Source organism: Chamaea fasciata, unplaced genomic scaffold (genome assembly GCF_029207755.1).
Source record: "Chamaea fasciata isolate MVZ Bird 193981 ecotype frontalis unplaced genomic scaffold, bChaFas1.0.hap1 SCAF_3, whole genome shotgun sequence".
NCBI lineage: Eukaryota > Metazoa > Chordata > Aves > Passeriformes > Sylviidae > Chamaea > Chamaea fasciata.
Window position 1 is genome coordinate 65548520 of NW_027094088.1, and position 67408 is coordinate 65615927.

At 39.6% G+C, this 67408-nt stretch overlaps 1 protein-coding gene across 1 annotated transcript; it reads right to left on the minus strand.

Annotated features, from left to right (window-relative positions):
* Positions 1–20791: 20791 nt before the first annotated feature.
* Positions 20792–53737, minus strand: RFX6 (regulatory factor X6). The gene is made up of 19 exons (XM_066180505.1): positions 53569–53737; positions 53192–53348; positions 51473–51596; positions 50161–50222; positions 43347–43424; positions 40763–40790; positions 37405–37512; positions 35033–35110; positions 34826–34939; positions 32735–32784; positions 32166–32325; positions 30579–30723; positions 29230–29339; positions 26784–26901; positions 25578–25700; positions 24026–24229; positions 22997–23506; positions 21812–22030; positions 20792–20958 (listed from the first exon to the last, which is right to left on the minus strand). The coding sequence occupies exons 1-19, from the start codon at positions 53735–53737 to the stop codon at positions 20792–20794; spliced, it is 2724 nt and encodes a 907-aa protein (XP_066036602.1).
* Positions 53738–67408: the final 13671 nt, after the last annotated feature.

Below are 67408 nucleotides of genomic sequence, written 5' to 3' on the forward strand. Positions count from 1 at the left end.
TCCCCAGATGTCCCATTTCCTTCACAGATGATAATGTTCTTTTGGAAGTGACAGCTATCCCCAGTTGTTGAAACATTGTGAGGATTGAATGTACAGATGAAGAGTTGTACTTCAAGTGATAAAACTCCAATCAGTAATCCAAATACAGGATTACTTCTTGCCCCTTTGTTTTGAGAACTGCTTCACTTATTACCACATGGTTTTAAACACTAGTGGGATTTTCCCCCAGGGGCATCAGTTTGGTAGATCATTTGCAGGATTGATAGTCTTGTAAGCTGAAAACAGTGGTGAAGCCTGAAGGGGTCAGTGGTAGCTGTAGTTGCATGATAAAGATCCACAAACTAAGGCGTTACACAGAAAAAACAGTCTCTAAGTTTCATTGCCAGATAAAAAGAAAAGGAGAGCCCAAAATCTGGTATTTCCCTCTCTTAGGTTCCTTGTGTGAGCCTCTGATTTCTGTCTTTTCTGGCTTAGAGCACAAGAGGAAATTATTTTTGGGGAACTTGAAAATCCTTCATACAAGTGAAATTCTTAGAAATGTTTACAAATACTACATATGTCTATTCATCTTGGGGGTTTTTTGATAAGCAGTACTACATTATTTACCACATCTGGAATAAAATATTGGAGGATAGTGTGTTTAGAAAGTTAATGTAAAGGTGGACTGTGTAGCATCTAAAGCAGACACTGGTTTTTTTCCTATATCATTCCAAGTCTTAACAAGATCTTAAGGCTCTGTGGTCTAGAAAAATAGTGATACAAGAGCATATTAAGATTTGTTTTGCCTCTTTTTTTCATAGGAAAAAAAAAAAGGAAATGCATCCACTGAGGTCTCAGCCTTGGGAGCTTGTTGCTTCCCAGAATTGAGCCTTTTGCAATGGCCAATATATTTTCAATAAATTACAATTCCATAGCACCAAAGTTTTGACACAGAGAAACATTTGTCTAGGAGAAACAGCACTTTGATAACAATTTCTGTGTGAAAGAGGAGAGTCCAAACATCATAGTTTCACAGAACAAAAAAGCTTAATTATCAGGCATTAATACCTGCTGCTATACCTGGACTGTCCTTACAGGTAGCAGTGAATTCTTTGCAATCCAGCAGGCCATGAGGCCAAATGGGAATCTGGGTCTAGGCAGGCTGAAGGACACAGGGATGGGAAGGAGGCCCTGCTGCTGCACAGGGATGCTCAGTGCCAAGAGCCACGTGGGATGTTCGTTAGAGGACAAGAGGAGTGTCCTTCTGCAGGGAGGGATGGAGCAAGCAGGGCAGCTGGGAGGTGGTGGGGCTCCGAGTGGGGGGAGATGAAAGGAGGAGAAACTGAACACAAGTATGCACGCCTCCAGGTCTCCAAAGGCTAAAGCTGTTAAACTTTGGAACCACACTAGCTCCAGGAAATAGCTGAAGTTCACATCCTATCCTCACAGTCTGCATTTAGCTGCACATTTACTCTTAAGTTTATTTTTAATTTTATGGCCAGTCCACATGCCACTGATTGGCCTATGCTGCTGGCCCTGCCATATTACTTGAGAGTTTCAAATAATACTTTTTCTTTCAGGTGGTACAATGCTAAATAACATTCATAAACTTGCACATTCTCCAACTTTCCTTAACTGTTTATGGCAATTTTTTTTCACATTTCTATATTAACTTTTATTCAGGCATACAAAAGAAGAAAATGTAAGGAAGGTGGTTAAGAAGTTAAGTAAGGCTATTAAATTATAATAACTCAGAAATTTTATTAGCTGAAATTAATTAATTTATTAATTAAATGAAATTTGTTACTTTATTTAAAAAATTAAGTGCTATAAATCATAATGAATCTAGGACTAAGTCCCTGCACTGCCTAAAGCTGGGAACGTCAATTGGTACATCTGAATCCTGCACAGAGTGGGATCTGGTCTGAGGAGGCCAGCATTGAGTCTTTATCATCTTCCCCTGTAGGGGCAGATGGAGGAAAAGGATGGGGAAGAATGTGTCCAAGATCTCCAGCCTCCATGCATTGCACTGCAGAAGGAGGATGAGCAGCAAAGGGAATCCCATCAGGGAATGCTCCCTTAGGTTTTCCTGACCCATTATGGGACCAGAGGAGAAAATCCATCATCCAAAGGAACATCTGCAGCAGATGGATTTTCTCCACAAACAACGGAAGGATCTGAAAACCCACAGTAGCTGCAATGATGGCAGCTTTGACAATAATATTCATCTTGGCTGAGGTCAGGAACACACTTCTCTGAACGTGGAACATTCACAGGGAGTTAGTCATATAAATCCAGACAGCAAAGCCAGTCACAGCACGGAAGATTTTACTGTGTATCAGGGTTGGAGCAATGGTGAACTTTGAAAAGAAAATGTGCTTGGAGCATCTCAGTACTCACATACTGCTCAAAGCCTTCACACAGTTGTCAGAGGCTTTTTTATTTTTTTTTTTAACTATGCTTTTTTGCAGGAACACTTTTGAATTGATAAGTCATACTTCCATTGGGCAGAAAATTTTATGATAGTTGGATGATGTTTCAGAGGCAATTTTCAAAGAAATATCCTAGTTCAACTCATTAAATAATCCTCTATTATATGTATAGGAAACTCATGCATTCACTTCTGCTGTTAGGGCTAACACCTCTCACTAAATCTCTGCAAACAGTGCCCTTGTTCACATGAAATCAGCAGAGACAATTTCTGCTGGATTTTGTTAAGTTCCAAAGTACATGATAGAAACCTGGCAGACACTGGGAAAAAAAAATGAAGGTTTAACTGGCACCACAATGGTGTTAAAATGGGGATTAGTATTAGCATGTGCTTTGAATTCAGAGTAATAGAAGTAAAACCAGACGCGTTTTGTTTGGCATGTATTTCATGTCCCAGTGAAACTGGCATACCACCATTTGATCAGGCACGAAGCCATCCCAACAGATGGTCCCCAGCAGCAGCAGCCAAAAGACCATGTATGAACATCAAATGTGTTTGAGAAGGGCAGGACTCCAGGCTGCCAATGTCAAAATTGTTTTCCATTCCCAGCTTCCGTGCTGATGGCTAGTGGTGCTACGCAGCCCCTCTGCTGCGCTGGGGACAAATCCAGCATTGTGGGGAGCATTTATGGCCAGGAGCATAGTCAGACCTTTTGTGCCCACCTTCATCTAGCCTCTTGCAGCAGGCCTTCATGGTATCAGTTTAAAAATGCTCCTGGTCCTCAAATGCAATGGACCCTGGACCCATTTTGGTTAACTAAAAAGATGAAGAAAGAGGAGGCTTGTGCTCCATATATTGGCCTTGGTACATAAAGGTACCAAGAGTGCTCACAGAATGGGTGCACCAGGAAGGCAGACACATTTCTTTCAGGACCAAATGAAATGAGCACAGACAAACACTTTCTGCGCCAGTGCCAGCCACTACACATTGTAAGAAGATTTTTTTTTCAATTTGCGATTAGACGGCTGCTTAGCTAATGTGCTGATCATGTTCCTGCACTGTAGCCTACATATGTTGTGAGTTTGGTTTGCACAGGTTTAGCTAATTCACTGTGGATCTGAAGGAGGCCCAGCTCTTCCCTGTCCCAGTCATAACATCTTTATGTACAGCAATGCCATTCAGGCCCTGTTGAGTCCTCTGGTTTCCTGTGTTATACTTGTGCAGGGATGTGCCTTCATTCCCAAGAAAGACTGGAGCACTGAGATTACAGCCAAAATCTCTGCTTCTCCCTCCCATTTCTAATCTTACTCCAAAACAGAAGGTGTTTATACAGCCAGGCCAAAGACTCCCCCGTTATCACATGGAAGGAGAAAGGAGGAGTCAAGTGAGTCTAAAGCCTCAGAAGAACACCCGTAACAGCAGTTGGGCATGCTGCCCCTGTGCCCACCGGTGCCAGCCTGGCCGGGGCACAACCAGGGACAGGGAACAAAAGTGGAGACAGGAGCTACCACATCTCTGGCTGGTGTTCTGTGCAAAGACAGGAGCACCCTGAGGCCACGAGGCCCTAAGGCTTGATCCCCACACCACACAGCACTTAGGGGGCACTGGCTGTGAAGAGGGTTTTTCACCTCTTCTACTTCATCTTCTACATGGCTTTCCACTCTACAGGACATTTTAGCCTTTTGAATTACAAAGTATCCCAAAGTTCCTTTGGAGTTCACATAGCTGAGGATCAGCCTCTTTTAACTCAGGTTCATGGCTTGATGGCCATCCACTGTATATCATGGTGTTGTCCATCAGGGAGCTTCCTGGAGCTTAACAAGCCAGACATGTAAGCTTCACAAGCATGCAAACATAGACATATGTATTCCAAATAACTTCTCTCATTGCTGAAGCACAGCCATCCCGCCATGAATTGTGGCAATTTTTCAACAATGTGCAGCTGCATTACCAAACCGTGCAGGATAGGAAGCAAAGGATGCCTTATTTCAAGGAAACTCAGGAGGAACCCGAGGTTGGCTCCAGAATTAATCCCATGTGAATTTGTCTCCTGACCAGGTTAAATAGTTGGCAAGTGGGAAGGAGAACATTCTTCATTAATACTTGGGCTTTAATTTGCTTATATTACAACACTTTTGTGTGCATGAACCTTGAAAATAGCTTGTGATTCAACATCAAATGCTTTCGTGCAATTGTCCTGCCAAGTGAAACTTGTTTGAGCTTCACTGATGTTCCAATACCAACAGTTGATACAATCTGGCTAAGCCTTAAATTTCCATTTGTTACGTTCCTTGAATGTTTCCAATACTAAATAAAGTGTCAAAAATTATATGGATCCATGACCACGTTCGAGTGCAGAAAGAGGGGTTACATGCACTGATTTGTATATTCAGTGAATACCAGAAGGTCTTGAATCTGGCAAAGGATGAAAGAGATGGTGCCAAACTAACACCAAACAGCTTTTCCAATAGCATCTCCCCTCGTAAGGCCTCAGGTAGAGCAGCTCTAAAAAATGCTGACACAGTCAACATGATGGTACTTCCAGCAAAGACTTTCAGCTCCACCTAATGAATTACAATTTTTTCCTGGCAACACCTGCAGGTCTGTGGGAATTCCTCAATCACAGACTGAGAAGCCTAGAGTATGGGGCAAGAGAGGAACAGGATATGTGGTTTGATATCAATACCTTTGCCTGCACCTTCTGAACAAAAGCTTATCTAGGAATAAGTCAGAAACAGTTCACTTGCAGCGATTTTAGTTTTGTTCAGGTTTGTTTGATCTTACAGGTACTTCATGTTTTCTACAGGTTTGGTTCTGGGTTTGCATCAAGCAGCAGATTCTTTGTGGGTCTGACATAAAGCCCTGCTTATCATGCTAACAATTTTTTAGATCACCTCTTTTTACCCATTTAAGCATATGCTGGAAAACAGGACAAAGGCATTTCAGAGTTTTATCTTTTTGTAATGTTGGTGACACGTGGACACATCCATATGAATTTCTTAAAAGGACTGAAACAATGAAGTCCCCAGTGGTATCTTTGCACTTCATCTCGAGGGATGGTTTTTTTTCCTCTTGTGAAAGTGCAACACTTTGCAGTGAGATGTGTGCCTCATCATGTTTAAGGACTCTGATGTACAACATCAGTTTCACTTTAGATCTTTAACCGGGCTCTCAGCGGTTCAGTTCAAATACTGCATGAGTTTCCCTTTTAAATTCTTCTTCCAGTGAGCAGAAGGGTGCTTTGCTTCACTGAGAGTCCTGAGGTTTTGCAGTCAGGGGGAATTGTTGGGGGAGCTTTCGAGCTTTCCAGAACTGTGCTGCCATCTCTCGATCAAACGTGAGGCTTTCCCTAATGAAAGCCTACTGGGACAAAGGCTAGCAACATTTTCCCTTCTCTTTCCAATAAGGACAGTAGAATCAGACAATCATTTAGGTTGGAAAAAACTTCTAAGATCTTTAAGTCCAACTCTGAACACAGCACCACCGGGTTCACCACTAAACCACTGACCTTGTTCTATTGCTTGTTACTAGGGAGAAGAGACCAACACCTACCTTGCTACAACCTCGTTTCAGGCAGTTGTAGAGAGACATAAGGTCACCCTAAGCCTTCTTTTCTCCAGTGTAAATAACCCCAGCTCTCTCGGCTGATCTGTGTAGGACTTGTCCACTGCAAGGACCCCCATCCCTTTCCTCACACCTGCTGTGTTTGCTTTGAATGCTTGTGCAGAGCACACCCACGGGCACTGGCACTGAGGCTGTGTTCACAGGAGGACCAGAGTGGCAGAGGAGAGGCTGGGCAAAAGCCGCTTCTTTGAGTAGATGAAGATGAGTAACATTTTCTGAATGTTAGATTTTGTGAAATTCAACCTTGATTTTTAGGAAAGCCTTTTTTTTTTTTTTCTTGTTTTTTATTTTTTTTTTAATTTTTTTTTTTTTTTCTTCTTCTTAATGTCCTCTCCCACCTTTTCTGATCCACTCACTATCCATGATACAACTTCAAGACCTACAGGTCTTTGCCTGGTATCCCCACCTCAGTATTGAGACTTGGCATCGCTCTCTTTTGCCATGAGGCTGCACCAGCCTCCTTCCTTCCTGTCACTCCTGCCCCTCTTTTCTTCCTGTGGCGTGACTGCCTTGCTGCGTCCCTTTTAACCAAGAGCACTTTTGGGGTTTCCCCTGCCGCGCTAACACTGGGTGGTCCCCTCGAGAAGATGGCAGACGCCGGCACCCGGGGGCAGTTGACGCTCCCCAGCAAGAGTGGCACGGCTCTCACCTTGGGTTTAGAGACAGCGCTGCCGGCCGTGAGCGGCACCCCGAACCTCCTCGAGAACGACGGCCTTGGGCGCTCCGCTCCGCACCGCACCGCACCGCGTCCGCTCCGCTCCGCAGCCTGCCTGCCCCGTGCGCACGCCTCGCACCGCGCCCTTCTCTCACTGCACACCGCGTCCTGCACCGCGCCCCGCACTGCTCTGTACGGCGCCCGCACCAAGCAGGCAGCGCGCCCGCCTCGCACTCAGCACCGCGCTCCACACAGTGAGCACACCGCACACGCCCCGCGCTCCTCTCCGCGCCTGCGCTGCGCTCAGGCCGGCTCGGCAGCGCTCCGCACATCCCCCCCGCACTCCGCACTCCGCACCGGCAGCAGTCCGCACATCCCCCCGCCCCGCTCCCGCCCCGCTCCCGCTCTCCGAGGGCCGGCAGCGCCGCGCCGCGCCCGCAAGGGGGCACCCCAGGGCCGAGGCGGTGCCGCCTGCGCTCATTTACCTTCCCTTACTTGATTTGATTCATTTTACTTTACTATATCGTATTTTTATTTCCTTACTTAGTTTTTTCTCTTTTTTAAGTGTTTTTTTGTTTGTTTTTTTTTTTAGTAATTTTCTTTTTTGTTTTACCCGATGGCAACAAACCCAACCTGTGGTGGGTCCAAGAGTGCCCTTGGCAGTGATGCTCTAAGGGTCACGCTTGCTGGCTCAAAAGAAACAAGTAGAGTATTAGGTGCCCCGCCGAACATTTATAATGGCCAAGGGTTTCCCTCGCAGATATTCAGAGATTCTTTTGCATCCAAACTCAGAGTGGTACTTCTTTAGCGCCTGCTCTACTCATTTATTCAGGTCTATTTATAAATAGAAGTATATGGCTCTATACATGAACTGTTACTGAAAACGCTTTTTAACAATAAGGCATGAATTTGCTGCTATGTTCCTTCTGACACAGGAATAAAGATTTAATGGTAGCACACCACCTCTCACTGTATGATTTCTGTCACTAAAGTAATGGCAAGTGGAATAAGAGACAGGTGGTGGTATCTATAAACTCTGCTAATGGCCCCATCAACGTATGTTTAATGTATTTTCAACTATACTTCACATCCTACTGTTGCCAGTACATTTCCTCTGGCACCTCTTCTCAACAAAGAAATTTGGAGAGGAAAGGAAACATTAATAAATCCAAAGTGTTTAATTTGAAAGCAGATATAAAGCTTAACACTCTCATAAGAAGGCTTATTTGACAAGAGATCAGCTCATTACAGACCTCAATAATTTTGTTGCTAGCATTAGTGAAAGACTTTGACAAAGCAAAGGCTTTTTAGATATAGTTATGGCCTTTCTGCTGTGTTTGGTGTTTGATCATGTCATGCAACAGCATCACCTTCTAATGGATTACAAAAGTCGACCAGTCATGAGACAACCCTGGGTAAATGTTTGTTGGGAGGAAAAAAGGTCAGTCAACAACAACAGGATTCCTCCTGCTTAGTTTTTTATAATGTATCTTCCTCTTTGTACTGCACAGATAGATTTCAGGCTTCAGGAGCTGCCATTTCACCTCCAGACTTTCAGAGGGTAAGCTTTGGGTGGTGACAACTTGTCTTTCTCCTCCTCCTCCTCATCCCTGTGCCCCAGGTGCTGCTGGACCGGCAGGGCCGTAATCCCCGGCAGCGTCATCAAGCGCTTTGAGAGCATTGGCAACAGTGATGACAGCACTGAGAGCCCTTGTGCCAGCACTTGGTATCCAAAGACCTGCCAACGAATTTGGAGTGAAATCAGCTGTCTTCAGGGTGCAGAGATCCCTCAAAGATGGAAATCTGCAGGAGTAGTCTCCTGTGATCGTGTGAAGTCAAGACTCTGGTCATTAGGACTGAATTCTGCCTGATTTACTTGCAAAATTCCTACTGAAACCAACATTTAATGTGGCATATCCTGAATGTGCATTGTGTGAAACAGCTACCGTCGGGCAGCCTGGTTTAGTAGCCCTGTTATAATCTGTCACCAAACAAACTTTCTCCCAAGGAGCTGTGTCTCTTGAAACACATCATAACTGTGATGTTGGCATGCTTTTCCTGGGGCTGTGCTAGCCTAGCAATGATGACAGCCAAAATTCCCAGCTGAACTGCTGTATTCACAGCATGTCTCTGATCAGCCATAACTAAGCTGAAGTCATTCAAAATTGCCTATTTTCTTGTGCCCTCCTCAGGATACAAGGCCCTTTCCAAAAAAGTGGATATTTGGTGTGATACTAGGACAAAGAAACAGTGTCAGCCGTAAAATGCCAGTGCAGAAGAGATGAGGAGCTCTTAGGTACCAAATCCCAGCTGGACTTTTGGTATCCCAACTCCTATGTATTTTTATCCATGGAGTCTACATAATGTACACCTGTAGGAATCAGCTCCTCACAGAAGAGAGTCTCCATCCTTAGCTCCTGTTGGGGCTCAGGAGGAGACAGAGGACATGCTTTCATTTCACAGCTTTTCCATTAAGGAATCTGTTCAGGAAAGGGTGCCCAAGGTGTACTTCATCTCCTGACAGAGTAGAGTCCTGCTCCCAAAATAGGGCACTGAGTAGCAGCCCTTGTGGTTTTAGGTGTGAGCAGTCACTAAAGAGCTACTGGCTTAAACACAGAATTATCCTGAGAGCAGTCATGACAACTGTGTCCAACATGCACTCTGGGGAGAGGCTGAGAATGGATACAAACTCATGGGTTCTGCCCCAAGCTAAGATTTTTTTTTTAATCTTTAAAATAAGGCTGTGGCCATTCCTTATTTATTTGGATTGATTTCCTCACTACAAGTACCTGCTTAGGGTAAAAAAAGGAGGCAAACCTGAGAATTAAAGAAATTACCAGACATTCTCAAGTCCTCTACAATATACTTCAAAGTGCTATTTGCTATTATAGCTAATAACAAAACCATTTGTTATTATATTCTAGGAAAAAAAAAAAGTATTTTTTATTCACATATAAAAAACAATTCAAGTTGTTTTTGTGTTGTCAGTGTTATGCCATTCATGCTGTGATTTCCACCAGAACATTAGCTTATGGGGTTTTTTTCTGTTATTAAAGAGGATTGTTTCCACTCTAATGAAATGAAGCACTTCAACATGCACTTAGTCTTAATTGAAAGTCAATGAATCTACTCATATATGTAAAGTTAACTTACTAAAAGCTGGACTGGAATATACAGCAACCTGAAGAATCAGGTCCTAGGAATATTTCCTTTTTCCTCTTAATCATTAAAGAGGATCTTCCCTTGGATACAGCAGTGTGTCCTTCCCCCCCATTCTAGCCAGTGCAGCTCTCTGACCCAAATGCTGTTACTCATTAAGAACCTCAGAGAAACAAATCAGCCACTAGAAACTCTAATTTGGCTTTGCAGTTATGATCCCAAACACTCAAAGTTAGACTTCATCTCTCAAACCCTGCAGTAAAGATTATAAAGGGAATCACAGTTATGAGATCTCCTCCATGTTGTAGTGTCACTTTTGGAGCCCATTTTCCCTCTTGCTTTACTTTTTGATTTTGCTCAGGGGTCAGTGATAAGAAAAAGTGTTGCAGATGATCTTCCACTTGTCTGTTTTGGCTTTTACATTCACAGGTCCGTATCTCTTGTCACCAGCTTGCCCAGTCCCTGTTTTACCCACCCAGACAGAGGGGTGAGCAGTGCCCCACAGTGCCTCGTGCAGTGGGGGTGGTGGACACCTCAGGCTGTGGCCTGATGGAGGCAGATGGGACTAGACTTTAGCACATTGCTAACAAAGTGGAGCCTGAATTCCTCTGGCTCTCCCGATTCCATGTTTGACTGGGTGTTTTTAAGGGACCTAGGCCAACAGAGGGAGGGTTTGTCACTATTGAAGAGTATGCAGCATGTGGACACACTGGGCTAAGACCAGCACTAAGGCTTTCAGCTGCAAGAGACAACTTGCTCTATAGAGCTGCTGCTTTCCCTGCATGTGAAAGATCAAGTCTGGGCTATTTGAGATCATCCCCAGCTTTATCTTCCCCTGTGCCTTCCCATGCCTTGGTTTTTTTGGTTTTTTTTTTCCTATAAAATCCAGTGCATAAACCACTTATTTCTCTGGTTTTATTTTCATTTGTTATTTTAATTTAATGTATAAATACCTGCTCATCTTTTTTACCTCTGTATTCATTCCTGACAAGGTGCTAATAATTCTCTCAGGTACCCTTGAAATATTGGACTTTCCATATGACCCTGCTGAGCCTGTGCGTGCAGTATAGTATTGCAGTTTATTTCCTTCGGGTTGTTTGTGGCTCTCTCAGAGCTGCCCATTGATACTGAGGCAGAGATGGTTAACAAATACAGGCTGGGAAAATCAGTTGATCTTCCGTTTGCTGAAGGCCTGATGGAGAGCTGTACTGCAGTAGCTAATGCAAAGTTCTGGTTAAATATTGTCCCACCGTTTGCACTATGCCGTCTGTTGTTTTTACACTAGGGGCTTAGCAGAGGTTGGAGGCAGTATTGACTTTGTAATTAAACTATTTTAACTTCAGGATTTTGTAATCACCACACTTAAACCATCTGTTATGGTACACGGGCAATTTCCCCACCCCCCACTCCACCCCTCCTCTCTGGGTACAAAACTCCATCATGCTTTTAATTGCAAAGCCCCCTTAGGATGAGGATAGAAGGGGAAAATGAGCATAATTTTCTTTTTTTTTTGGAGACAGCTTGAAAAAGTGCACGGAATTTGCTCTCCTTGAGAGAGGAAGTGCACATAGGACTTCCACTCCTGGCTACTCATGTCCCAGGAGCGAAGCAGAGGGCTTCAGAGTGGGCACCTCCCTTTTCTTACTGACTAGCCAGCCCTTGCCACAAATTTCCACTGGAAGAAGTAAGAAAAGGGGATGGAGCCCCAGGTCAGCTGGGGCAGAGCCTGTCAAGAAAGGTTGCTCCTGTGGAGAACCACCAAGCTCTTTGTACTTAGGGAAAGAAAATAGAAGAAAAAGTTAAGGCAGAAGAGGGAGAAGCACATTTAGAGAAGCCATTTGTGTCTCTTGGCCTACCTGAGTATGTCCTCTGCTGACCAGGAAATCCAACACCTTGTAGCTGAAGTTCTCAGTGCTGCTCAAACAGTATAATTTTGCACAGTGTAATTTTGCACAAATCCCTCAGGATTGGCCTACTCCTGCAAGTAGCATTAATTAGTATGGAGTAAGCCATAGCAAATTGTTCCATGGGTAAAATGATCTGGCATTCCCATCAAAATGAGCATCAGCACTTGGCAACCCTGAATTCTGGGCCTTCACCAGTGTAACTAAGTCATTGCAGAGAAGATAGTCTTAGTTGAAATAGTTATGACAGTAATGACAGATACTAAAACTAGGGCTATTTTTCTCTGCCTTGGTAAAACAATTTCCTTCCTCCCAGCTGTGTGGGATTCTTTTGTTTTTTTCCCAGGAGTTGTTTGGTTGGTCTACAGTTTCAGCAGATCTAAATGTGTGCTGAGATGAGGTAGAGCTTTTGCTGGATTCCTGCTTCCTGCTTTGCTGCTCTGAATTTAAATCGCTAGGTCAGGCGTTTTTGTGCACCCCTTGGTTAAATATGTCTTCTAGTTTTGTTTAATCTTGTCCCAGTTTTGTGTATTCACCTGCATTCTGTTACTGGCAGTCAGCTTGGCAGAGCTCTTTTTGCGAGAGACAAACGCACTCTCACATCTTGTCCCATAAACCTGAGTTATTGAAAAAAAGGGTGAGTGAATTGGCAGGGAGTCTTCCCAGTTGTATTTATCAAAATTAACATTTTTTTCCTCTTGTTCTATTTTGCCAAAGAATAATTTTCTTTCAGGACAGATCAAAGTGCTAAATCACACATCAAATGTTCAATATGCCCAAATCTCTGATCCAAATGTTCTTGCACATATCATGTCCATCACACAGGTTGCATAGACCTGTGCTTTGATCTCAGCCTATTTTTGTTTGGCACTACAGCTTTTTTGAAGCTCTTCTTGAGGGACAGTAGATAAAACAAAGCCTGTGAGAGGCAGATTTTTGCTGTTTAAGTAGTGTCAGCACTCCAGGACTCCTGAAGCTGATAGAGGGCTGTCCACCCTTTGGTGTGTCTCAAACTGCCTGTTCCACTGATGCACTTCATGAACCTCTCACAGGGAAATTACTAATTCACCAAAATTCCTGAAGACTGACAGAAGCCTGGTCAATGCAGTGTGATTCTAGGTAGCTGAGAAATTCCGTTCAATTCAACCCCATCTGTCCGCAGTAACCACAGTTATCAATTGCGCTGACTTTCACTGATTTCAATCCCATTCTATTTATTTTCCTAAACCAGGACCCTTGTGCCATGCTGTAGTTGTGGAAAAGTGTAGCATTTGACCCAGTGCTGCTGTAGGCCAGTGACATGAAGTGAGAGCAGTGCCCACCCCCACCCATCCCCACTCTGTGAGTTATGTTTTTATCTCCGTGGCTCTCCAGCACGCACTTTCCTGGTAAAGCCATTTCATTAATGCCAGCCAGCAGGAACTGCTGAGTGTGCAACACTTCAGAAGAACTGTTTGCTTACTTGAGAAACAGAATGCAGATGTGGAAGCCTTGCCTTGCCTGTAGAATTGTCAAGATGAAAGAACAGAGGATAGCATTTTCAAATGTGAGACCAGCAGTAGTCTCAGGGGGGCTTTGCAGGTTTTCATGTGTTTTTCTGCTTAGCAGTGCAAGGGTGAAGATCAGCTTCTTTACAGATAGATAAGTTTTGCTATAGAAGCAAGATATCTATAAATTACATGTCTGGATATTTTTAGAAGATATTTTCTATTACTTACAGGATTAAGGACTAGATTCCTCATATGTATTTAAAAGTTCTCTGCACCCATCAGTGTTAATAAAGCTGAACTCCAAATGCCACTCAAAAATGTCCAAGCACTTGTTGGCTTATCTCTCTGCTCACCCTCAGCTTACTCACAAGGACATGCAGCACATAGCCAGATGTTGATTAAACGTATTTGCACATACTCTGAAACATCTGGTTTCATCCTAGAGGCTGAGTGATGTCCAGTTCAATCTGGTCTGCCATGTGACCAGCATTTCTTGGAGGTCAGAGTTATCTCTTACATTTGCATTGTTGCGGGGCTGCAGCCAGCCTGGGGCTGGGGCTCACCGAATAGTCCAAGCAGGTGTACAAACATCTCACCCTGACATTGCAGACACCAGTGAGACTTTCCAGGGTCACAGAAAGCCAGCCATGAAGGGGCTTAAAGCTTGTCATGTACTGACTAATGACAATTACATGACCTGTTGCCAACCAGACTTCTCAGTCTCAGCTGAGGCATCCAAGATTCCCACAGGATACATGGAGAGGCTCATGGAAATCATGTGAGCCACAGTTCTAAGAATTTCTGAGAGAAGCAGGAGCTAAGAAAAGGGATTTCCTGACCTAGAGCATTCCTTAGGGACAGCCACCTGCTAAACACTATTTTGCCTGGAGATGGATGAGAAAGGGACAAAGTTCTAAGCCTAAATAGTACAGTTTGCATCTGAGTTGTCCTCAGGGGCATATTACTTATCAGTGATAGATCATATCTTGACTGCTGGTAGAAGTATTGTGAACCTCATTCCCAGTTCTGTGGATGGAGCAGGATAACTGGGAGGTTCCTCTTGAAAGACTGTGAAGGGCTGGACATCACACTGATGATCTAGAGTAGATGTGGACCCATGCAGTGGACAAAATATTGCTTTTTTCACTATTTTTCTGCAAAGAGAACAGCTTGGCTAAAGGCTGAAGACTGAGCATGCTGTACAGAATTGACTGTACAGTCAGGAGATAAAGACCACTCTGCAAACAGGGCAGAAAACCAAGCTGACTATATAGATATGCTTTTAGTTTCTTCTGATAGCACCATTCCAATACATGTAAACTTTGGAGCAGGATCAGAGATTTGATTTTCTTCCAAATGAGCAAGCACCATGATCAGCTGGAATAGCTCAATATCAAACTTAATCTATGGCTTAGTTAGTATTTATTTTTTAAGTGAAGTGTTATCTCCCCAGTACAATGGACAGAGTCCATTTCAGTTTCATCCTCAACATTTCATTTTTTTAAAAATCAGTTTCCAAAGAATTTTCCATATACCTTTAATTTAGAATGAAACTCATTTTTCAAATTTAGAAGGAACTTAGTAGGAGGAAATTTTTTTATATTCTCTTCAAAAATTCCTCAGACATTGTCCATACTTATCAATCATACAATGACAAGTATTTTAGTAGTTTCAGAAAGAGAGCTGTTACATCCAGGGCCCTGAAAGTGTTTCCTCAGATCTTTCTCAGGAGCCAGAAGTTGAGTAACTGCTATCTGAAGCATGGCTGGAGACTGGCCGTGTGACCTCCAAAATGCAAGTGCTCACCAAGAACTGAAAGTTGGGGACTGTCACAAAATCACAGCTGTTGTGGATTGGGTGTGGAGGAGCACAGATCCAGTAGGTCAGTCATTGAATGGCACACCTACATGGGAAAAAACCTTTAGAGACAAGGGAATGATGCTGTTGAAGGATTACATACATCTGGCCTAGTGTTTGAAGGCTGATCACACTTTGAAGCTTGGTAAAAACCATAATAGAGAGACAGGAAGGCCTATTACCATATAACACACAGTTGGTATTTTTACTGTAATGAAGATTTTAAAAAACATGTTATTTTAGTTAAACTTAGAGTGATGTCTACATATTTTGATGCAAAACAGGTGGCTAATCAACAAAGTCTGTACAAACTGAATTATATGGGAAAATTAAACTCGACAGAAATCAAAAAAGCATATAATACTCTAAATGTACAATTTCACTGTATGTCTCTTTTTACTGTAGCAACCAGGGCACAAGGGCAGTATGAACATGTGGTCCTTTATTTGATCAGGGATAATAATCAACTAAGCCAAAAGGAAGGGAAGTAGATTTTCCTAGTTCAGCTGCTAATATAATCTTTTACATGTTCCCAGTTGTGTAACCATTGCTCTGTGCAGCATTGTAACATGTAGCCATTGTTAAATGGGAAAAACTGTGCAAATAGCAGAGAATCCAAATGTAGAGAAATGGTATTTGATGTCACTCTCATTATGCAATTGGCATGATATTTCAGATCCCAGCCCTTCTTTCCTCCCATTTTTCCTTCTTATGCCTTCACTGGCATAAGGCCTCAGGTCCTTGTAAGAACGGATTCTGCTGAGACTTGTAGTTGCCTCAAATGTCTGGTGACCATGGAAGCAGCATGGTTGGTGGTAGGATCACCTGCTTTGTTGATCTTTCACTGTCCCAGTAGTGTTGGTTACTTGAGGTCTAACCATTAGTGATATTGCAGCATCTCTCTTGAGGCTACAGGTCCTACAAATCTTCCACTAGAGACATCATTCTCATCTTAGGCTGTGAAAGATGCATCTCCTGTCCATCAAAGAAGTTTCAGCTAATGACTACTTAGACATGCCTTGATCCTGCATACACAATTAGTGACCTAGTCCTAGACTTCAACTCTTATCTAGAACTAATGACTCTTATTAATGTCAATATTAACCATAAATCCCTGAAGGTCTTAAATCCATAATTAGTTCAGATTCATTGCTTCATGTTGGCCTGAACCCCAACCATAATTTCAGATTTCACAATGCCAGCCTCAGAAGTATGATTGATAATGTGATCTCCATCACATAAAACTCCAAATAAGTGTCATGTTTCTTCTAGATCTGGCTTTATCCTAAATGGCTTTTCTTCTTTCGTTTCTAAATGTAAATTTGAAACCAGTTCTAAGTCTAGTCTTAAGACTAGACCTTGAAGGAATTATAACTACATCATCTGGTCTGACAGTAAGCCTTGTGTAAGCTCAACAGCCCCTGCAAAACATGCAGAAACACCTCATTTTATCTGTTCTAAGTAAATCATAATTATAGTTCTGAGTACAATAGTAATCTATATTCTCCCTACATTCTATTTTTTCTAGAACTAAACATTGTTGTGGGTCCCTCTAAAAGTGAGCATTAAGTCAAGCTTGATGGCCACTTGTAAATGCAACATTATCTTGTGGTCTCAGCTTCATGATGACCCAACCTCTGAAGTTAACCCTCATGCCAAAGATAAATCAGATTTAAGCTCCATCCTGAGTACATCACTAGGAAGAAAGCATCAAATGTTCAAGAGTTGAACATACTAAGTTAAACACATCACACAAAACTTTATGGCAAAAGCCACAAGCCAAGCTCAGGCATTATGCAGGCTCATCCAACATCGTAGCCTGAATCAAAGCCCATAAACCCAGCCACAGCTATTCCCAAATCCTACAGAGTTCTTAATAAAAACCCTAAATGTACAACCTGTTTCAGAGAGGTAGTTTAGCATAGCTTTACCAGCCCTTATTTGCAACAGTCCTAAGGCCCTTACCAACAAGCCCATCCTTGCCCAGACTACTTCACATGGCTAATACCAAATTTAAACCAAACTTTTAAGTTAGGTTAGTGATTCCAATTAAACCATAGCCCAAAACTATTCCTACAAAAGCCTGTTACTTACAAGCTGGAGCATATAAAATCTAAAACTAATTCTAATTTATCCTCAGTTTTTAAAAGCAGGTTTGGCCTCCTGAATTTTGCTGATCTAATCACTAGCAGGCAGCCTCAACACTTCAAATCTTAGCTTGATGGCCAGTTCTACTTTTAGTAATGTTGGTTGCTGTGGGATGCCCAGCCTGTAGCAGTACACCTCTGTCCACAGATGGCATTAATGACCTGTATTGTTTCTTTAATGTCAAGTATCTGCTTTTCTAAGACTGATAACATCTCTACAGGTTTTCTCCAAGTGCTCTAAGAGTGGGGATTTTCTTTGTACAACTGTTTCTTGCTCCATAAGCCTACAGTCCACTCAGCCCTGACCCCATACTGAGGGAAAAAGTACTGTGCTGCATCATACAAAACATCTGTTCCTACACCTGTGTATCTGTGACCTTCTAATAGTCTGCAACAGGTCTGAGATTCTGCTAAATGGCTCTGCACTGAAGACTTCCTTCCTCTCAGTGACCAACAATCACTTATAAACAAGATGGAGACAGGATGCTGATCTGACCAGTGATTTGGCATGTGGTATGATGGAGCAATACACAGGTTTATTTTTTACAAGTTACTTCACTGTGCTTTCACTACACATTTAAAGATAAAGGCCAACTTTCTCACTAATTTTGAGTTGGGAGCAATGTTCCCATGGTCCTAATTACCTTCAGGGTCAAAGAACTGCACCCCTCATCAGCACAAATTCTGCACAGCTAGGCATGGGCTCATGGCACACAAGACAATTAGTTCTTCTCCAATACTGCTTCATCTTGGTTGATATAATTTGTACTAAAATCACTTTTACTTTAGAAGTGGAAGAAAATTTGACTCGCTCATCCACCTCTTTTGCCTTTCCTAGCACTAGTTCAGAGTAATTGATACTGATAAATATATCAAAAGGATTTAATTTTTCTTTCTCAGAAAAAAAAGGCTTTTTGTTTTAGGCAAGATTCATTTCACACTGATTGTACCCAATAAGTTCAATTTTTAACACAGATTTCCAGGCATGTTTGTATATATTAAAACCATGTATTAATGCATCCACAGAAATGCAACTGAACTGATTAATACAAAACAACCAAATAGTGACTCCATTAATTCTTCATATAATTTACTGCAATGCTGTTACAACACAAAAAATAAAAATCTTCCCACAGGCTATGCACAAAAGCTATGAGTTATTTAATTTTATACAGACAAAATGTACTGAATTCATCAAACCATTTATTTGATTGAACTAATTGGTTATAAAATGGAAAATTCCCATTTGGTTTTGCTAGTTACAATTATGATGGGTTTGTTTTGTTCTCCAGTACTATGAGAGAATTCTCTCAACTGGCTATTTGAATATTAGAATATTTTTATTGCTCTTTGCTCTTGACAATGAGCTGCAATTTCCAACAGTGTGACACTTCATGCTACTTTGTGTTCTGCAGCCTTCAGGAGAATCTGCACATTTAATGACATATGACCATACCTTATCTCAGATAATGTGCAGATACAGTAATTTATGGGAGGGGGAAAACCCCAAAAAGGCCAACAAACCCCAGTGCAAAATGGTTCACATAACAAGAAAATTACTGGAAATGGTGCATATAAATCCCATATCCCATATGAGAAATTATGTACACAGAGTTCTTTTTATGTAGAGCCTAATGGACTAAGACCCTGTCAGCTAGTGATTGCCTACTTTCTCTAAATTCTACATATTCCACTCACATACATTCAACAATCTGGAAGTTTTGACCTTGAACTGATTATTTGTGCCATGTCACCTGTTAGCTGAGGGAGCCAAGGATTTCAGGATAGCGACGTATCCCTTGCTCTAGTTGCACATCCCTTGCCTTTGTACTCCCCTTCCCATCTTAACTCCTTGGAACAGAAGGTATCTCCTCTCCTGCCACTGACTGTAGAGGTGACTTGCATACATAGGGAGGGAACCTGACTTTTATAGGACTAATTTTAGGACAAAATATGTCCTGAACAGTCACGAAGAAAGAACTCTTTTGCAGTACTTACTTCATTTGCTACAAAGCTTTGTCCAATAAATATTGAACAATCTGTGTTACCATTATGTCTCGTGAATTTGAATAGAAACCAAAGCTTTCTTGCACCATTATGGTACTTTTGGTCACATAGCATAAGTCTTCATCCTGAATTAGGAAGCAATTGAGCTGAAGTCTTCCACTTCTTAGTTACTGAACTATGGTGTCTTTTTTCTACATAAAGTATCTCATATCCAGAATTATTCATGACCTAGTCCAGTCAGTGCTTTTGATTGCTTTTCTGCAGTCAGACTTCTCATGATAGAGAGATACTAAAGGAAGTTACACAGAATTAGAAAGAAAAGCTTAATCCTGGCATCATCCATTTTCCTCCCCCCAAAAAATTCACTTTTCTTCAATTCCACCACGTCTATTTAATGGACTGAACGGGAGTGGATTTAAATCCAAACCTGAATCTGGTGTTGGGACAATCTGATTATAAAATAACACCTGCTATTTCAGGAATGCATAGCAAGAAGTTTGTTTTGTAGGTGTGTTCTCTTCTCTATCCTCTGCAACACCACTAGTGAATATTCTTGGCTTCTCCAGAAACATAAATAAATGTGTGTTTGTGCACAGATTATCATGGCACTTGTAAAACAGTTTTTAAAATTAAAATAGCTATCTGAAGGGTTGCAATATTTTTAATAATCTTTATTACTTTTGGTCTCAGTTTACACAGTTGCCCTAAATGAATGAAAGATGATGAATGTATTTTTATGGATTTCCGTCAGAAGAAACTTTCACGCATAGTTCTGAAATCCCATGACATTTAGTGGCATAGTTTAATTTCCTTCAGCTATCCGGCCACAGCAGCCAGCTACTGCAGTTAGTTAGCTTATGATATTTGCATGTTTTGTTGGTTTTATTTTAAGAGGAAGAGAAATAAAATCTCCATAATATGTTTTATTTATTTCCTGAGGACTTTCACTTACACAAGTAGGCACTAAACATTTGAAATTGACTTTCCAGAGCACAACAGTAAAAAACTTAAGAGTTTGGCTTAGTTTCATTTAAAACAGTAAAAACTGACCTTGTAAACATTTCCATAGGAGGTAGGATACATACATTTGACAATCTGTCAAATATGAGAAAGTAAACAGTTACTCTGTGGTCCTAATAAATAATGAGCAACACGGACATTAAATAAACATTTTATATATATAAAAAACAAGATATAAGTGAAAGGCTAAAATAGCATTTTAAATAAATTAGGAATAGATGTAATAATGTCTTTACAACTCATTCTTGCGTGCAAGAATCACTGGCTCTTTCTGATTACCTAGAATTTCTGACTGAAAAGCTGTAATGGTGAGAACAATCCTGAGAGATTCACAAGCAGGACCCAATCTAAATATTGCTACTTTTTGTGTGTGGAGGGCTGATAACATTGCTAAAATGGCCCCTTTAATACCTATATGTAATACTTTTATCTTCCACCAACTTGGAAGAGGATTATCATCATAGCCTCTATGTCTGGGGTTGGAAAGTAAGCTTAGGGCACAGATATGTCTCTGCCAGTTAGGTTCCTCCAGCAGCTGCTCCCATGAAGACAGTGTTGATTGGTGGTAAAGATGGCACCATATCTCTGCTTGGTGGGGCATGGACCTCCAGATGTTCCTGGGAAGGGAACTGACCAGATGCTCCATACATACACTGTGAAGAAGATGTGGTTTGCAAGTTTGAAGCTGTGGGGAAAAAAGGTTACCGTCATTGCAAGTTTTCAATTTACTGAATTTAACGGAAATCACAATCCAGTTTTGTTTGATGGAAACTCCTATCTACGAGGCACATCATCTAAAGGACAGAAATGTCTGATCTTCTGTTCAGGATTAACAGGTAAGCAGTAGGAAGATGTAATCTTGTGTAGAAATAAAGTGCCTTTGTTTATATCTTCCATGCAGCTCTTTTTGGAATGTGCGATCAAACTCAGTTGCTATTTGTTCAAGGCATATACCAAAACAAACCCTTCAGGACTGAGTATTTCTGCCTAGAATTGACTGTCAGTGAGAGCTTTGCCTAATATGCACAGTTGTTGAATCATAAGATGGGGGACCAGAGCACAGGACACCCCTGACCCAGGATTCATTTGATCTTTTTGACAGTGAGGATCTCCAAGAGACCCTCAAAAAGTCCAGTCTATTATTAGTTTACTTAATATATATACATATGTATTATGTACATTTACATATTTACATTTACATTTATATATGCTATATATATAAAAGCCCAGTCCATTATTAGTTTACTTAATACATATACATATGTATTATGTACATATACGTACATATATGCTTCCTAATGCATATTTTTATGCAACTCAGGCCTCATGGACAATGGATCATAGACCACCTTGTATGGAAGCAAATTTATTAAGCTCAGTTTTAAGAAAAAACACGTTATGATACAGCCTAAGTACTGAGCTGTTTCATCTCTGTGTTGCATTTCATATATCATGTATGTGAGCTACAATTTAATACTCAGCATTTGCTAGGATGCTAAAACATTCATAGCTGCTCCTCAGTTGTTGGCTATACTTACGCATAGGGGTCCTGCAGACAATTGAAGGTGACGACTCTGTGTAGTATGAGCCCGTTTGTTTTCTCCTGCTGTCATCCAAGATATTCAGTGGATCATGTATATCACTATAGGATGGCAGTGGCCGAATGCTGCTGACACTGCTGATTACAGAAACATGCTGGTCCACCATTGTTCCAAGTCTGTGAGATTCTGAATAATTTATGCTGTTTCCATAATATCCTAATTGAAGATTTAAAAAAAAAAAGAAAAAAAAAAAAAGAAGAATGAAACCACTGGGTAGTGTATGAGCCTGTGATAACCTTGGAAAAACAGTGCTTGCTATTGGATGAAGCTCTCTACCATAAGATTATTTATGCACACACACAGCCTAGGAAAGCAGTAATATGTAAGGACTGACCCAAAAGAGAAGTGGTAACAAGGAAACCAAAAGATGGTAAGGGTTCAGTCATGCCTTCAGTACAGAAAATGACTCTTTCCTTTTAAGTTCAGAATCAAACACAGCCTGCAATTAGTGACCTTAAGAGACACCATGGGGAGTCCTATCCACTGTTCAGTGCTTCCTTCTGAAGCTTACAACCAAGGAAAGCATACATGGAAAGAAAATCTGCAGGGTAATTTGCAGGGTACTAACTGCATAGACAAATCCATATAAATTTCCATTGTGTCTTTCCTCCAGAAGAGGGAAGTGTTTTGCTGACTATACCTCTGAGGCAGTGATTTTTCATCTGAAGTATGAAAAATGAGAAGGACAAAGTCCCAAACTATTGCTGATGTACATTTTTATACTTCTTTTCACCCTGTGACTAGAATGGTCCATTATGCTGATCCCAGAGGTAAGCTATCTTGTATCTGCTCTGTTTCATAGCAAATGTTTTGGGGCTTTTCAAGAGATTGTTAAACCATGAGGTCATCCTGGTTTTGCTTCCTTTGTACAAGATATGGTGATGATACCAAAGGAAGATTAGCGTAGGGCAGCAGATGCATTTGAGGTCAACTGAGGATTCATCAGAGGAAAATAAACCCTTAAGTAGCTTATTAAGATGCTTTACAATCTCTGTGTGTTATCAGAGAAGTGGAAAACAGGAATGTACAAATAAAAGCTGAAATACATCTTCCACAGAGGAAAAGCATATAATTCCAGTAATGAAAGAGAAACACAAGGAAGAAGAAAATACGTATTAATACCGTTGGAAGCATTAGCAGGATAAGCTGCTCCTGGACATGTAGACACTGAGTTGTTCAAGAAATTGAAACTCCCAGTATTCAGAAACTGCATATTGTGTGTGTCCTGAGACATGCTGGAGGGACCATAGCTGGACGGGGATCTGGCATTGTAGGGAGACACAGCACAACTGTTGCTGAAGTAGTCTCTGGAGAACTGCTGTTCGCTCAAGGCATTGAATCGGCTGGGCTCTGCTCTGTGGTCATAAACTCCTGAAGTGGAATGGGCCTGTGTCCTGAACATAGCCTGGTAATTGGAATTGTTTCCATAGTAATTCTGATTAGTCTGTGACAAAGTCTGATAAAGCGGTTCTGAGTAGGAAGAGCACTGTGAATGTGTCGATAACATGGGACCTACACTGGGAGGTCTCACAGCCATTGGCCCTTGGTTGATAACACTTCCTCTGCTGACCATGGCTGGTGAAATGGGTGGAGTCATGAGGTGACCAGTGCTTTCAGACAACTCCATTTGATCTGGAATAAATAAACATTAACCATGATTAGTGTCCATACCTCTGTACTGCTGTTAAGACACAAACCCTCTAATTAAGTGCAGATTACCATTTGAAACCTTCACAAAAGATATGCACTGCCCCCCACCTTTATAATTCACAGCTTTTATTTCATGGCTTCTGGCTATAAAGCTTCCCCCTTTTATTCTCCAGCTTCGAGGTCCCATATTCAGTGGGAATTTCCAACAATTACAATCCTTATGTGCTCCAGGTTTACTGTTCATTGTCTCCTCACAAGAACCTCACCAAGCCAAAGAGTTCTAAGATAGTTTTACCATTTTTCCAAGAGGAACTATTACTGGCAGGGTAATTACAATTGCTGACTTCTGTAAATCACCACAGAAGGTGAGCTCATGAAATGCTTACTAGAGGTCTTCATAAATGCATGTGGTCATTGCTCCTCCTACAGCAACATGTTACCACGAACTGAAAGACTAACAGGCAAATTAGGGAAGGAGAAGCTGGAAGAGTTGATACACACCTGTCAGCTGCATACTCTCCCCATCTCCTGTGGTGAAGGGGTTCAGATCAGAAGGTGCACTGCTGGGCTGGCCAGCTGACAAGTAGGTTTGCTCTCCTGGGCACTCGTTTTTGACTGAAGTGTCACTGGGCAGAGGAGTGGCTTTGTTGCGATTTGCTAGGAAGCAAGAGCTTGGCGATGCAGTGAAGGTGGCTTTGCTTGCATCTGGAAGGGTAAATGAAAACCCTTGTTGGCTGTTATGTATCCCCACTGCACATAAATTCTTTTTCTATCACTTTCCCTGACCACAGATCTACATCACACAGTATCAGCCCCTTACTGAAGCCATCATAGTAAAGGTATGAATCAGATTCACTCCCTTGAAGTAAATGTCAACAATGAGGTCAAGTAAAGTGCATTAAGAGTGAATCAGGATTGACATTTCATCCTAAAAAATTAACAATAGCTACTTTAGAATGTTTGAATTCTCTTTTCATATTGATACCTAGAGAAAAGAATTTGTTATACTCAAGAGTTCTTCAGCTTTTTGCAGACTGCTGATGAAGACACTTTTGCTGTTCTTCAGAGGAAACCATGATTTTACCTTATGGTTTCAAGTACTTCACTTAAACACACGAGGATAAGGCAACTGTCACACAGGCCAAGTTTTTCCTCTGGAGGCTCAATTGAAAGAAGTGCAGCATCTATTGTCAGACAACTTCTATGTACATTTCTTGCAGCAAAGTGCAGATTTAGAGTAAAACAACCAAAAAGTTAAGGATTGACTGTCAGTGCTAATGCTAATAAAAAAAAAAAAAAATCTGCAAGTTTCTGAAGTTTCACTGGATTTTTAAGGATTTACTTGGGCCAGAACTTGATCCTAATCAATCTTCATTCTTTTTATAGCAAAGGACCTGGAACATATAATTTCAAACAGTCTATCTTTGAGGAAGCCTGGTGGATGGAAAATGTTAAGGATACTGTTTTCAAATAATTTTATTTCTCTTCCATATAGTAATACTTCAGCCACATACACACACACACATATATATACACACACACATATATATGTATGTGTGTGTATGTATGTATATGTACACACATATACATATATATATAACACATATATATAATAGAGCTCCAAACTTGTGTTCCAACGTTGAAGGGATATTTGCACTTTGGTAACATTTAATAGATTCCTAGTTTGAGTTGTAATTACATATTTAAGCTTTGAGGAAAAACTGGATTAGGAATTCCTGCCCTTTCTGCCACTTATACCTCTTTTCACACTTCAGTTCATGGCCCTTCAGATGTACCTATAAGTCTTTGCTGCACCCAAGATAATTTCAGTGATCCTTAGTACTGACATTCCAACAAAATGTTATGAAGTGAACTGTGGCAAGAAGGTGGGAATGAATTGCTGAGTGAATGGTCACAAACTTTTCAGGTGAATTTGACAATGTTGCACATAACCACACCTTCAGGAGAACACAGTAAACTTGCTTCTGCTTAAACAAATACAACAATTTCAAAAATTACTGGAGTACATGCAAAAGAACCAAGCTATAGTTACCTAAATTCTTCATGTATTTGTCCAGTAGATTCTGGAGTTCTTGTTCTTTGTCATTGTTGAACTGTGTCTCCATGGCAAGCAGGATGTACTCATCTAGTAACATGCGGATCAAATGAAAAGAACCTTTTGGAGAAGAAAGAGAGAGAGTAGCTGAGTTATCTTTGTGACCATCTCTCACCACTCCACAAGAAGCCAGTGAAACAAATAAATAATTGTGGACTTTAAATGACCTGGCAAGACCAACAAGGAATAGTGCCTAACTTCTAGCTCTAATCTCTCTTTGCACTGGCCCACCTAGCTCAATTGTTTACTGTCCTGTAGGCTATTTGACCACTAATTACATCAAAGAAAAATACTGATGAAAGTGAGACATGCTTTATACTTGAGGAGAGCACACAGTGGAACTAGATAAGGCTGAAGTCTGCTAGAATGCCTCTGCTCTATTTCTGTTTGCCTTGTGCTAAATAACCAGACAATAACTGGTAAAGTGTTTGACCTTATTTCAAGGATATATCACATTAAAAAATGTATGTGTCCCTACAGTAAATTCAAATACCCTCTGAATTTTAGATAACAATGTACCTATATATAAACATATGAAATAACATACTAGAGTTTGTTTCACTTGTCCTGCCATCTTCTCTCTTATATAACGTTCTCTCTGAGTGTTGCCAAAAATGCAAACCTTCCTAAAGATGCATGTGTGAGCCTTAATTTTTAAATTCCACAAACACTGTTAAATTGATCATCTGCTGATTCCAGAATTGTGTGGTGACTGTCAAATTCCTTTTGCTTTTATTAAAATACACCGTGCACAAGAACTTATATACAATGGTATTTTTTTACCAAACTGCTCCACAGCTAAAAGCAATAATTTAAATCATTTGCCTCTTATATTGAGATATGCAGTCATTGTCATATTAAAACAAACAAAGCTTCTAGCACTTAAATGTCAAAGCAGTATCAAAACAGCAATTCAAAAGAAATACACCTTTTAGAAACAAACCTGTGACACAGGTCACCAGCAAAATATTGCTAGCATTTACTGTGAAATACTAGTTTGAAAAATAGAGCACACAGTATTTGTGGTTTTGATCAAAGAATTTTTAGATTAGGATGGGCTCCTCAGCACAGGAAATGGTTGAAAGCTGGTAAGTGCTTAACATATATGTACAAAATATGAGTGTTTTTATAAAACTCAGATACCAAAACTTGATGCGTTGTTTAGAGTTAGGTTATGCATCACTCGAGCACCAAAAAAGCTCCATTTCAGAAGGAAGTCCTGAGCTCTCTTCTTTAAAGACCTCCCATTTTGCTTGCTTGCCTGAAAGAGAACAGTAAAATACTGTTAAGTATGCTCACTTGCTTTCTGCCTACAGGGGAGAAGAACTGAATATCCTTGAGAATTCAAGGAGTCCTTGACTCAGGTTGATGTGGCAGAGTGAATCGAGCTGCCTGATTCAAACTATCTCCCTGCTGTGTGACCTAACTTGGTAAAACAGAACAGCCTTCCTTCTTTCCAGTGCAATCATAGAATGTTGTCTATCAATGCTGGATGAAGCAAACTGCTTACTGCTTGGGCCCTGACGGTACATAAATTACTCCATATTCTACTATTAAAGGTGCCAAGCTGTTCTATAACTATACAAGTGAGGGAGGAAGGAAGGAAGGAAGGAAGGAAGGAAGGAAGGAAGGAAGGAAGGAAGGAAGGAAGGAAGGAAGGAAGGAAGGAAGGAAGGAAGGAAGGAAGGAAGGAAGGAAGGAAGGAAGGAAGGAAGGAAGGAAGGAAGGAAGGAAGGAAGGAAGGAAGGAAGGAAGGAAGGAAGGAAGGAAGGAAGGAAGGAAGGAAGGAAGGAAGGAAGGAAGGAAGGAAGGAAGGAAGGAAGGAAGGAAGGAAGGAAGGAAGGAAGGAAGGAAGGAAGGAAGGAAGGAAGGAAGGAAGGAAGGAAGGAAGGAAGGAAGGAAGGAAGGAAGGAAGGAAGGAAGGAAGGAAGGTAGGTCCCACCCTCTGGCACTGTTATTCCATAAAAACAGGGAATAGAAATTAGTCTTTGTTCTTTAATTTAATCTGCATAATATTGGTCAGAATTTCTCTTACAGCATAGCATGTTACTATCATGATGATCAAAGTGATGCTTTTAATACTGTTAATTTCATACAGTCACTTTGCTCTGGCAGGGATTTGTTTTTGTGGTAACACATGCCCTGTTACTTTCTCAAACAGCAAGCAGAAAGAAGCTGTTGTGGAAGTTTGACAGTAGCCACACTTTAGCATGAACAGAAGGCAGACAGCAGTGGAAGGATTACATGTTCTGTAAATTATTAGCTTCTGCTCAAGTCGACCTAGCTTCATATCAAAACTTGTTGGTACTTCTTCTCTTAAGTACAGGAAAACAATGCTAGGAACTATAACTGTTACCTTTAATAATATGGTATCACATGGTAGATGCTAAATGGAAAATTGCTTCACCTTTTCTGCCTGACTTGTTTATCAGGAATTGTCTTCTGAAATTGTCGAATGAAATTGAGACCATAATCAATCCAGTCTAAAATAAATTGACAATACTCAGTTTCAATGGGATTTTTTTGCCTAGGAAGATTTCTATGTATGTCAGGACTTGCTTTGGCTTTGCTGCCCTGAGGATCCAAAGCTCCTCCCTGTGCTGCTCACATGTCAGCAATTGTTAGGAAACTCACAGTACCTTAAAAAGAAACAAACTATCACTGCCTCCATTGAACCTTGGGAAAGCAGGTGAAGAAAGGAAAAAGGGCATGCTAATGGTTTTCCTGTAAGTGGCAGTCTCTCTACTGCCATCCAGTTGATGCTAACATGCTTTTGCATCCATTCATATCAACGTTCTACATAAAATGATGAATAAGATATTGCATTTTCAGACAAAAAGAGTCTGATGAGAAGACCAGTGTTCAGCTATTAGCCAACAATATGCAACATCTTATTTTACTAGTTTGCAGTCACTAGAGTCACAAATTGGGTAAATATCTTTTACTTAGCTATAAGTCAAAATCCTTTATTTTGTTCTGAGCTGCAGTTCATAAATCCCCATATAGCTACGTGCATATAAAATGCTTGTGATGAAAATGCATCTTGGTAATTGGAGGTGGTCACATCAAAATCATCAAAATCATCAAAACCATCTATTACTGTGTTAAGCACCTTAGAAAGCTACAAAACTGTATCTTCCATCCTGAAAGGTAGAAATCCTTCAGGAGGCTGGCTACCTCTGAATCCCCTGCTGCAGTAACTTACACCACACACAGTACCACCCAAATGCCATGGGAGAGAATTGCTTCTCAAAGAAACAACTTCTGCTCACCTTACTCAGAGCAATCCCCCCACGATTGTGAAGGCACACATAAGGTGGGAGGGTTTCTGTCATGTACAGTTTGTCAAAGTGCTGACTTTACTGTTTTAGCTACAATACTTCTTACTTTGTCACACACATAAGACCACTCAGCATGATTAATTTGAACTAATATCACTGGAATATTTGACACCAAATGACAAACTTCCCTGTCACAGTAAGGAGATAGGAGCAGAGATGAAAATTCCTTGTGGAAAATCAGTGGGACTGCAAAAGGAGTAAGCGGAGTAGGATTTGGTCTGGAGTCAGGCAGAACATTTGAAAGGTACCTTGATAACCCTTTGCTCAACCACAGTATCCAACCATTCAATAAATGATTCCACAGTGGCATTCTTCTTTAGAAGGTCCTTCAGTTCTTGGAACACTGTAATAGAGTCATCTACCATGTAAAAAGGAGAACATATCATTGCACTCTACTCTGAACATGAGAAAAAGCCACTCACCAGCCATATGACAATATTGTAGCATGGAAAGGAAAATCAAAGAATTAGAGCAGTGAAGAAGTAAGTAATTCCCCAGCAAAGCAAGCACACACACATCCATCACACACATGGATTTTAATCACTTAAGCATTACAATGACATGTTGTAAGACGATGAAGTTTCATAAGAAAATAAAAACAAAAGAATAATATTTTATTTTCCATTCCTTTGTAGATTCAATCTTGAAAACCTTTCTAATACTACATTTACTAGTAAAGGTTTCTCTGTACTGTGGCAGATTTGCAGTGTCTTATGTTTTATTCATATTTTATAAGTTTCTCACAAAAGGATATAAAGTCAATTTCCTCAATTCCCATTTTCAAAAAAGTGCCTGAATGACCAGTTATTTCTCTTCTTTTCTTTTTTAACCAGTGTGAAAGAAGACAAAAAATAAAATAAAAAATAACTACACCAAAAAAGTAGGAAAGGGGCAACTCAAATGAAAATGTGAATAGGATTGTGAATCATTAAAGAGAACAAACTTTCATTATCAAATTAATAATATTTACAGGACAACACACTGCTATTCCTTTCAGCTCTTGAAACTCCGATCAACATGACTCCTATGACAAAGTTCTCTTTAATACAGAAAACAGCTATATCTATTTTTCAACCATGTATATGAAAATTAATGACCACAAAATTTATACTTCGCTCTATTCTGTGTATGAAAATAGCTGCTACACAACATAGAAACTTACATATATTTTTAAAGCTCAACTTTCAGAAGAATATGTGATTAATTAAAATAAAAGTGAACTAGTTCAAAGATCTATTACATTAAGCCATAATGAAATGGAATTTTGGACAAATCTTCCAAAAACTGATCTGTGCAATATCCCCATATAATTAGGACCAAGTTTCAAAAGAGGTTTGCAATTGACAGGTAAATGAATTTTTCAGCAACCATTTAAAGTCATCTAGCTGGGATGACTTTGCAGCACAAGCATCTATTCTTGTAGGACATGCTAGGGCGACCAGTTGGTTTTCTTAACCTACTGAAGTCTATGGTAAACTAGCCCAGAGAATGCAGAGTCTATGAGTGCCCTGTCTCAGTCAGTCCAAGTAGACTGGTGTGGCATGGAATGAAAGAATGAATGACTTTTAATGGTACATATATATCACCATGGACTTACATTCACTGTAGACTTCCCCATCAGAGTCTGTGCTCCCTGAAACTGCAAGGAGGGCCTGAGAACCAATACTATTCAAATCAACTTTTTCAATATCCGACACCATGGAATTCACCACATGCTGATCAAAAAGAGCAGGCCGAGCAATCTGCAAGAGAAAGCTAGGTTAAATGTTGAGACCCTATTGTGCTTTTGCTACAGCTGGCAGCTAAGCTCCACACAGCCACTCACTCACTTCCTACCCTGCCAAGGGATGGGGGAGAGAATTAAAAGAGTAAAACTAGGTTAAGAAGAGTTGGTTAGGTTAAAAACAGTTAATTAATTTTTTAAAGAAATAATAGAAATAAAAACAACAACAATAATTTAAAAGTTTAAAAGAAACACCAAAAAACAACAGAGAAAAATACAGTCTGACAAAGACCAGTGATGCAAATGACAACCATTGTTCACCACCAACTGACCTATGCCCAGCCAGATCCCTGAGCAGTGGTCCCCTGCCAAACTTCCCTCTAGTTTTATTGTTGATCTGTGGTATGGAATATCCTTGTGATCAGCTGGGGCCAGCTGTCCCACCTATGTCCCCTGCCAAATTTTTGTGCACCTCCAACTTACTTGCTGGCAGGGTGGTGTAAGAAGCAGACACATACCTTGGCTGTGTGTAAACACCGCTCAGCAGTAACTAATATAGCCCTGACTTATCAACAGTTTCCAGTACAAATCCAAAACACAGAGCCATATTATGATGAACAAAATTAACTCTATCCCAGTCAAAACCAGTACAGGCCCACCCAAAGGGTGGAGGATCACCCAAAAAACTGCTCAGAGAAGAATCTTATTATGTTTAATTTTATTGTCATGGCTGGGTTTATCACAGATCAGATGAGATAATTTCCCTTTCATTAGACTCCTGATGCTCTTCTAATGTGCCTTCCTATCAGATTATCTTCACAAGATCACCCATATGCTGCTTTTGTATTTATGAAAGAGAAAACTAAGTCAAGATGAATCTGTGGAGTGTTTACAGTTATTCATGGACACCAACTGTAAATTCAAGATGCTAGCATGAAAGGAAGTTCTTTGAAAGGCATTGTATCCTTTTGGATAATCTGCAAAACAATCACATGGAGGTGACTCCTAATTGCAGATACCAGTATTGTATCAACACAGCCTTGGAGTCTCCCAACTATCTGTCCCTCCCATTTTTCCTTTTCACTCAAAACTCAAATAGAAATAGAACAACATGGTCAAGGCAGTGAATCTTTGCTAGGCAGGAAGGATCATCTGGTATTTTCCAATTTGGTACTAAACAAAATACACATATATTCCACGGATCGCTTCATTGAAAAAAACGTTCCTGTGATGGCAGCTCATTATAACCATGGTCTTTGCTCTCTTTTCTGGTACAAAAGTTTGAAGCTCTAGTCAGGTCTATTTATGGTCACTTTCTAATTTCATGGTTAAAACGACAAGATTTAAGTCTTCCATGGCTGAAGGTCAACCTTGAAAAAATAATGCATCGTATCTCAAAGCCAGAAAGGTACACTGAATACAACTGACACATTTCTGAATGTATAATCTTATTCTGTTTACCTGTGCTAGGTGTAGGAATGATGTCTGTCGTTTCAGGGAGGAAACAAATCTTCGTGCAATAGGCAATTTCTTATCTATCAGGCTTTCTGGTAGATTTTCCAAAGAGGAAGCAACCCACTGTTCCCAGTTTTTTGCAAAACTTCTTATATCTGCCAGTAAACTATAAGGGGAACAAAAAGTCGTTTAGTGAATCACCAATAAAAATTGTCTGGCATCAGTTTAAATAATTTGTTTTCAATCTATGGCTAACAGACTTCTTAACATAGCTGGAAATTCCTCCTCAGGTGTTACCAAAAGAAACAGGAAATGACCAATCATTGATCTATACACTGACTACATATAGATACATACCTCCTCTGGGAAAAATTAGTGCCTGGGACACTAAAATGCTATTTAATATTTTAAGGCTGTTCTGTAGCTGCCCTCAGAGCTGACACTATTTTGTCATACATAGTCTACTGTTCTAAAAATGAGCACAAATACTGCAAGGAAATTTTTCTAGAATACAGAATTAATGGTATTTATCTGGAATATACCTAAAAATCAGAAGGTTATTTTCAAATACCTACCTTTCTGGCATTTCTTGCATTGTTGCAGGGATGAGTACATCTGTAAGAACCTTCAAAAAGTTAACAGAAAATGACATGATGCTTCCACTGGCCATTTATTCATTCATTCATGTCTGTCTTGTCTACTTAGATTGCAAAGTGATAAGTACAGAAAATTTACACAGAATAATGCCATTCAACTTACTGTCCAGGTAGTTACATGCCTGGATTTTTCCAATCACTATTAGACAGGAACATATGAGACATTTATATACTTAGATAGCACCCATTGTCTATCTTATTGTGTATCTTCATAGAAGTAAAATGAGGAGGAAAACAAACAAGACATGCTATCCCCCATGTCTTAGAGTAGGGAAATCAGTAGAAGCGAGAAGCATAAACACTTTGTCTTTTCTAGCATCACCAAGTCTCTGTAAAGCAGATAGTCAAGCATCTCCCAGGTCCTTGAATGCTGTTGACTCTTCCCTCTACCAAACTGGACATGGCACCACAGGCACTCAGAGTATACCCATAGAGTTCCCTGTAGCTAAGTGTGGTGTGGAACAGTTTTGGCAAAAAACTGTGCCATCTGGCATGCCCCCTAGGGAATGTTACTGTGGAGGACAAAGTTGTTAAAAAATGTTCCAGAAATCTCCTTTGTCTGTTAATGTAAATAGTTCTATAACAAACCAATGCAATTCCTTCTTCCTTCTGTCAGCTGTGATGTCAAAAATATCTAACATGATTACAGATAAGAAATAGTGAGAGACAAAGAGGCACAACAGCAAATTTATGAACTTTTGAGAAATTCAATGTTATTTCATTTATAATTCAATGCTCCTCTAGTATTTCTTCTTCTGTCACATTAAACCTATCATAAATAAAGTTAATATTGAATCTATTGAGACAACACATTTAGAGCAGGAAAAACCTCATAAACTCAAGGTACATTATAATCTTTACAAGTAAATGACCCATCTCCTGGGTAGTAATTTGATTCTTGATGCTAATTACCTTTGCTTTACTATGCTAAATAAAGCACTTCTTACTTCACAGCTTTATATGCTTCTAAGAAATACATACTTTCATCTTTTCTGAATTTCCCCCCCATGTTTTTCTACAGTAAAAAAAGACAGATTACGATTAGGCATCAGAGCTAAAAAGCTTCAAGTCTTTTTCTCTGACTGGTTGGTGTTTACTATTAAACCAAAAGTGATTTCTTCTTATCAATATGTGATGTGAAATTTGTTAGAGAGTCACTTATATGAGAATCTTTTTCTATTTCTATGGCATGTACTATATCAGAGCAACTTAAAAGTACTTTGCATCTACTAAATAATCATCTGATCTGACTTTCCAAATGAAAAAATCAGGAAAATTTGGTGGCATTATTTTGTTTTTTCCCCAGCATCCTGTAACTTATTCCTGACCTTGCAACACTCCTAAGGGTCACCTAGTTTCAAATATTTATGTGGTTATGCCATGAGTTAGATCAAAGAATTCATAAGGTACAAAAACTCCACAAAATAAGTATTCCTTAATTTTTTTTTTTTTTAAACCCGGACCAGTTTAGAGTGTAGTACTTTTGTGGGTACATCTAGCAGCACGGGAAAAGAAATGAAAGGCATCCAGCAGGAGGGGCAAGAATGTCTTAACCCAGCATTATTCCAGTTTGGTAACATGAAACCATGGCCTGACATAACCTGTGAGCAGCAGACTGGCATGTGGAATCATCTTTCCGGTGTGCCACAGACTCTCTTTTCTGGTAGAAATTACAATAATCTTTTCAGTGAAAACAAGGCTTCAGTTTTCATCCAGGATTACCTTAGTCAGCCTTGTCAGTGAGCACATGAGCATTTCTTTCAGCTACATTCAAGCAAGCAGGTCAGGGTTTCACTGTTAGCGTGCTGCCTGTGGTCACACATCAGGTGTTCAGCTGAGCTGAGACTGGAGTTCAGCTCTTATAGGTGCCTATTTTGTTTCTTGATTTCCGTTATTTCCTTGCTGATTTACAGCAGAAAGCAGTGATGGCATCCTGTCATTCTATCTTTTTACAGATGCAGAAGCAGTACTGTGGGTGAGATTATTCATGTAGTTAAATGCTTAACTTACCTTATACAGTATTGAGTCACAGACACAGAAAATGTCAATGATGATGGGATTTTCAAGCAGGGGAAGAAGATGGTCAGGCATTCCTTGCCAAAAATGTAACAGGAAATGCTGGATCTAAAGAAATAGGAACCAGATTCATAGACATAAATCATGCTTTCTTGCCTTCCCAGGCATATGTACCAAGTGTGTGTGTTCAAACAACCTTACCTCTTCAAAGTTCCCATTAATTGCATTGTCAAGGACACACTGACAGTGTGTTTTGTACATCATGATAAGAGTATCTACCTGTTTTGGAAGAAAGAAATATTAAAGAGAGTTTCTTAAGTCTTTCCTTTCCTGCTACGGTGATCTAAGTTTCTGCTTTGTATAGCTAATATAATATAAACTGTATTGCAATGCATATTTACAAATAGGCAGCCTGTATATCCAGAAGTGATGAGGGTGTCACTCATCTCTAGTTTTATCAACAGCTTTATGTCATTATTATTCAAGCATTATTTAAGTCATTCTTTAAGTCAAGCACTGATGCTGTGGTCAGACATGTATCATCTGAACCTTTATACACTGTGAAAATGTGGATAATAAAGTAAGGCAATAGCTAGATTAGTCAGTCAGATGGTAAAGTAAATTCACCTTCCTGAAGCTAAGATTAATCCCCAAGAGCAGTGCAAGTTAATCATTAGGCTACTATAGGCGTCTATGAGTGTTCTGAAACATCATCTAGTTGGACAAATGAGAAAATAGCTGCCAGTCATTTGGTCAAAGTTTAATCACTGCCTCACACGAACTGAACTTTTAAAAGCAGAACTCCCTTTCATCTAATCAAGCTACTTTATCTGAATGGAGTGTTCCCTTATTTAAAAAGAAAAAAAAAAAAAAGGAAGTAAATTTAAAAAATTGTAGCAAATTACAAGACAAGAAATATGCAAAGTATTTTAAGGAAGGAACAATGCAAACCATTCTTATGGTCCTGCATCCCAGAAGGTTTATCACAGCCTATGAACTTCAGCAAAACACTGTCAGATTTTGAATGAACCTGGTGCCATCTTATTGCTATAGGTTGAGGTTGCAGGTTTCTTTGAAAACAGACTTTTCTGACTTTCAGAGCTGCTTCTCTAACTACGTATCTTTGAAAAGCAATAGGTAAGTGTGAGACTCAAGAAGATTTTAACAAACTGTTTTTGAAAGCAGTTGATGGAAGTATAAAGGTTGGGTAAGTTTTCTCCAGAAACATTAAATGCAGTAATTACCCATCTATTTTGGTGCAGACTGCTGTATTTATGGACTCTCCAGACATCTGAGTTGCAAGCAACTCCTTAAGAGTTTAATGCAGAAGTCAAACTTCGTGTATGGGCTGTCTTCAACAGAGTACCTAAATATGTTAGTTTCAATAACCTTCGGTCAGATAAGCTGAAGTAGGGAAAAGGCAGTATGAAAAGAAAACAGGAAATAAGAGAACAGGAAACAAGGAAAGAGCAGCAAGGAAAGAGAATATAGGAGACACAGAAATTCATCTTTTCCACAATCTTCTCATAACTCGGTAAGTCTGTCCCCAGACAGTCATGCACAATGCTGCTGAGCCAAAAAGTGAAGAGAGAATGAATTGCGAGTTTTTCTCCACTATTGGAGCAGTAAAAATGTTTGTTTATACTGCTGTGTTGAGTCTTCAAGGAACCTCAAATATTTGTCAGATTTAAATTTAATGAGCATGCTGTCCATATGAGAGATGTCACTTTGCTGATGGAGACTATAGCAGCAGGTGGTGCACACTGCTGAGTATAGCAGTTCTTGGACTTTCTTTAGGAATGGTAAGATTTCCAGCTAAGATGGCTCCTTTTGTTTAGCTTGTCCCTACAGGAATCCTAGGCTTCACTACTTTCTCAGAACAAGCTTAGGAGGAGGGGCTCGCAAAACAAAAGTTTTTAAAACAACGTCTCAAACCAGTCACCATTATCACCCACACTGAAGACTAAATAGAAAAGTTTAAAATGTCTGTCAAAGGATTTCTAGTACAATGTAGCAGCTTGTAAGGCGGCAAGAAACAACACAGGCAAAGAGTCAAAGATATGAAACATGAGAGATACTTCCAACTGAAGAGTTATCCTTAGGATAAGTAACACCCAGTACTGGTCTGAGGAATGATTTAAGTAATTTTAAAATAATCCAAACATGTTCAGATTTTCAGTCGCTTTTCAAACAATTAATGAGAGTAAAATTCATCTATTTATTGTGAATTACTTGTTCTGTTCTAATCAGAACAAAATTTACCTTAAATCCAAAGGCATTTGTAAAGAATACAGCTCTCAGTTATTTGTTTGTTTTGCTCTCCCCGTCTTACATACCATCAGTTTGTAAAATACTGGGTCAGTTAATAGGTAAATAATTCAACCACCTTTCCATTGGAAAGCCGGTTAATCGGTGTTAGTAAAGGTTTGCCCCCTCTATAAATCAGTCACCTCTGTTTGATTATGGATATTTCTGTCTCTTTCATGTCAATACCTCAAAGGCTAAGATATGAAGAAACATTCTGTGGCAAATTTTTGATCTCTAAGACAGAAGAGAAGGAGCTCACTTTTTACCTTGTCTTTAGAAATGCACCCTTGAAGCAAAAGGTGTTGAGCACTTGGAAACTCTGGGAGGAGTGTTCCAGTTTTGGAACTCAGAGAATATTTACGAGTAAAACCACCCTGAAATGGAAGGGAACAAACAGGAACATTGAAACAGCTAATAGTGTTACATCTGAGATCAAACATTCATGCTAAACTTGTACATTATTTCACGAGTCCCTCAAGGTTCCGCAATACTTGCATTCAGATAATCCTTCAAAAATATTGATGTCGATTCAGATCTGGACCCCAGCTCAGGAAGGTTTTAAAATATGTGTCTATATCTAAACTCTGCCGAACACTCTTAAGGTCTCAAACGCTATGATTAAGGTGAAACTTGAATGGAACTAGAAGTGACCTTTTCCTACCCCTTTGCCTACAGGTGAATTTCACTAAAGTGGGAATGGTAGGTATATAGTGCAACATATAGTGTAAAAGTGTGCAAACTAGCCTTTTTCTGTAAATGTTGACTCTAATTGAAGGCCAGTTTCAAGTGAAATTCTCTCAGTTACTGAATTCAGAAAACCATAGCTGTAACTGACTTATTCAACATAAATATAGCCCTATTTTACAGAGTGATATGTGTGACAGAACAGGCAGCAAAAAACGAAAAGCATACATCATATAAACTAATTTTGCCTGTGCTATCTACTATTCAAACACATATAAAGTTCTAAGTAAAAGAAATCGTAGAAATTTAGAAACATTAGTATTTTTTTCTGTCAATACTTTTGTACTGTTATAATTGCCTATCAGTATACGGAGGGTATTTTTTTTAACAGGAGTAATCCTAATGATTTTATTATGCAATTACCCATGAAATATATTAAAAGCTCTGATTAAAAGGGATTTGTTCATTTAAAAATGGCAGTGATGGTAGTGGGAGGTTTAAGAAGATAATCTGCAATGTTTTTTACCTTGCTAATGGACTTATATGACTGTGCCTCAGTTCTAGGCTTAATATTTTAACCTGCTGCCACTTGCCCTTTCAATTTAATGCCATCTGTTTCTAATGGCCATTTAACATTAAGATAATGACAGTAATATTATCTGCCTAATTAACCATGCAGACTCTAATGGTGCACTAACTGGTTTAGATAAAAGAATTTGCTGATATCTCCCCCTACAGAGAGAATACTAGAAAATGTGATAAAACATACCAGAAGTAAACAGTGTCCCTGGCACTCAATAAGTGTTCATTCAAATGCCATTTACTCAGTATATTTAGACAATCAGTGCTTTAACATCTTTTCAATGTCTTTATGTTCCTGCTGAGAATTACACCTTATGCAATCGTTGTAAATCTTTTTGGAATACCGAAGTGCTTTTTGCAATTTCAAGCAAATGAGAAAGGATGTATCTATTACCTCTTCACACTAATGAAAATATAATGCCAAAATTTCAGTACACTGAAATTATTATAATTCAGTTTTGACCATGCAAGACTTTTTTCTCTTAAGACCTGACTGAATAATTTCAGACAACACTTAACCAGACAATCAAGAAGTCACAATGATGCACCCTTTCTCTTATCTGGCTTATCTGTGAACATTTTTCCTGGGAGGGCAAAGCAACTTTGGGTCAAAAACAAGAGAGATTTGTGGGGTTGTCAATTGCAAGGCAGACTGGGAATGCCACATCAGAGATGGAACAAAATACACATCCAGTTATGCCAAAGGAACCAGATATATTCCATCCCAAAACTCTGAACGAATGAATGCTTCAGTAGTGCTCAGGAATATGTTGGGGATATCCCATGGCATAGCACTATCTTTTTTTGATAAGATAGCCAATTATCTGAACAGGGAAAATGTAACAGATCTAATCTATCTGAACCTCACTAAAATACTTGACATGGTGTCACCACGGGAAATGATCAGTTATGCTGGTGAGAGTGGGGATTAGTAAAAGAATGTAAAAATATTTAAGAAACTGACTCTAACTGAAATGCTAACAAGTCGTGTTGACAAGGAAATTACTGGGTTGAAAAGGGATTGAAGTGAAAATTCCAAAAGATCAGACTTGGGGCTGGTCTGACTGAACATTTCATAGATTAAATTGGTTGACATGAGCTAATGAAATCATCAGTAGAGGAAGACCAAGAGGTCATGTAGAAAGACATGGATGACTTTGAGATAATGGTAATAAGGGGGACAAAAATCAATAGAGCAAAACTACACTCTCAGGGACCAATAAAAATGTCTGCTATCAGCTAGGAGTAGCTTATCTGGAAATGAAAAAGGGGAAAGGCTTGCTGTGCATCAGTTGATCACAGAAGGTATATTTAGTCTAGTAAATTAAATGGTGTCAGGAAACATTCCCAGGCAACACTGGAACAGTATTACTCAGAATGGCCTCTGGCATTCTTTTGGCCCATGCCAATTAGCAGTACCCCAAACACCTCCAGTCATATTTCAACACGTACTGCACATCAGAGACATTTCTTCGTGGCAATGTGGCAGAGATGTCCCTATGTCCCTTTGCAGGTTCAGGAGTTTAATAATATGGATGCAGGGTATTGCATAGCAGTTGAACTCAGTACCAAATAAAAGTACTGTGAGCAACCCTTAACCTTTAATGCACAATAATCCATAATTTTCTACTATAAATACGATGAGAATGACAGTGACTATACCATATTATACCATAGTATACCGGAGTGAAAATGTAGACTTGGGGGGGGCTGGAGAGAAAAAAAACAACAAACCAGATGCAGTTCTAGGGTTCATCAGAAGAGATATTTCCAATAGTAATTGGAAACATACCGTTTATAAGACTTTATGATTTATTTTACTCTGAAGATATTCAAATCAGAACAAGTACAGTGGAAGGCTATAAGGCTGATAAGAAGTTACTCAAAGCTGCTGTTTGTCCCATCCAGCAAGCAAAAGCAGCAAAAACACACAACAACAAAATGTCATGAAGAGCAAAAAATAGAGAAAGGCAATACTGACTAGGAGGCACAAATTTCAGTTCATTTAAAAAAATTCTTTTCAGCTTCCAGTCAGACATATGAGATTCTGAAAAAACCCTCCTCCAAAAATAACATGTTAAAAAAAAAAAAAAAATAAAGCCAAAGCTTGATCCCTTGCTTAAATATGGTTATGGGTAACTGGTTTGCAATTGGAACCCAAAAAGGTGTTTTCCAATCTTATTTTTCTTTGAATATTTCGATTAGCAAATACTCAGCTTTGTTAAAAAAGGTTATGCGGTCGAATATTTAATGAAAAATAATGTTGTAATTTTCAAAGAAATAAATGTGAAGGAAACCATGGGTCACATAATATTTGTTTTGTAACAGAAGTAAAAGGAAACAGATTATAGCACTTACCTCATTCTTTAGCTTGCTTCCAGAGAACCTTTGAAAGTAAACACATTTAATTATTTCTTCATAGGCAGAACATTTGTAGAGATTATATATATGTATGATCTATTAGAAAAATCATCACATTTTTTCTAATGTAATTACAGGTTTTTATGGGTTTTTTAATGGTCTTTTTTCTTAACTTCTTCCACTGACTTTCAAATAGCTGGGGATAACCCAGTACCCAGGAAATACCCAGGAAACCCACTGATGTCTGATAAAACATGAATATTAAGACCACTGACTAAACACTAAAATACAAAATCCAGTTTCACATTTTTGTTTGAATCTTTGCCACTTCACAAAGAGCAAAAGGGTAGCATAGGTGCAAGTCCATAATGTCTTTATAAGGAAACTACTTATAAAAATAGTTATTAATACAGCTGACATTTCTTGGAAAAATTAGGAAATCATAATGATTTCCCATTCTTTTTCACTACAGTACTATTTTGATGCAATGAAATACATTTCTGAGATAAAAGATTCCTTAACTGGCAAAAATGTGTTGCAGTATAGCGAATGTTCTATTAAGAGTCCAATTGGGAGATTCCCAATGAAGTCATTGGACTATCAGACAACCCTTCAGTGCAGAAACCAGAAAGAACATTTTAAATTATAACTACTAAAGTAGAGAATGTGTAATATTAGCGATTCTAATGGATCAGTATAATGATAAATGTTGTTTGATTATTGTTATTTCCTGTACCACTAGCTGCCAACTGATAAGATACTGTGGGCAATATGAAGTCTCGTAATTATTAGTGGCAATATCATTGTTTCCTGCTGTTGAGATGCTCTCTGGCTGTTTCCTGCTCTCTGAGATGCTCTCAGAAATCCAGAGGCTGAGCAGTTGTGGAATTCCTCCTGCCCAGGCCTGGCACCGGTGCCTGACAGTTCCCACCACATGACAATCCAGCATATGTTACCTAGACAGTTCCCTTGCGTGTTGACAGTTAAGTATAAATGAAGGCATCACTCAGCTGATTACAATGTGGATCTAATTAATTTCAAGGCTAGATGTATTTGTTTTGAACTCTGGATTTCCACAAGTTCAGCAAAATGTACACTGCATGTACAGCAAAAAATGTGAGGCAGCATCTGCTAGCACTGCTGTCCCAGAGCCTCAACAACTAGAAAGAGACATAAAGGGCAGATTTACGGATCATTGTATGCAACCAGGTATTCAGAGTTTTGAATCCCTACACTGCCTGATTCTTTCATTATCCAGAAACTTGTTTTTAACCCCAGGCTACTGCATCACTCTCTTCACACAGAAAAATCCAGCTACTGTGATGGGCCAGACTGTGCAAAATGAGTGTCTGAGCTTCTGCTTTAATTCAGACAGGGAGGCAGTTGAACTGCTGGACCTTGAAAATCCAACATCTCGTACAGAACAGCACAGGTCCTAACACAAAGAAAAGGTTCCTAATTAGTGAATCTAGTGAGCAGTCCTGAAAATCTTAGAGAGTAATTGCGCCATCTTTATGTGAGTGTATACTTCCAGAAATACAGCCTTGGGGAATTTTGCAGAACCTCTACTTTCTTTGCACTCATTGCTACCAGATTGTGCCTGCCTGATATAAAGCTGAGGAGTAAGAGTTATTGTATTCCTTTAAATGAAAATAACTGTCTTTTAGTCAACAAAATGAACAATTTGTTCAAGATAATTCTGTATTATGAATGAAAAATACACTGTGTACCAGCAACACCTGCACACCTCTGGATACATACCAGACAAAGAAACAGAATATTCTACTAATCTATTACACACTAAGTATTGCTGTGGAGAGAACCCTCCCTTTTTAAGCATCATTGCCAGCATTACCCTCAATTTTTACACTTGTCTTCTTGTTTGGAAAAGGTCTCTTTGGATATAACCTAAATCTGCCACCAGTTGAATTTTCTATGTGTGATTATAAACTCATTTATTCCTTTCCTTTCTCAGAGTCCCACTTATCCAGGTACACTGCCACAGACAATGAAAGCCATCATTCAAGCCGTATGTGAACAGAGACATTTGTTTTACCAACTATTAATCTTTGGCAAACCAACAGGCAGCTATCGTAACGTATTGATCCCGCTAGCTGTCCCTTAAATAAATATAATTAGAGCTTCCTGGGTTAGGTTTAAACTGATATTAGCCAGTCAAAGAACCTGTAAATATTAATCTACACTGACCCCTCCCTCCTGCCCCACAGGTGCCAGCTTCACACCATTCTCCCAACGTTTCATAATGGAAAGCTGTCCTGGGGAAAGAACTCACAGGGTGACACACAGGCAAACAAAATTAGACAAGTGTTCTGGAAATGGGATTTTGCTCCCTCATAGAAAGTTGAACAAACGTTCTGCTGTTAAAAGTTGGCAGCTCTACACTGACTGTGGTGGGGTCAAACTGGAAGATACCAGCAAAATATAGAAATCAACCTTTTAAACACTGAGATAACCAGCAATTCTAGTTCTGGTAGAAACAAAAATTCAAGTCCTACATATATCTTCCTAAAGGAAGGTTATAGTTATAACTTCACTGATTGAGTCTCAGAAGTTATTTTACCTGGTTAAGCCCTTTCCAGAATACACCGAGTGATAATATGCACTGCTTTCTTTAATGCCAATTCCATAATAGTGATACCTGCAGGGAAAAAAAGAGGAGCATTTATGAATGACATGTCAAGTAAACCAAGCTGCCAAACTGAAAGTAAAGCAAGCTACCAGACTGATTTTAGATGCTTTCTGAAAACTTTTCTAAACAGGGTCTAATAATTCCTTTCACTGACACAGAACAGAATCTAGTCTCATAGAAAAGAGTATTGTCATGATTTGATCCAAAAATCAAGGGTTAAAATTAAAATACTTTCTCTCTTACTAGAAGAATATAGCTAGAACAGAAAATCCAGAAACATGTTACATCTCTTTTCCCTAATATGCCTTCTGTCTCTCTTTATTTCATTTGTTTGAAAGGGTACTGAGTGTGATCTATTTGGTTCATTTTATCTCACTTGCCATCGTTACATTTAGACAGTCCCTCAGAGCCTTTCTCAGTTGAAAATAGTTTGCCAGTGCACCTTGTAACTTAGTGTCCAGTGTCCTATGACCAATAATGGTAGTATGTCGTTCATTCATTCTTCTGTCAGGTTGTAGGCTGACTAACTCTAAATTATTAAGCCATTTAGGCACTTCTCATGCACATTTGTCTCCCTTGTTGCTCTCCTGGAGATTACTGCTCCCAAATAGAGATTGAAAATGGAAACATGCCTATTGCTCAGGCTTTGCAGCGCTCACACCCAACACCTTAACCAAAGACACCAAAGATGCAAAAAAAGGTTAGGTTGGTGCTAAGAAAACTGGCTGTGCAGTAGCTACTTACTGCTTTCCACTGATTTTGCTACAAAATAAGTGACCTCTGAGAGAAGGGCAGGAGAGCAAGCTGGGGGCAGCTCTTTCCATACCAGTCATAGCAAAGTTTGCCTGAGTTCATCTATCAAAGTTGATAGGCCCTGTCTTATAAATTCCACTCAATAGATTTAAAAACTGATTGTGTTAAACCAAATTTACCTAAGAATGTTATGGATGGAATAGAAAGGTTAATTTGCTTTTTACTAAAACTAGCTTGAAGGTACCATGGCAGCTGGTTTAACTGAGCTGCTTCAAAATATCAGTTTGCAACACATTGCACCAGTTCCACTGAAATTCCCCAAAAGCTTGAAGAAATGCATTCTTAAGACACAAACCTCCAGAGAATAGTCCATAGAGCACATTAACAAAAGAGTTAATCTCATCTCATCTCATCTCATCTCATCTCATCTCATCTCATCTCATCTCTGCTGTTCCTGGTGATGACGATTAAAAAGAAAAAATCACAATATTTTGTTTGTTCTTGTATGGAACTGTCACAGGTAAGAACAAAATCCTCACGTGCTTTATATTTACAAAGCTGGTTAAAGGCATTAGAAACAAATTATCCCTAAGAAAATGTTCATTAGGATGATATATTTGCCTAGCCTAGGTAGCTTTGACAATCTCAGCTGAAATTGTTTTTCTGTTTCTGGGCAGCCTGTTGTGTGCATTCAGAATTTTACAGCCAAGAAACACAACAGAAAGTGGCACCATCGCTTTTACTGCTTTTCTGAAACTGGTGAGTCTACTTAACAATGCTAGATCACACTGAGGCACCTGTCAACCCCTAGGAAAGTCAAAAGTGTCTCCCCTCTTTCCTTACTGTGACACAAGAGGTATGGAAGATATACACGTATGGATTCTTTGAAATAACAGCATTCACTTAGTCTTCACATTGCAAAGGGTGTCCATTGAACAGAATGAAAAACAGAATAGAGTGGTGATTGCTTCTTTAACAATGTTATCTGCCCATTTGTCATTGGCCATGTAAGCAAGCAGTTGCCCACATCTCATTCCAAAAGTTCAAATCTCCCAGCTTCAATCACATGCTATTTTTTAAATTCTAAAATAATAACTTTCACACTTTCACCATAAATTTGGCATTCCCTCCAGTTAAGGTAGGAGTGGGCCAGAGGCAAGGAAAAGCATTACTTCTTTACAAAGTTATGATTCAATATCTAGATTATTCTACATGAAATTCAGTATCAATACATTTGGGCTAGGAACAGGAATTGTTGTATGATTTAGAGTCTTAAGCATCCAGTGGTAGGCAATATACTTTCTCCTGCTGGAATGTCCCAGGATATCAGAATTTATCACTGAGACATCTTGTAATGAAGAGAATAGATATTTTCAGTATATATTCTGTTGTATTAAAGGCCTAGCAGGTATCATTCTGGTTTTCTTCAGTAAGGTGTAGTTGAATTTTTACTGCTAAAAAATACAACTTTCCATTCACAACACAGAAACTATTAAAAATAAGATAATTTTACTTTTCAACCTCTATCTGGCATACTCCATTGAGTAATAGGGTATGAAGATTATTATTCTCTCACAAGCCATTAGTTGAATAGCTTATTTTGGGCCCCCTGTTTAGAGTAGTATACCCATAACAGACACATTGACATCTTTAACCTACATCTCCAAATGTCTTCCTTCTGTCTCTTTATGTGCATATTTTTATTTGTATGTACAGTGTATTTGTATTTTGCTATTTATTATTTCTACTGTGTAATTAACAAAGCGTAATCAGTTACTAGAAGGAATTTACTCTCGATTTTTGAAACAAACATTTTAGAAAACAAGCTGAATTACTTTTCTCTTTTAATTTCAGTGGTTTGTTGTAACATATGTTCCTACACAACCTGCAGCTCTGATTTTAGCATACACTGACACAAATGATAGCTGATAAGGAAATGATAGGCTTAAGCTGTTCAGGGACTTGCAATAACTTCTTATCACAGGTCCAGCTGCCATATCAGTTTTATTAACCCACTAAATCACTCCTAATAAATAAGATAATAGTTTTCAGACATGATGGATAAAAGCTAAGATTCATCATTGATCAAAGTCTACAAAGAAATTAAATTGTAACTTGAGCTCAAACAGTCTTCTATGTGTATGGACTGAGCAGTTTGTACGTTTTCCCAAGGAGCTGCTTCAGGTGATTTGTGTACTATGAAAGTTACAGCTGAGTTTTAAAATGCATGTTCAAAATTACCAGTGCAAAAAGGTGGATTCAGAACAGAGAAAAGTTGCTCATAAAAACTAATCTAAGAGAGCAGTTTGCAGTATTTATGGTGTTGCATCTTCTTTCACTCAGCAGAGTGAAAATAGAAAATTTCCCTTACTTTCAGCTTTGTCGAGTGATTAGCATGGGCATGAGAGATTAATGTATTTTGTTAACAAAATTGTGTCCAGTGTGTTGGACCTTCTTGGCCAAATGTTTACATGAGTTTTAGCATCGACACTTTTGCACAAACGGGTTGCTGGATGTAAACATGGAGAAAGAGAGATTCCGACTTGAATTCTAGGAATCATCAGACTCAGTTTTAAGTTTGTCCTTTGCCCTGAACTAGAGATGACAAATGCTGTTTGGGAACAGAGGAGAAACTAACATTTGTCTATCTCACACCTTACAACAGCAACTGTATTCCATATGTTAGTGCAGGAGCTTTTCCTCAAGTCCAATTCACGCTCATGAGGATGTCAAAAAGAGCTTGTTCCAGAGTGGGAGAAAAACAGATGGTGGAAAAAGAAAATTCCTTTCTTTGCTTTCTTCTGATCACAGCCAGGCTCTACCAATAGATCACTGTGCGTGCTTGCAGTTTCCAGGAAGGCACTTTTTTTTTCCCAGGGCATTAACTTGTCTCTAAATTTAAGAACAATTGTTCCACTGGAGAAGAATTGTCTTCTTCCTTTTTATGCTTTTGCATTAAGCATCTGACTCTAATAGAGTCCTGGACAATGATCAGAGCTCTGGAGCAATACTGCTATATAAAACATCTCTGCCAGGAACAACGAGTACTAATACTGAGCCTACTAGCAATGGTAATAAAGATAGCAGCAGTAAAAATAATACAGTGTCTCTACACTACTGTGCTTTGTAAATATGACTTAATTGCTAGTAAGAACTCTCCTACTAGTCCCAGTAACTCAGAAACAGCTTATAACATTTAGAGTCCATGCTAACATAAAAAGAGAGTAACTAGTAATTTATTGAAACTGATGAACAGTCCCTTAACTTTATCATTAATTTAATGGAAATACTTCTGCAAATAACATTTGTGTGACTAACTGCTACCTGGCGAAATCAGAAATTGATTTACTCCTCAGTGAGTCTGTAGTTCTGAGGGGGGACATGGCCCACAACACCAGAGATAGAAAAATTGATTATCAGAGATCATTAAACTGAAAAAGGGTAGATTTGGATTAGATATTAGGAAAGAATTCTTTACAGTGGGGGTGTTGAGGCACTGGTACATGTCACTCAGAGCAGCTGTGGATCTCTCATCCCTGGAAGTGTACAAGGCTGGATTGGATGGGGCTTTGAACAACCTGGCCTAGTTGAAAGTGTCTCTGCCTGTGGCATAGGGGTAGAAACTAGATGACCTTTAAGGTCCCTTCCAACCCCAACCACTCTATCATTCTATGCTTCTATGATTCTATGATTTATACTGACACTTCTCTATGACTACTTGCTGCTGTATTTGGTCTCTGAACTGGTAATATTGTCATTTGTGCCTTTTGTGAGGTCCTTTTTAGCACAGCAAGATCAAGGCAAATGCATCTTAGCAGAAGTGAGAATTGCAGAGGAAAAGCCTCTGAGGAAAACTGATTAAAAAAAACACAGAGAAACAAGTGCCAGATGTTCAAACAAAACCTGATGATGCCTCATTCCTTTGAAAAAATTGTTCAAGAACAGTTAATCCATATGAAAATATGGCACATAATATCAACAAGGTCAGTAAGGATATAGAATCTGCCAAAGAAGTGTTGGGCACAAGTAATTTCTATTATAATATTGCTTAATGTCTTTGAGAAAAAGGGAATATAGTGACACATGTTCCAACACAATTAATTTTGTAGCTATATATATATTTGAAACATATTCGTTTACTTAATAAAGGCTGACATCCTGTGCTTAAATCATGCAGACACAGGATATGTTTTGGAAGTTTAGGTCCTCACTGGATCATTTTTATCAATCTGTTAGTTATGTCAGAACAAATATATAATGAGCATGTGCAAGACTTCTCCTGTGCATTACCTCGTTCATTGTAACTAAGAGGTTCACCAAATATGCTGGGTTATGAACCTGACTAAGAATTCACCACATCATTGATAATTTAGTACTTTGTCAAATACTCCTGCACAGATTGTGAATGCCAGATCTCTTAAAATCCTAAACACAACACCAGCAGCAAAGCTATGCCTACAAAATCTTATGCCTGTAATCACAGCTTAAGTTCGCCACAGTGGACAATACACAAAATCCCTCTTTTCCTTATCAAATAACCTTTCAAACAGTTCTCTCTTCAAAACACCTCTACTCAGCATATATAGGTCACCTACAAAAAGAGAAATTAACTTCAGTTCCAGTTTTCCTCTATACATTGCAGACTGTGTACTATCTCCTCAAAGAGATGAATGGATTACAAACTTGTAAGACTGTGAAAGACACTATGCAAGAACTATCCTCTGTTAAAACCAACAATAAAAAAAGCAATAATGTTCTATGAAGGCTTTATTTCCTTTGGATTTTATTTTTATTAATGGCTATTTAAAATAAATATTTGAGACATGCTCAAGAAACAGAATGTCTGCAAAAATTCGGAATTTAAATTCTTTCCCACCTTCATTTTTTCTGCAACAAAACCTAAAATTCACAAATGACATCTCATTCATTATTAGCAAAACAAAGGCAGAATTAACTAGCTATTTCTTGTATTTCTAAGGCAGGAAGAAAACCAAGTATAACAACATTTAATAACCCCCAAAATGATGAAAATAAAAATTTTATCTTTCAGACACTTCTAGTGTATTGCAAAGCACTTAAGAAAATGAGTCTTGTAGGTTTTTTTTTTCCTTTTCAGTCTTCTTTTGTTTTGAGTGTTGCTTATAAACTGCTGAAAGTCAAGAGTAACTTTGCCTTTAAAGGCTAAATAGCTCAAAATAGACTCTTCCCAAACAGAACGTTTTGTGTTCCTTCTATTTCTATCATTATTCTGGTTTTCTGTCTTATTCATTTGCAAAATGAATGTGAGGGAATATGTGTGTTGTCACTCTTCACAACAGTTTTACACTAAATTATTCATGGCCAAAAGCATAATGCCAGAACCAGAACTAATAAAATTTTACCACCAGGTGACATAGAATTGTATATGATCTATTCCTACCTAACATTTCCTAGTTCACAGTTTCACAGTTCAAATATACAAATTAGTTGGATACATTATTTCTGAAATGACTGTATATTTTTCAGTTTTAAAAGATACCCACAAGAAAGAGCAAAAGTATACCTTAACTTCAATTTAACACAACGCTTTTTTTGGTGGTGTATTTAAGTGAACCCATGTTGTTAGAGAACACAATTAAAGCTGATAGGCTTGCAAAAGAGAAATAAAATCAATATTTATAGAAAGATGAGCAGCTATAGAAAGACATATGTGTTATAAACGCTGTTTATACCTAATATTTTGACATATACTTGCAACATACACGTGGGTCTATAAATGCAATTATGTGATTCAGAAGCTTAATCAGTTTAATTAAAAAATTATGCAGCAGTGTTTTCAAACTTAAATGCTTGAGTTTGAGTATCAGTTTCATCATATACATGAAAGTTATCACTTGCAGTGTACCATCTGAATAAAGTCCCCTGCCAATTTGTGCATGTTAAGGAGACATGGAAATACACATGATCCCTAAAATGTGTTCTACAAGCAGATACACACGTAATTGTGCCTTACTTTGAATGGCCTCTTGTTCCAAGACGCCTTGTGGTAAGGAGAGGGAATTTCTGCCGAATGGTCTAAAGAGAAAATAACTGCATTAATTTCTAACACCAGCAAACTTCCTTAGCAATCTGTTTATAGAAAAATCGTAGTCTAAATGTGTGGTCTAAGGCAGTTCATGAATAAACATTTTTTATACTTACAGCACAACATAAACCATTAGGCCATGTTTCACACTGCAGGCTTTCTTCCATCCTTGTCCATCTTGCACTGTACCTCCACTCCATCCCACCTGTTCTCCCTTTCTGTTTTCACTTTTACATTTTAAAATCTAGTCTTCTTCACCAGAATCCTGTTATGTCCAAGTTCCTAAAGTACAACTGTATCTTTTGCTTCAGAGATCAAAATAAAAACAAGGGAAACTCTGCCCTCTAGCATTTCTGTTTTCAAAGACAAACAACTAGAAAGAATTTGAGTTTTTTATTTGAAAGTGTGATCTGAAAAATTAATTCAGTAACAGAGGTAGATCTAATAGATATGTCTAATTGACAGATCACTGTCAAAACAATGTTTAAATGGAACCTTTTGTCTTTCTCATTTATACTGAAACTGTGTATGAAAATTAGATATTTACCATTTTAGTATATCCAGTTCAAGAGGAATAATATAGGAAATAAACATTTTATGAACCAGATTTTAAATCCATTATTATTATTATTTAATTAAATTAATGCATTTTGCTACGTATAAACCATTACTAGATCAGTAGTGCTTAAAAAAAGATGATCCTTGAAGCATTTTTGGTTTCCTGTTTCACTAAATACTCAGGACTTAATTTGGAGAGTTCACATCTCTCTTTCATTAAATTACTTCAGGATTAATTGTAGGGAAGGGTAGAAAAGAGAATGAATCAACAATTTTTTCATTTGGGAGCTCGTTGTGTTCTTCTTTTCCCCTTCCAGTATTGCTTGTGTCACATCTCACTTTACACTGCCTTTAGTATAAGTGTCTTCCATGTCAGATCTGATTTTGTGGAAAGAACCTACTAATGCCATGAACAAAAAGGAAAAGAAAAGAAGCCTTCAAAGAGAATGCCTTTTTTTTTTTTTTTGTAAAAAGCAATAATAAGTCAAAGGGAATTTCAGCTTCAATGTCCTAAAGGTGATATTAAGAAATGCCTTCATAGGAGACAGTCATGGTTAGTCTGATTCCATATACATTAGTAGTAGAAAACAAGTGAATTCAGAGGCATTTTTACACAGGTGTACTAAGCTGTGATTCTTCCAAACAACTGACCTAACAAATTATGAAGGCATTTACTTATTACCTTCCCAAAAGTTGCAGCACAGGCAGGTTCCAGCTTCTCTTTTCTGCAGAAGTCTAAATAATGTGCATAAAGGATGCATCTTGGTAAACAAACTCCTTCACATACAATGTAGTTTTCTTCCAGCCTGTGTAGAGAAAGAAACAGCTAGAGTAAGAAGCAACATGCCATTTCTCCCAGTTGCATTTTCCAGTTTTTGGTATTGCTCTCTTTTTTGGGGGGAGTTGTTCTTTTTTTAATTTTACTGAAGAATTCCATCAGAGCACACAGATGAGTTTGTCCTGAAGATGACAGGCACTACAGACAGACTCCACACTTGGTGCTTAGGCTAGATGCAGAATATGGATAACCTGGAACCAGACCCCTGTACATATTGAGTCTTTGCTTTATTTAGAGAACTAAATTATCATCACCTAAGAGCCAGCTTTAGTCTGAAAATAAGATCCCTAGCTAGACTGTGAAAGACCTGGGTTTAAGCCAGTCCTTTGAAAGTATTTAAGAGCAGAGATCTAGACTTGCATCTTCTGTCCCACTGTATCCTCAACACCTGAGTTGAAGTACTTTTTCCTCTTTTGCTTTTTAATTTCTACTCTGGATGTGGAAATGCTACAAATCACAGGGAAAAAAAAAAAAAAGAAAAAAAAAAGAAAAGAAAAAAAAAAAAAAAAGCAGTGTTTTTTGACGAAAGTGAACTTCTATATAGCTTCCCAATCAGTTTACAGAATACAAGTGATGAGTGATGGTCATTAAAGTAAAACTTTTAAAACTGAAGCAAAAACCTGACTGTTCTCAGTTGAAGAGAACCCTTGGTAACAGCTGGGTATTTCTCTGTCCTGTTGTTTTTTTCTTTATCGTTTTTCATTGTTCACTACTCCTGGGATGATGTGCAATGTATTTCTTTCTCAAATTACACAAATTTGTAAGAAAATACTGTGTAGTGAGGGCTGCATATTGAATAATTTTGCATTGACTTGCCAGACTTAAATCCTTAACTATTTACACTCAGAAGTCAGATGTAAACTAGAATAAGAAACTGAATAATTTGGATTAGTCTACTTTTTGAGTTAGAAGGGGAAAAAATCTCTACTGACAGTCTGCATTTTTAAGTTCCCATTTAATTGAACAGCATTCCTCTCTAATTTCAAGTGTACTTCAATATAAACATTTATCAATTAATGTCTGCAGAATTTGACCTCTTATTTGGTTAACTTTTTTCCCCAGATAAAATAAACCAAAGTTAGGGCCTCAATGGGTGGGAGAACATAATGTAAAAGAAATGCACTATAAGACAGTGAAAATCTAACTGTGACTGCCTTAAAGGATAATTAAAGCAGCCATTCACAAATGCAATTCTTAAATAATTCTTTAAAAATTCTTAAATCATTTTGATGATACATTTAATTGATAGGAACATAGTGTGAGAATCTGACTGAGACTTCTGTTAAGTGACAATAATTTGTAATTTCAAAACTCAGAAATTTGGGGATGGGTGTCCTTATTTGTAGATGATACTTATCCAAAAGAAACCCTCAAAACAAAAACAGAAAACAAAAACCAACTAACGAAACGCCACCCAAAAATGACAAATTCTTTCTTAAAAGAACTGTGAGATCTCGCCCTCCTTGCCGGCTCAGCTGTTAAAGGTCCCTTTGAGTGTGACGGACACGCCGGCTCGGTCCCGGAGCTCCCAGGGCGGGCAGCGGGGGCTCTCTGGAGCCCTACCATTGCAGGGTGAGCTGCGTCTGCTTCTTCTTGTCCTTCATGATCTGCGCGATGCTCTTCTTCGAAGACGAGCTTTGGTCGGCGGCTGTCAGCGCGCCGTCGCGAGCATCCGCATCCTCTTCTTCCGAGGAGAGGGCTTCGCTGCCGAAGCGCGTTTCTGAGCGCCGCGGGGGACAAGAAGAGAGACCCAAGGGCATCGTTACGGTCCCGCAACACGCCGCCCCCTCCCGCCTGCCGCCCTGCCCGCCGCGGGCTGAGGGACGGCCCCGGCAGCCGCGTCCCCGCCGGAGCCCGAGCAGCGGCTCCCGCTGCCTGCCCTGGGCGTTCCTGCCCCGCCGCGGGCTGAGCAGGGCACGCTGCCGGCTCTCCATCTTTACCTGCCTTGATGCCGGCGGACAGCGGCGGCTCGGGCAGCGCCTCCCGGGCGCAGGGCAACAAGCCTCGCCCCAGCAGCCCCGCGTAGCGCTCCTCCTGCGCCTCGGCGGGCACCGCCTGCGCGGCCGGGAGGTGCAGGAAGGCGTCCCCCTGCCCGGGTCCCTTGGCCATGCTCCTCAGCGGCGCCGGCTCTGCCCCGGCGCGGCGCGGGCGGCGCCCATGGGCTGCGGGAGGGGACGGGAGCGAGCGGGCGGGCGGGCGGACGGGGCGGGCGCGGCGGCGGCCTGAGGGCGCGGGGGGCGCCGCCTGAGGCGTGGGCCGGGGTCTGCACCGCGGCCGGAGACGGTGTCGGCCAAGCGCCGCCGTGAAGGGGCGGAGAGGCGATGCGGGGGCGGCAGCGGGGGACAGGTGTGCCCTACGGCGCCGTCCAGGGAGGCTGCATGGCTCCCTGCGGGCAGGCACGGCCCGCCTGCCCGGGGGCTCCGCCTCGCACGGCGGCCCGCAGGCGGCTCCGTCCCTGCCTCCTCTTCCCCTCCTGCCGCCGTGCTCGGTCGGGCCAGAAGGGGACAGGGCACGGCTGAAGGCCGAGGAGGTTCGGGGGAGCCGGCCAGGAGCGGATCTGCCGCGGATTTAATGATTAACTCCAGCCGGCGGTGGCTCCGGCTGGTGTCAGGGAGCAGCCCCGGGCCCGCCGCGGCCGAAGCAAGGGGCGGCCGCAGGGTCCCCTCGTCCCCTCAGGGCAGAAGGCGGCCGCGGAGGCTCCGCTTGTTCTCCCCTCCGGCTCTGCGGAGAGCTCTGTGCTTCACAGCTGCCTCCTGACAGCCGCAGGGCCAGTCGTGGGACCTTCTGGGCACTGTATGTCACTGTCCGTATTTCCATAATTCCCGGTGTAATGTGTGTGTATTCATCTGGCAGACGTGTTTTTGCTTTGCTCCATTTCAGCATGCTGACTGAGAGATGTCAGGAGAGAATCACCGAAAGTGGTCCTTGCTTTTTCCAGAGAACAAAATTGTCAGTAGGATGGAAATTTGGTCTGATCACTGCAATATCCACTGTTTTAATAAATTCTCATTAAAGCAAAGTGTTAGGTGTTGTGCTGTTCCAGATAAGGACTGGGAAATTGTAGTATGACTTGTGGTAGCAAGCAGCCCTGAAATGTTATATTGGATGAATTGTGAAATGTTCTTTGAGCCATCAAGTAGTGCTGGGCTGTCACAAACACAAAGCTCATGAGCAGCTGTTTTCCCTCTACCCTCTTCCAGTCTTTTCTTGTACCTCAAGTTATTGATCCCACCAGCACTACAAAGCAGCAGACTATGACCACTTCCACTCCTGCACAGATGCATTGTCAAAGCCGCTATCATCTATCAAATCCTTATTTAACAAAACCCTAGGTGTGCTGAAAGGCCCAAAACCTCATCGTAAGAATAAATGATTGACAACAGACCCAAGACAGACCTGTGGGAGGGTCCCAGAGTCAAAATTGGCATTTAGCCCGAACTTTCTGCTGTTCTGTTTGCACCTTCCCTCCACTGTGTAAAATATATTTTGTTACTGGGGGGTTACTCCGTTCAACATTTCTTCACTGTTTCCATGTTCCCTTCTTACTTCATTAAGTGATACTATGCATGGCTTTGACCGCACGTGCCTGTGTACTGTAACTCACTGGGACAGTTCAGCATCTGGTTCCAATGGCTTTATTTGAGGTTGTACTAAAATCTCATTTGACCCTCTGATTTTTGTCTGGCTTGAGCACTTCACAGTTTGGTCCACCATGACCAGTATTTCCATGGTATAATAAAATCTCTCAGCTGCTTATTGTTGTGTTGAATCTTTTGTGATCAAAACCAAATGCGACATTGAACATGGTTATTTTGGTGTTATAGAGCTAAATGTAGCTAATTGTTCTTAAAGGGCAGGATTCTTATGGTGCCAGAATATTCTCAGTGACACTAATGAATTCTATCCATCATCAGCAATACAGGGATTAACTGAGTAAGGGGTCCAGCCCAGGGACCAGATAGTTTCCACCCTGTGGTAACCATTTGTAATCCTACTGAAGCAAAGGAGAGACTATGGCAGGTGAACAATCCTTCCCTGCATTTAAGCTCCCTCTTGCTGGAGTCAACAGTCCACCCTATTGTATGATTTCAGCCTTTGGGAGACAGAAGGGATGGGGCACGTATAGAATTGGGCTAGCTGAAACCACAAGTACCAAGGACATTACAGCATTGTTATTAAGTAGAACTGTTAAAACATATGTCCATGTATATGTGTTTTTTTAGAATTTTCTTACTCAAAATTTGTGCACGCACGGAGACCTACACATATACATATACATAATGCACAAAGACGAATGCCAAGGTGGGTGCATGTGTCATCCATGGAAACATTCAAAGTAATGGGGCTCTGAGCAACCTGATGTAGTTGATGTCCCTGCACATTGCAGGAGGATTGAACTACATGAGCTTCAAAGGTCCCTTCCAACCCAAACTAATCTATGGGTCTATAATTTGTACCTGAAGCATGTAACACCTCTTGCCTAATTTTGTCTCAGTTAGTTTTCTTAGTTTAATCTGTTCACCTCAGTCTCCCTTTAGAGTCAGTGGAGAAGAAAAGGTGTCTCCCAGAGGTAATTCACACCAGGCACATTATCCAGTGAAACAGATAATCTTCTCATAAATCTGTTTCCCTTCCAGGTCTATTCTGAGAGCCTAGGAAGCCTTGCTTGGTATTAGGTGAAATTTGTAATGATGTAATCCCACCAAAATTCAACAGTCTGTTGAATAGCCTGGAGTAAATGATCAGCTACATGTGCTCTGTCAGACAACAGAATTATTTGTTTCTATAACTTATATGTGAGATATCTTTTGTATCAGCACTCAGGTATTTCACGATTTCATCTTACTGCAGCATTCCTTTTCGCCAACACAGCACATTAAAACAAAACATTTTCCAGCTTTATTCATATCAGTGTGACTTGCCATTAACAACAATCTGCCTAAGGGGTTCTCTGTTTTGAACTGCAAAATGTTTGGAAGATAAATGCAGCAATAGAAATACAATTTGTTATTGATCTGTTCCTGTGTAATCCTGCATGATGTTTACTTAAGTGTCAGAAACTGTTTCACCTCATATCCTTCCCAGACAAATGAACTACACAGAAGTATTGATACAGTGTTGATGCCAGGACTATTTGGTACACTCTAACACCTATTTCTTTCCAAATATGCTGATAAAACAATAAAAGTACGTGGTACATACCAGTATTCTACAAGGATATAATAAATTAATTTGTCATTATTGTCAGTGTTTGTCATTCTCTCTGCTTTGACATAGCATGAATCTATTTAGCTCTTCCTGAAACTCCATTTCTGGTTTTCTGTGACTCATTGCAAGAAACAGTTTTAATCACCACCAATTCAAACAAGATAGCTTTCCCATTTGTTTTGGTCCTTTCCACATCTCAGTGTTTACTTTTTGAGAGTATTTTGTGTCTTGAAAATTAAAAGGAAACAAACAAACAAACAAACAAACAAAACCCCCAAAACGGTGCACTAAGCTAAGAGCTCCTTCATTTGATGCTGTCACTGGCAACTTTTTGAAAGTATATATCCAAGAATGGATTTTTTTATCACAAAAATTTCTTTAGATAAGTATCTCTATTAATGAAAGTGTCAAAGCATTGAAACATCATCCAAAACCTTAGCTTTATTGTTTCCAATAATTATTGAATCATTCCTTTTGATTAATTAATGGTGGCTTATCACTCATCACTTTTGATAAAAAAATGATGGCTAATCACTCAGTGATAAGAGAAAATTCTTTTCTGAGCCCTTCTCAAGGTTCTTATATGCCAGCAATTTTTGCTAACTAATTTCTCTAAAGAATTTGCTTCTTTCTGGTTCTTGAGTCACTAGTTTTGTGCATGCAACCAAGTGAAACCTAAGAGAAAGCAAAGGGAAAGAAAGAGGAAGGCCCTCAAATTTTAACACTTTTCTATTGGATCTCTCTTCTACCACTGAGGAGGATACTTGTATCACCCACTGCTGCCACTTTCTGTTGTGGCTTCTCTGGTGCTTGTACAAGAAGAAGGTGGAGAAAGATAGGACAGTGAAGGGAGGGCACCAGGCAAGGGAAGTGGCATCCTTCAATGTGGGGCTGAGGGTTTCTGCTCTCTGTGGGGAAGGGAAGGAGGATCTTTCATTGCCCAGCTAGTCCATCTCAGCAGCAATAGCAAGGGAGTGCAAGCTACATTGGTGCCTTTTGATCTCAGCAAGCTCTGTGAACTGCCAGTCCTGTTGCTGTAAAATCACACAAATATGGTTGAACTTCATCTATGCAGCCAACAGAGTGAAAAGTTAATATTCACAATTATGGAACTGCAATCAGCACTAACTACCCAGGAGGTGAACCATTCAACTCCATTGGATACACGTGTGTGTGTGTGTGTGTGTGTATGTGTGTGTGTGTGTGTGTGTGTGCATCTACACAAAAATACCACAAAAAATAAATTAATTTCCCAAAGGATGCTGTTGCCCCCATCCCTGACTATCACCACCTTCTTTTTGTAGGTTATCATTCTGCCTTATTAGCAATTTCATAGCTTTTATTACATCACCCTGAACTTTCTGAGTTTTCAGAATGCTGAGAATCTTTTCCCAGCTTGGTGTGGAAAAGGTCCACAAACCTCGCCAATAACTTTACAAGCAGGGCCAGATCTGTGAAAGCATGAGCTTGTCTGACAAGTTAATTCAGCACAGAAGCTTATGGTTTCCCTTGTAAGGAACAATTGCTGGCATCCAGTAGATGGTGATGTTTAATAATGTATTTCCTGCTCTGTCTCTAGCTGATGAAGCCAGACCTGTCTGTCTCTGTCTCGTTTCGTTTGGGTATTTTACTCAGTGCCTGTTCCTGTGATCTTTAAATGAAAATCTATTCTGTTTTGTATAGAAGTGGGCCTTTCTATTTTTCTTCTCAAAAAACAAACTTCAAAATAAATAAACCATATATTACACTAACCCCTTCACAGTTCACATGTCTCTGTCCTCTACAAACCCAGGGACACTCCACGCTCTGTAGGTCGCCAAGGTAAACCGTGTAGTTCTGACCTTATGTAGCTACATGTAAGCAAAAAAATCTCAGTTCTTACCTCTCTCTTCATGTCTCTTCAGTTAATGTTAAACATTTGTCTCAGGTTACTTATCTTGATTTTGAAATTCCATTTTCCAGTATGTATTCTTTTTTCCTGTGCCAAATTGGGAGAAAATGTTTGTATTCATACAAGTACATGCTCCTACAAGCCTACAGACTGAACAGCCACTTCACCATCCATATATTTGCACTGTGCCTTGGTGGGCACATTCAGGAAAAAAATATTAAGGAGGCCAGCAGAGTTTTTCACTTGGCAGCTATCCAAACATCTTGTGTTCCTCTATGAATGATCCAACAATAGACCTGACATTAGAGGATATGTTCACCCTTAAAGAAGTGATATTGAGAGTTTCTGCAGATACTCCAAACAGCTCTATTAGCAGCACTTCTTGTATAACTAGCCTATCTGCAAACAACTTCTAAATAGGTGCTAACAGAAGCAAACCACTAAAGTCAAGGGACTATTCTCTCTATGCAAAGCTTCGTCCTGAGGGTTCTACCACCAGCTGGGTGCAGCTCGCTAAACTGCTGCATTCACAGACAGCTCATCACTTCTCAAAACAAGCCTTTTTCCCCTCTGTGTCTCTCTAACCACCCTGTTCCCAGCCACACACTCCCTCTGCTAGCATTCAGCGCTTGTAGAAGCTTCTGTGTCAGTTTAATTACTGAAGTAACAGAAGACAAGGTCAAGACAAAACAATGAAGGTCTTTCTGATATTTCAAATAGTTAAACCAGCCCAGAAGTGTGATCAGAGCCAGAATGTGGGTGGGAAGGTACCATTGGGACTGGGGGAAATTGAAGGAGGATGGTCAGGATAGAGGAAGGAGAGGATATATAAGAATGGAGGGGAGAAATATTTCCTTACTTTTGCAGCAAAAAATCTGCTGAACTGCCTGTGGAGCCATGGACCTATTCATGGGCGATATGCAAAATGTGCTTTTTAGATTAATACAACTGCCTTTGAACAAAAAATCTCACATAGTTACTGCACAACTTTATAATTTCGTGATGTAGAACAAACCTCTTCATCTTTCCTTTCCTTTCCTTTATTTCCTTTCCCTTCCGTTCCATTCTGTTCCTGTATTTAAGGAATATTACCAATGTTCTTCCAGCTAGACATAAACAGAAGTGTGCTTCACTAGAAATCTACTAAGTCTGCTGTATCTGCATTTAATGTTCTGTTAGTCTGAATAATTCTGGTTGTCACTCCAGAATATTTTTTTCCTGAGATCAATTAGCCACACTACACAAAGCCACAGGGACAAACAGTGCCTTCACCTCAGGCCTCAATTAATCTGGAAACAGGACCACTGCTTGCCCCTTTGCATACTCCTATTTCTAGCATGTGCTCTGTTTTGAGATGCAGGGAGTGAGGCTTTGAATGATGAGGGGGTGAGGCTGTTCCCTGGATGGAGAGACATTCATGCACTGCTAGCCTCTGACTTACTTAAGGCAAGTGTTTTCTAAGGTCAGGAACCAAATGTTTGCTGTTGCTGTCCCATTTTTCACTGATGAAGTGGTGTTTCCCAGTAATGAAGATCTTGTAGCCAATTATTTAAAATTTTGGGACAGAGGAAAAAAATTGGGTTTTTTTCTTCATTATATAGTTGGACAATATTTTTAAAATCATTAAATATATACATTATATTTAATGACAGTGTGGGAGCAATTCAATGTCTGATCCAATGGCAATAGTATCCTTCCCACTGACTTCAATGGGCTCTTGATTAGGTCCTTATTTGCTAAGCAAACACTCAATAAAAGTTCACTTTGTCACATGCGCACAGTCACAGATGTAGTGTGCTCTAAGAAAAATCACAACTTCTTGGTGGTAGCAGATTCTGGAATCTGTTCTGCAGGAAAATTAACCAAATATCTGCATAAGAGGAGTTATGTTGCTTACTGTCAAAGATCTAACTCCAACCACAAAGTGTTCATACTGTTTTCAGCACTTCTGAGCATAAATCCTGGCCAAGGACAAGATCCTTGGGGTAGCTGGGATAGTGGACAGAAAGCCAGGCATGCCCTGGGGAGGGCACAGTATGAAACCATGCTTGATGCAGAGGATGTAAGTTGATGAGGGTTCTTTGATAAAGGGATACCGGATGTGCTCAGTGACAGTCAGGTTCCCAGTGGTCAGGGTGCTTCCCAAACCGCTGACATTAAATGAGCCACCTTGCCTGTTCCCTGCTCTGTTTAATACCAAGCTGGAGGCTGAGTATCTCCTCAGCTACAGCCAGCCTGTGCTAGTCCTTTCCTTCACCCAGAACACCTTCAACGCCACCTGTTCCACCTGCTACATGTTTTGAAAACACCAGAAATGTCTTTGGTGTGTCTCTTATCAACAGATGGATTCTGTGATTAAGGGCAGAGAACATTTGTGCAGGATTTAGCAGTATGTCCCACTGCAATCTGAACTAACTCCAGTTAAGGGCATCCTGAAGTGATGCCTGGGTTACTGTGAGGGTGGTAAAGGGTGCTCCAAGAGACAGGTTTATTACATGCTTTTAGCATGTTGGATTTACCCTTCACCAGTTCTGTTGCCCTTGTTTGCACTATTTTCATAGAATCATTGAACCAATAGGGTTGAAAAGGACCTCAAATATTATCAAGTCCAACCTTTGACTGAAAACCACCATAGCCACTAAATCACATCAAATTATTTCAGCAGCCAGGGAAAAACAGCCATTCCACAGAGAAACTTTGTAGATCTCATAATACATTCTAGTTTGGAGTGAAGAATGATAACACATGGCAAAAGAGACCAGACCTTAGTTTTTATCTAGCTACATTTTAAATTTTTTAAATATTTACATATAGCTTGAAGAAAATATGCATGGATATATCTGTACATTTATCTACATTCCAATTAGATACTACTGCAACACTTCATTTAAAACAAGGCACTTGGAAATGCTCAGTTTACAAACTGGAAATAACATGAATAAGGGCTGGTGAAATACAAAGCTCTCATAGGAACTAAATTCCTGATGAGAAACTCTGGTGACTATGGGTTTTTCCCAAAATACTTGTGTTGGATCTATGACATTTAACAATTCTGGCCCTAAAATTCACTTCCCAATTTTTTTCTTTCGTGTTTCCATGAACATTTATTTCCTAATAATGCAATGCATATGCTACATTGCCACATATTAAAACTTCTGTCGTCAAAGACCTTGGTACTTAATAGATCACTTTGTGCTTTGAATTGGAAGGCATATTGGAGCATTTCTAAACATGATAGTCTCGCACCTTATCTGGAGATCTCTCATGTTTCAGTCCTGGGGTATTTTCAGCCTAAACATATCTGCAGAATTAGGCTGTAAATTATTCTGCTGTAATACAGAAAATAATTTAGTTTTCTGTTTCCTAATTTCTCAGTAATGAGATAGGATTGGATGTGGCACCTGTGCAGAGACCTTTTTTAATGCCTCACTTCTTGTAATCATGATATTATGAATCACCTTTCATTAACCTACAGATATATTCACAGACTCTAATGGTAACTACCATCATCATTACCATTATTATTATCATCATCAGGTTTTGATTGTGCCTTGTTGATGATTTGTGAATGCATTTGTGTGGAAATAATGACATTACCTTTTTTAACCAAGATATTGTCTCAGGAACAACAAGAAAATATTTACAGTCTTTCAGTACATAAAAGTGGCTTACCAGAAAGATGAAGAAAGACTTTTAAGGAAGTCCTGTAGTGACAGGACAAGAGGCAAAGACTTAAAAGTGAGAGAGTGTGGATTTACATTGTACGTAAGGAAGACGTTTTTACGATGAGGGTGGTGAGGTACTGGAACAGGTTGCCCAGGGAAGTTATGGATGCCCCATATCTGAAAGTGTTCAAGGCCAGGTTGGATGGAGCTTTCAGCAATCTGGTCTAGTGCAAAGTGTCCCTACCCATTGCAGGAGGTTTGGAACTAGATGATCTTTAATGGTCCTTTTCAGCTCAAACCATTCTATATGTCTCAAGAATCTGCTGCCCTTGTTCAACTGCTTAGACAAATGCATGTCAAAGAATTCTGCATCCACATATGTTTATTCTACAGATTTAGAAGAAGCAGTATCTGCATTTCAATGTATTAGAGGTAGAGGAAAGATTTTAACAATTTGGAAATTAGATGCCACACAAATATGATTTTTCTTATCACTAGGAGTGATATTAAAATAGAGGTCCCCCAGTGGGTGATGGAAATTTACATAAAGGAATTGATGTGTGAAAAGAAGGAAACCATTCTCATTTGAAATCAAACCAACCAAACCAAAACCCCCAAACCAAAACAACAGATGGAAAAACACCGTATGAATTGGCCTCAAACTCCTTCAGTTCTTTTTTCTTGGTGCTCCTCTGGATTACTTATAAATTATAGAAACCCCTTTTTCTGCTGAAAGAAGAAGGATCCTTAGAACAACCTCTAGTACTACATTTTATACTTACCCTCTCAGACTTTAGAGCAGCCTCATCTAACAAAAAAGACTGGTACATATTTCTATCTTTTAAACAGAGAAATATTTAAGTATCCCTCTAGGAAAATACCAACTGGTTTTTTCCTTCTTTTTTTATGAAATCATGAAATTTCTGTCTGGCACTGTGGCAATAACCATTTCATCTATGTAGATCATAATGCAAGTCCCTGAAAATTGCAGAAAATTAAATGCCTGAAAATCTACTGGAGAAAATATCTACAAATCTCTGGCAACAAGTAAAAGAAAAATTTGCATAGCTAGTGTGTCTTTTGCTCTGTCCTTGGCTGATCCTAGTAAATTTTTGCTGTCTTTTGGATAGCTGCTGACATAATTTGTTTCTTCTTCCAATTAATGGAGGTCGTGACTGTTGTTCTGTCACCCTCAGCTTTACAGGCTGGGTGATTGCAAAGGGATTTCATACCAAACTTAAGATAAGATTCATTTATATGCTGGTAGACATTTCAAATTGTGTTTCTAAAAAAATGTGTATAAGCCAAATGCTTGTGAGAGTTACTGCAGATTAATGGGTTTATCCATCCTCGAGGTATTTCTTGAAAGACAATTTCTTGTCAGGGAACAGAAATGACTTACAGCAAAATTCTCTTTCCTATTTTCTTGTTAGTCAAAGTCAGTAATGCAGTATTTTTGTATATGTAAGCTGCTCCTAAACAATAGTGTTCAGTATTCTGTAGGAAGTGTTTAGAATGTTATGTTACTCTACAATATTATAACAGTGAACATTTTAGTAGTAAACATTCCCAGCGGCTTTAATGTGTGAAACATTTTTTTCTTCTTTTCTCAGTCTTTCAGTCTGAAGGTTGAAGTCAGCCTCCAGAGTGACTCATAGATTTGCTATTTCGGGTTCTTTTCCTTATCTGGAAGGAATTTTTATGAGTGTCACCTGTTCTGCCTGTACTCTCTTTGCAGGTGTATGTTTACTTTTTTAACACAATCAGTTAAATCTGGTAAGGTGAACTGAAATCTTTTAAGATGTCAAAAGATCTTAACCAAAGTAGATTAAAAAGTCCAGAATAAGGGTGAAAATGGCAACCTTGAATCAATAAGCATCAAACCTGGACTGAGCTAGCTAAGGCATAAAATCTATCTACCTTCAGGAATCTTGCTCCTTGCCTGCAGAGCTCCTCACAGCTGGGTAAGGAGCTCCTAACAGCTTATCTCCTGTACAAACATAAGGAGATTTAGGTTCTCAGAAACACTTCCCCAAGACTTGCTGGCTGAGCTCAGGACTGCCTACAGTAGCTTGTCCTGAGAGGAGCCTCAAATCCCACTTGGGTCTTCTATAGCTTGGCATCTATGGACATCTATTTCCACACCCTACTGAGTGTGGCATTATCACAGAACTACACAATAGATGATGCTGGAATGGACATCTGGAAACTCCAATCCCAAGGTATCCTTCTCTGTGTCAGATAACTAAGTATTCAGGGAAGGGCTTTGTACATGCTCAGATACGTGGTTTCAAGACAGTGACAAGATAAAGGTTTATGAAATCAGAAAGTGAAGACCTGCTCTTTTCCTGCCATTCCAGGTTCTGTCAGCCAGCACATTTGGGAGACATGGACTTGATTTTCTCCTCTATCTGAAGAGTCTTATGTCCATGTTTTCCAAATGTGTTCTTGTTAGAGTATGCTGAGGGATGAAAGCAAATTAATTCTCTCTTCTCCCCTATGCTGATCTTTGAATAGACTTGAACATTTGGGTGAATATTTTCATGACACATTTTGCTAATTAAGGCACTCCCTTAAAATTAGGGTCCACCTGACTTTCAGTCCCTGCCTCCAAAACCTATTTTCATTTCTCTTACTCAAGTTACTGTTTAATATTAACAGTTCTGTTTTATCTACAAAATGACTGAAGAAAAATGCTAAGAGTTTTAAAGAAACTTATGTGGGACAAGCACTGCAAGAGTTAAAAAAAATCACTAAGTTCTATTTGCAAAAGTGATTTAATGAGAATAAGCACAAGGTCACCAAGATGGCTATCTTGGTTGATGTGGTTATCTGTCCCTCTAACAGCCTGGATTCAAAACCAACACTCTCAGATCCTCCACAATCAAGACTCTTGAAGATGTCTGAAAAGTGTAACCACTTACATTTTTAAATTCCTATAAACCTAATTTTATTTTGAACTGTGTTCTTTATTTATAATATTCAGATTTGCTTGGCATGAACTTCATCCTTGCTTGCCATTGGCATTTTTGTGTGAGGTGATCTCCAGCCCAATTTTCTTGCTGATAGGCTTTTTCAAAACATGCCAGATATACTAGGCAATACAACAACAGGAATTTCTGAATATGCTGAGTCTCTTAGGAGAGTTCTCACTGCTCAGGCAAGAAGGGCTCTCTCAAACAAATTGTCAATGACATTCCAGTAAGTAAATGGGACACTGGAAGAAGGAAGGTTTGAGTCTCCTCCTTTTGTGTAGCAAAGATGTTACTCTAGGATTGAGAGCAGTCACTGGCAGAAGGACCCCTGGCCTCCAGCCTCTCAGGAGAAAGCCCAAATACATAAGTTAGAGGTTTTCTTTCCCTCTGGGTGACCCTTTCACTACAGGCTGGGATACAATATTTGCATTTGGCCATGCATCAACAGATGAATGACATTTTTGCTCTCTTGGTTTTCAATTAAAAGGGGAGGAGATGGAACAAAGGAGAGAAATGAGACCTGGTGAAAAATTCTGAAAGTGTCATCTCAATAAGTTGGGTCATGCCTGCCATGCTGGCTTTTATGAAAAAATTGTCCTACATCCAACCTACTGTGTAGCTGACTATCTTGGCTGGGTGGGATAGGATTAGGCTTGCTGGATTATTTAAATAAAACAACCAGGTACTTTACAAGTAAATTCTAGTTTGGAATGGCTAAAAATATTTCCTGTCAACATCAGAAAATTAAAATCCCCTTGATTTTTTCACATTAAAATTGTGCTTGACTTGAAATTTAATCTAAGTATATTAATATATCAGAGAAAAGCTAAGTGAAACAAACATATCTGATCTGAACTAAAAAAAAAAAAATGTAGGCATTAGCTCAAATATAGTCCCTTTCACAACTCTCTTTTAATTTCTTAAATCCTTTTTCTAGCATGAACAGCAGAGGTGCACTGAATATGTACAACGTGGACCATTGACTAAAACACTTTCTGTAAGAGAAATTGCTGTGAGACTGTCTGGGATGTCCCTGACAGTCCAGGGAGGAGGCTGAAGGTTCTGCCATGTCCCAGCATCTCAGTTTTCTACCAGAAGTACTCCAACAAGGTCATTTGCATCAGGGGAAATTCAACTTTCAAGGAACATCGGGAGACATGTTACAACACTGTGACCTGCTAAAGAAAAACAGGATTTGTCCTTCCCACCATGCAGCTCAGCTGACACCCTCTAGAGGACAAACTCAATGAACTTGAAAATTGAGTTAGTTTGTTTCTCAGGAATTAATGTGAGCTGTTGGCTTCCATCCAAATTCCATTTCACTGCTGATGTATTTTTAATTTTTATCTTTCTTTGTTTTTTATAACGGACCACAAATCAAAATAATGGGTATTTGTCTTCCCATTCTTTAATTTTCGTATTTAATATTAATCTATGTGTTCCCAAAAAATAGTAGAATTTTTAAAAGGCACTTGAAATTACATAATGAAATACCTCATTTTGGGTTTTTTTCTCCCCCATTATTTAACCTTCCTTAAAAGAAATTTAATAAATCAAAATCACTGTGTTAAACACTATGGTTCTACTGCTCAAGAAAGCTGGGAATCCTAACCAATATTTAATTTTCTCTAATGCAAATGATGGGATTTTATTTGAATGCTGCTGGCTTCTTCAAAAATGACAATTGCCATTGTGTCAGTGTAAGTCCTGTCTGACTGAGGGGGGGCTACCCTACTGCTTTGGATAACAGTGAGAATATCCAAATTTTTTCTTTCTTCCCTTAGCTATTGTGCATGTCTGGCTGAGGATTTTGCTATCTGTTGTATGTTTGGAAACAGCACAATTAAAACCAGTTTAAAATAGAAAATAATGAAAAACGTCTTTCTCCTTTAACAGTACCAGACTGGATGGGCTTCAGAGAAAAGATATTCCAGTTGGAATCTAAGCCATTTTCATCTCCGTGAGGAACAACAGCTAGGACAGAGAAGTTCAGCCAATATGTTGTTTGTTTGTTTCATGTACAGTGTAGTCTCTCTTTGCT

What these genes read in the sequence shown, in the direction of transcription:
- RFX6 (XM_066180505.1), bottom strand. Translation starts at nt 53,737, where the DNA reads ATGGCCAAGGGACCCGGGCAGGGGGACGCCTTCCTGCACCTCCCGGCC. An exon ending in ATGCAAGAAATGCCAGAAAG is followed by an intron (nt 32,326 to 32,734) that starts GTAGGTATTTGA and finishes TTCCCCTTATAG; the next exon opens with TTTACTGGCAGATATAAGAA. An exon ending in TCCTGCTAATGCTTCCAACG is followed by an intron (nt 22,031 to 22,996) that starts GTATTAATACGT and finishes ATCTTCAATTAG; the next exon opens with GATATTATGGAAACAGCATA.